Source organism: Notamacropus eugenii, chromosome X (assembly GCF_028372415.1).
Source record: "Notamacropus eugenii isolate mMacEug1 chromosome X, mMacEug1.pri_v2, whole genome shotgun sequence".
Lineage (NCBI taxonomy): Eukaryota > Metazoa > Chordata > Mammalia > Diprotodontia > Macropodidae > Notamacropus > Notamacropus eugenii.
Genome location: NC_092879.1, coordinates 73,229,586 through 73,290,533, shown reverse-complemented (window position 1 = coordinate 73,290,533; position 60,948 = coordinate 73,229,586). Strand labels below are relative to the sequence as shown.

The window sequence follows — 60,948 nt, the reverse complement described above, 5'->3', positions numbered from 1 at the left end:
ATGACTGGGACTTCAGATCAAAAGTCCTTTGCATGAGATTTTAACCTGAATTCAGCCAAATGTGTTTGTGAAGGAAATACCTTATTGACAAACATCACTTGCATATTTCTTAAAGCAAAGATTATCTAAAGTTATATCTATTGGAAGTGCCCTACACACTGCGTCCTTGACCTTTCTACCATCCTACATCTCTCGTCCCTTTCATTTTCCAACTCTTCCAAAAGGGTGACTCAATGTTCCCTCAGTGTTTCAGTTTGCTCACTCGCCACTCTCCTCTGGGTTCTTCCCTCAAAGCTCTCCTGAAACTGCTCTCCCAGAGTTCACTGATGACCTTCTAATGACCAAAGCTAATGGCCTGATCTTTTAAACATTTAAAAAAAATTTAATTGCTTCTTTCTGCTTTTACATAACCGACATTGCTCTCAATGTCTCTTCCCCTATGGTGTCCCAGATCACCATTTCCTAATAAATAATAATTTAAAAGACACAAAAGGAAAGAGCAGAAGAGATTGCTGAAAATCAGGAAAACTTATCCGTAGGGTCTTTTCTTTTTAGGAAAAAAAAGTGTTTTATTGAAAGCCTAATAACTGGTTCATAACAACTGACAGTTAATTACTTTATATCAATGATTAAAATATAATTTCCTCCCTGTCCATGGCCACCCATCATCATAGCTCCCCTCCTTCTCAGAAATCCCAGAAAGTATCTACTGTCAGCAAAAATAGCATGTAAACACTTTGGACTCGTCTGGGAAGCCACGTCCGGGCATACACATGTGGTTCAGAATGGATCTCTACCTCACTCCCAGGTTTGGGGCCTGTCTGAGGTACTTCTCTCTCCCTTGATAAGTATCGTGTTAACTCATCACACTGTTCCCCTAGTTCTCTTCACTTCCCTTTGCATCAGATTAGACAGATCTCCACACTTTTCCAAATTCCTGTAAAATGGCCTTTTTCTCAGTCCTCATTCTCTGGAAACCCTAAGCAGCATTGGACACACCCTGGATCATCACTCTCCCCCATCCCCTGGTCTTATAGACAACACCACCTTCCGGTTCTCATCCTACTGCTCCCAAGTGATGCGTCTTGGTTCCCCTGTAGGGCAAATCATCCTCTTCCAGATCTCTTAAGGTGCTGCCTCTAGCCTTCCTCCATCCACACTCGTCCCTTGAGAAACTTCCTCACTCCCCAGCTTCACCTAGCACCTCCCCACAGATGACCTCTCTTCGGAGCTCCGTCCCCACACAGCCAACAGTTTTCAGCACATCACGACACAGACATGTCACTGACCACACAAGCCAGCCCAGCATCTTTCCCATAAAGCAGCTGCATCTCCTGACTTCACTATAATTTCCAGTGGCCCCTGTTCAAATCTTTAATCAAGCTCTTTTCTCTCTCACTTCTCACATCCCCATCATGTATCAACTCTGACTGATTCCAGCTCCCTGCTGCAGAAATCTTGTATGTGTCTCCTCCTCTCTATTTCTGCTGTGACTGTGCATCTTCTCATTGGGCTCCCCATGGACTACTGCAAGAGCCCACTCTCTCCCCCATCCAACGTATCTTTCATGCCAATGCCAGACTCATCTTCATTGATGATGATGATCAATGGTATTGGCTTTGCTCTGCTCAAAAACCTTCCATGGCTTCCTATGGACAATTGAGTCAAAGAAGCTCAACCTCTTTTCCTGGTAATCGAGGCTCTCTGCAATCTGGCACTCCCTTTTCTTTCCTATCTTATCGCAGGCACCCCACTGAGCTAGTCTAGGCTCCAGGCAAAATGGTCACCTCTCTTTTCTTGGACCCACCACTCCCAGCTCTTTTCCACCTCCTCTGTGCCTTTGTTCTCCCTGCCAGGATTCCTCTCCCTGTCCTGCCCTCTCCTCCTTTCACATGTGCAATTCCTACCACCCTGTAAAATCCTATTCAAAAGTTACCTTCTCCACACTGATCGCCCCACTACATCAAATGGAAAAAGTATCTTTGACTGTAACCCTCTCTCCCTGCTGTTTTCTTATATATGTCTCTAGTCCACTACTCAGGTAACATTTGCAACATGCTCGTTATTTCCGGGTTGTACCCTATGAATGTTGGCCCCATGGTGGCAAGCCTGATTGCAATGCCAGAGGGATCCCAAATCCTCCCAAGGTGTCCCACCTGAACTCCAGCTTCCAGCTTTCTTGAAAGACTTCAGCGTACATCGTGTAGGCAAGTTTGCCAGTGTGGGTGAAAGTGATTCATAGGAATGATTTCCGTGAATCTTCTACCTTGATGAGTTCTGAGCCTGTATTAAATGATGGTGGCTTGTGGCTTCTGCTTCTCTCTGTGAGATGTAAGGCTCTGGCGCTCTGAGCAGGTCAGACAGTTCTGTGAGTCGTCTCATCACAGGAGTAAACAGAAGCACAATACCAAAAGAACCAAAGGTTCTGTCCCAATGAAGGTCTTCACAGGAACTGGGACTTTAGACATGACTTGGTCCTGAATGAATACCAGAAGGCCCAGCTACCAAAGTCATCTGGCCAGGGAGGGCAAAGGGACTGAGGTGGCCTGGAGCAAGTCACATGACCTTTTAGGGACCCAGGTGACTCCCTGAGACAATGCCTCCCACAGTAATAGACCAGGAATGTGTGTGGGCAATCCCCATGGACTGGTTCTCAAAAGACCTACAGTCTATAGTGGGGGATACAAGTCGCACATGGCCTGGACCTTAGGGACCCTTTGGTGGCATGACTGAATGATTGCAAATTAGCACAGAACAGATGGAGGACAGAAAGGTGGACGTGCTTTAGAGCAAAGGAGAGCAGAAATGAACAAGTTTAATTCAATGACCATGTATGTGGTCACTGCCCAGGCTGGGACATGTGGGTCCCTGGTCTGCTGGAGGGCAAGGTAAGGGAGAGAAAAGAGTCACAGTCCTTTGGGGGCGAAGATGTAGATAGATAGATAGATAGATAGATAGATAGATAGATAGATAGATAGATAGATAGATAGACAGACAGACAGATAGATAGATAGATCGGGATGGCCAATAGATAGATAGAAAGATAGACAGACAGATAGACAGATAGATAGCTAGATAGACAGATAGATAGAGATATATAATCAGATCTGTGACAGGTCAATGCCCCTGACCCACCCTGCAAAACCCTGGGCGTGAAGAGACTCTGAGGGATGCTCCAGGAGGCAAACTGTCCTAGAATTTGGGTCATTACTTTGGGAAGGGTTGGATGGCTAAAAGGTCCATTGTGTGACAGTGGCACAGGCACCTGGGGACGTATTGGAGTACTGAATTTGTTGTTAAGGCAAGACAATGTCCTAGCTGTCTCCAACCCAGTCAGGAGTGACCAGGGAGCTGGGGATGCCAAAGCTGATGAGAGGCTTCTCCATCTGGCAACCATTCTGGCTATCTCTTTGTGTTGCCTCTGCCTTGCCCTCTGATTTCCTCCCCCAGGAAAACTTTTAGCTGTCCAACATTCACTTGGATGAAGGAAAATGTGCCCAGACTAAAGGCTGATTGCACTTATTTAGTAGTGGCTTGTCTGGCTCTGGTGAGGGCTTCCAAGTCACAGCAATGGACTGGGATGGCTGGAAACCAGAAGAGATCAGAGAGATCAGAGGAGCTCCCCTTTCTTTTGCAGTTCTGCAGCCTTCAGGGAAAGTCCTTATTGGCATGGATATTGTTGTCTCTTTTCCCAGAAAATGAAGGAATTTGAGAACTGAAAGGGACATTCATACAGCTCAGCCCAGCCCATGAGGAGGACAACATGAGAGAAAATCGGCCATCTAGCTCCTGTGTGGGCAGAAGTTTCACTGCCTCATTGAGATGAAGTCTGTGTGAGGGTGATGGAGAGCCTTTGAGGAAGCTGTTTTTCACTACAAGACAATCACTTGTACCTTAGGATCTAGAAGAGGACACTCATGTGTTCAACTGGGAAGTGTATGTGACACCCTCTGATTGGACGGACCAGCAAAGAAAGGAAAACTACAATGAACACAGAACTTTATCAGTAATTCAGGTGACGAACAACCACTGCAGTGATGTACACACCAAACAAAAGAGAGCACACATGGACAGTGCGAGGCAAAGGCCTGGAGGCCCCAGCCAGTAGCCTGGTCCCACTGAGACGCTCCTGTTTTCCCCACCCTTGAACCCTGAGCAGCCAGTGCTTGCCCACGGGCAGTGCAGAGTTAGGGAGACTTGCTGGCCGTCCACTTCAGAGGGAGACACACGGCCCCCGTCTGGGGAGAGGGCACCTTGCTGCGACTACCAGTAGATAAGATACTTACTGCGCCTTCTAGGGAGCAAGTTGCTGGCTCCTTTGGAGACACTGCTCTGGTTCATGTTGCTTCCTGACTAATAAAGCTGGACTGCACGTGTGGAGAGCTTTCAGTGTTTAGTAATGGAGGACAGAGTGCAAGCAGTGTCTCTGCCTTAAAAGTAAATGGGCTACGGGCATGAATCAGGTGTCCCACTTTGCTTGAAAACCTCCAGTGTGCAGGAAGTCCCCAGGGTCCAGGACAGCCCTTTCCACTCCCATCCAGACCACAGTCCCCCTGATATTTCCAGTCATCCCGCCTGCTTCTGACACTTTAGGGTCAAAGGGAAGAAGGGTCATTCCTTTCCCACATGCCACCTTCCAGTGAGGGCTGCCCATAGTTGCTGGGAAGAGGATGAGTAGGTCCCACTGCTTGCCCAAGTCTTCCCTTCTCCAGACTCACTGTCCCATCTTTCCAACACAGGCCCTTCCCCATCCTGTTTTGTTCCCGTATGGAACCTGACCAGCTCACCAACCCCCCTCCCTTCTTTATCCCTCTTCTGTGCCCTATGGATCTTTGCTCCCATTCCTCTCCCTCATCCCTCTTTGTCTGTGTTAATGTGTGTGTGTGGGGGTGGGGGGGTGAATGTTGTCCTCAGGAGAGCCTAGCAGTCTCTACCACTCTTTCTGGAAAATAAACAGAGACGTATAGCTGGGCATGCTGGATCACTGCCAGAGCGTCCTTCTCCTTCTACCAGGTGCCAACAGGGGCTGAAAGGAAACTCCCTGAGGGCAGGGACTGTTTGAGCTTTGCCCTTGGCTCCCCAGTGTATACCCCAGTGCCTGGCACAGAGAAGGTGCATCCTCCCTGCCTTATGTTCTCAAATAAAAGCAACGATAAATTAACTTCACAAATTTTTTTTATTCTTTTGCATCTGCTTTCACTTTAACAATATATATTCTTCTGCTGTGGAATCTCATAATTTTTAAAGATATAGGTATATATTTTTCCACTTCATAAGCTGCAGAAGAGAGACTCTGAGGAGAGTCCCAGGAGAATCCAGGCTCCTTTAATACCTGCAACAAGATGAAAGCAAAAAAGGAGTTAGGCGGTGGTAGTTGTCAGAGTCCAACTCTAGAACCCCAGAACCAAAACCAAAACAACACAGACACAAGATAGAACAGACACGTACATGGTCGTGTAGACATGACAACACATACATGAGAGGTGGGGGAGAGATTTTGTCTTTGTTCTTTGTCATCTAGCATTAATGGAAAAATGAAAGAGACTTGGAGGAACCTGGAGAAGAATTCTGGCCTGGCTCTAGGGACACCTGAGGCAGGAAGAGGGGCAGGGTAGGAATGACATTGCACCTTCTGTGGAAGACAATTCTCAAGTTCCAAACATCAGCGTTAGGAGAGAATTCAGTAGGAAATCTCCAGCGGGATGCCCTACAGGTGGAAGCCCTGCCTTTTAGCTCCCTCTTTACCTGCTTCTGGCCTCAGAGTAAAGGCATCTGAGAGAAGCAGGTGGGCAACCTCGTGGGGTGCTCATGGCAATGCTGCTAGGGAGCAGCAGGTGTGCAGATTGCCAACCCAGCTCCTTGTCCAGGCAGTGATGCTGAACCAAGAAGAAGAGTCACATGGACACACAGACACAGAGACACAGGCACAGAGACACAGACAGCCAGGGGGGGCTTGGGCCCTTACTTATGTAGGGGATACGGGAAGGAGTTGACCACTATTCTACTCTCGTTCAGAATGGCCTCGTAAACCCACATCCAATTGGTGCGGCAGGTGGGCCCACACTTGGTGGACTGGCACTGGGAGCACGGATAGAAGCAGCCCACACACTCTTTCTTCAGGCAGTTACAGAGATCTTCTCCATTCATATTCAGCCTGCCTTTCTCGTCGTATCTCCTCATGCCTCTCCAGCCACGTGGGACCCTCAAAAGTGGTTGAGCTGAGTGGGGGCCAGCTTGGTCATGAGGCCCAGCTTGGTCATCGGGCCCAACTTGGTCATCGGGCTTGGCTTGGTCAGAGGGCCCAACTTGGTCATCAGGTTTGGCTTGGTCATCAGGCCTGGCTTGGTCATCAGGCCTGGCTTGGTCAGAGGGCCCAACTTGGTCATCAGGTTTGGCTTGGTCATCAGGCCTGGCTTGATCATCAGACCTGGCTTGGTCATCAGGCCCAACTTGGTCATCGGGCTTGGCTTGGTCATCGAGCCCAACTTGGTCATCGGGTCCAACTTGGTCATTGGGCTTGGCTTGGTCATAGGTCTCAACTTGGTCATCGGGCTTGGCTTGGTCGTAGGTCCCAACTTGGTCATCAGGCCCGGCTTGGTCACAGGACCCAACTTGGTCATCGCACTTGGCTTGGTCATAGGGGCCAACTTGGTCATAGGGCCCGGATTGGTTACAGGGCGTGGCTTGGTCAACAAGGCCCCAGGGGCGAGCTCGGCCACGGGAACCACCTCGGCCACGGGCCCTTCCTTGGCCACGGCCACTACCTCGGCCCCGGCCAGCAGCTCCACCGCGGCCACCACTTCTACTGTGGCTAACACCTCTGCCACGGCCACCACGTCCTCTGAGGCCAGCACCTCGGCCACGGTCACCATCTCTGCCACAGTCGCCAGTACCACCACGGGCCCCTGCTGCAGCACCATCCTTGCCTTTTTTCTCCCCAGCAGTCAGCTTCTTCTTCTGGGCTCTTGCCTTCTTCTCAGCCTCAATTGTCACCTGATGCTCATCTTCGACCACCTCCATCTCGACCTGCTTCTTCATGAGGTGAACTGATTTACTCACAACCTTGTCCTTTTTCTTAGACAACGGAGAACAGGTGCTCATTTTCCGTCACTGGAAGGTAGCTTCTCTTGCTGCCTCAAGCACTCTTGGAAGTGGCTGCGGTATACCTTAGGAAGGACAGTAGACACATAGGGTCACTAGAAGCCAGGTTATGTACACTAGCATGGAGGGACATTAGATTCAGGGACCGAGAAAGTACATGGGACAAGGGTACTGGCTAGGTATGGAGCCTCAGCTAGGCCTCTGCAAACAGGGAGTTCCTTGAGCACCTCCCCAAATGAGGGAAAAGTAGGATGGGGGAAACCAGATTGAGGAGGTCACCTGAAAGGAGGAGCTAAGTCTGGCTCAGGTCATATCTCCTCTTTCCCCTTTGCATTTTGTTTCCCCCCTTCCCAATTCTCATTCTCCCACTTGTACCAGGACCATCAAAGCAGCTGATAGTAAGACTTGAGAGGGTGGCCTATCCTCTCCACAGATCAGCTCTTCCTTTGTGTGTATCTATCCCCTTGTGACCCTGGCTCTCCAGTGTGGGCCACCCAATCTCCCAGGCATGTCTGGAAAGGCCAGCCTACTGCTCGTTTCTCCTCCTCCTCAACCTTCACCTTACTCTAAGCCTTCCAGGCTTGACTCATTGGTACTGGTCTTCTGGAAGCTGAGCTCCTTGACCGACAAACTCCCCTCCATCTGTGACCATTTCAAGTACCATTTCTTTCACCCCATTCACTGTAAGGGAAACCACAGCATCAGAGCTGGAGCAAGGTGGGAGGAGGTGAGGAGAAAGGCGACTCTGGGAGCCTCCCAACTCCATCTCCAGCCCTTTGGCTTCTTTCCTGTGGAAAGCAGAACCACTGGGCTGGAGAGAGGAAGATGAGCTCCAGTGCATGAAGCTGCTGAGCCATCCCTGCCACAGGGGTAGGGCAGGCAGGACCCAGTCTTCAGGAACAGAGGTCAAAGGAGATGAAGGGCAGTTTTCCCATTAAACAAGGGCCACTCTCCAGGCAGGCTGGTTAGGGACTAGAGCTGTCATCTCCTAGCCTTACTGAGCTCCCAGGTGAGAAAACTCCCCTTACTCCTCCCTCTGGAGTCTGGCACTTTCTCTGTACTTTGGGAAATGCTGATCAGAAGAAACAATAGTCTGCAAGGGAGAGAATGCTCCTTTGAGGTTTTCTCAGGCAATTGGGCCTTCAGGGAAACCTTTGTATTGGAGGTTGAGGCCCCTGGTCTCAGGGCCTCCTGAGAGCTAGTAGCCTGAACAAGGTGTGACCCACTGATAGGTGCAGTGGATCTGCCAGACCAAACTGATGTGTTTTAAAGGAGAGCTTGTACTCGGGGATGGGAGGATGGAAAGGGGTGATAACAAATGGGGGAAATGGTCTATTTCTTCACTGAAATTAACTTAAGTGCATGTGGTCAGACAGCAGATTTACATGGTGTGTTCAATGCAGACAATAGGTTTGAACAAGGCGGTGTTTCCAGTGGGGGAGTGAAGGGGGCATGGTGGGTATCACCTGACAAAAGATGAGCAAATGTCATTTACATCCCCAGCTGGGGAAAGAAAAGGTGTAGAGGGACAGGCAGGGCCATTTTGTCACTGCTGTTAAACAAGATATCTGTGCCTTCAAAAACAGGAGCAATTTAACGCAAGGAAGACGGGAGGTCAGAGCTGGCCTCAGGGACTTCCTAGCTGTGCTACCCTGGACCAGCCTCAGTTTGCTCAGCTGTAAAATGGGCATGAGAATAGCACCTGCCTCCCAGGGTTGTGGAAAAGATCAAATGAGCTATTTATTTGGAAAGCACTTTAGCACAGAGCCTGGCCCATTGCAAGTGGGAATAAAGGCCTGTACCCTTTCCTTTCTCCTTCCCTAGATTTATGGTGATTAAGTCCACAGGAATTAAGAGAAGTGAAAATGTGTGCCAAGGGGAGGCTGGAAGCAAGGCTCCCTAACTGGACACTCCTAGGGGCAATTTAACATTTCCTTCCTCTTTGAGTGAGAAACAAGCTTATTCTGACAAGGGCTACATGGACCTCAACAGACTGTCCCTGGGGTACATGATCCCAAAAAGGCGAAGAAGGCCTGCCAGGGCCAATGGTCATGGAGACCCTCCCTCTCTGCAGAAAGGCCCCACCCCTTTCATCTGGGCCCCTGCACTCAGAATCCTCAGATGCTGAATGATCCCCCAATCTCTCCCCCTCCCCGAGGCAGTGAGCTGGGGCAGCCTTGGGCAGGGAGACTCAGAGACAGAAGCCCTTGCCTGAGGCTCCAGGACGGAAGCCCATAATGGAGTTGGGCTCACACTGGGAATGTCCCAGAGAACTCCCTACAAAACAGAGAGCTCGCTAGGGGTGGGAGGGAGAAGAGGAAGACCTGGCTAGGGCAGTGAGCTGAATGGCTGCAGATACTAACAGCCCTGGGCCTGGATCTTGCCACCCACTGCATCTGGGCTTTATTTGTTATGGGTAACTTGCCTTTAGAGTTTTCCTCCAGCTAAGTCTTTGTCCTGGACAAACCTGGAACAAAAAGAGACATGGGAGTTAATGAATGGGGTTTCTGCCAAACCAGGAGAGTCACCAGAAGGAGCTCCCCTGACCTAGTGTGTTTCCCAGGGTGAGACTCCACAGAGGGGCCAGGAGTGCTCACTCTCCTGGCAGAGTCCACATGTGGATGGTGCCAAGAGAGCCAAAGCGAACAACAAAACCCTTCTGGCCCTTAGGGAGCTTACATGCTGCTGGGGGATACCACCTGCCCTCATGTGAGGAAAGGGAAAACCTATGTCTGAGGCCCTTAGAGGCTAAACACTCTCCTTGATTTCACACGTTTCTTTCATGTCTGGACAGGGGTCAGAACCCAGATGTCCTGATTCTCAGTTCAATGTTCTGTCTTTGATTGGGCAGGTGGAGAGCATGGGGGGAGTGGGGGCGGGGATTAGGTCCAGTGGCAGGATGATCAGCCTATCTCTTCCTATCCTGTCCCTGAAAGGATGGACCCTCTCAGTGGCCCCCTATGCAGTTTAAGGGCCCAGCAGGAACATGGCCATTTTAGGGGGCTCTTGGCAGCAAGCCAATGGGGATAGACTGTGGGAGGGAGGAATAAGTCCCCAGGCAGGGACACCAGGTAGGGCCTCCCCTCCTGTCCAGCAATAGACAAGAGGTCATGTACCTCAGATGTGGGCCACTTCCCTCTCCCCAGGACCTAGGATGAGCCAGGGGTCTCTTAACTCCTTTCTTATTAATCAGTAAATTACATTTCCACCTAGTTTTCATGATTCCCCTAAATGCAGAGCCCCAGGCCTTTGTGAAAGACCATTTACATAATAAGTAAATAAAATAATAACCACATAACACATCATTTTCTTACATTAGATCACTCTGTGCTGAATGCCCTGTAGACACATGCCCCCACCCCCATTCCTGGCTGGCCAAGGGGGTAGATGGCCCTTGGGTGAGGCCTTCCAGAGGCCTGAGCCAGAGAGAGGCTCCTTGAACTCAGGCCTGGGATAAAACACAATCACACAGGCTTCAAAGGCCCCAGAAGGTGCCTTCAGAGCTCTGTCTCCCCAGAGCCCCACCCATTGGCCCCTACCATCTAAAGAATGGAAAAGGATGAGAAATGAACCCTATTGTGGTTATGCCCTCTCAGATCTCCCTCATTGCCCCTCCCACAGAGAATGGCAAAGGATGAGAAACGAGGCCTACCTCTGCAGGAGCCCCTCACAGACTCCCTGTCTCGAGCTTTCCCAAGCACAGAAAGGAAGAAGCCTGCACTGCCCTCTAGGGGTAGCAGGATGTAATGGAGGGGAGGAGAGGGGGAGGGGCAGACAGGAGAAGGAGGGGCCAGAGAGTCAACTCCAGGGAGGGAGGGGAGCACTGCTCTTCTCCCAGGCCCTAGGGGAAAGATGGATTTGGGGACTCAAAGGACCTCCCACAGTCATCTAGGAAAGCTGCCTCCTTTTACAGGGGACAACACTGAGGCCCAGGGAGGGGAAGGACTGGCCCTTGCTCACAGAAGCCAAATTTCATCCCAGATCCTGCACATCTAGAGAACAGCCCAGGAGCCAGTCTGTCCAGCCTGCTTGCCAGTTCCCTGGCATCGCTGGGAAACATACTGGGTGCACCTGCTGCATTAGGCACTGACCACGGGGCTGACACTCTTTTAGGCCATTCAAGCCCCTGTTCCTCACCTTCCCATCCTGGATCTCCACCAATCACCCAAGCTCAAAGCCTTTGGCCCCTTCATCAAGTATGCATTATTTATGTGTCAGTCCGTAAGGCATAACATGTAAATGACATCCTACGACATCACATGGCCTCTAGTGAATGCCCTGTAGACAGCTGCCCTGGACATTCCCAGGTGGCCAAGGGGCTGATCGGAACTGAGTCCCCAGATGAAGCACAATAATATTGCCTTCAGTTTCCCTGAGGCTCTTTCCAGAGCTCTGCCCCTTCCCCAGATCCCTGCCCCTCTCCTCTCCACAAGAAGGATGGAAAAGGATGAGCACCTGGGCCTCCCTGGGCCAGGCTCCCAAGACCTTTGGTCATTGGCCTTCCACTCAAATATGGAGGAATCAAAATGAGAATTACCAGGACTCTGCCTGTCCCACAGACCCCCAGCCTTTGTTCCCCTAGAGGAGGAATGGATGAGAAACAAGGCCTTCTTCTCTCAGGACTCCCTGACTGACACCCAGCCTCCAAGACTCCCAAGCACAGAAAGGAAGGAGCCTGCTCTAGACCCTAGGGACAAAGGATGCAGGCAAGGGTCCAGAAAGGTGCAGAGAGAGGGGAGGAGTAGGGTTTGACAGAGAGGCACCCCCGGGAAGGCAGGGGCATGGAGGGAAAGTGGGAAGAGCTACTCTGCCCCAGCATGGGCAAGGTGGAGTTAGGGCTGGAAGATGAAGGTAATCTAGCAAAGCTGCCTCCATTTATAGAGGAGAAAATTGAGGCCCCATGAGGTTGAGAGGCTTGCTCAAGGTCAGGAATGGGATCATAGATCCCCTTCCCTAAGATGGTGGGTCTACCCCTGGGGGTGCTGCAGTGACCCAAGAGGATGGGAATATTCTCCATGGAACTTGAGGCTATGGGTGGAGGGGTCAGATCCAATAGAAGAAGGCAGGGGAAGCATGAGGAAAGAAAAGAAGAAAATTTTCAAAAACCATACATGTGTCTTCCATCTGTTGTCTACCAGAATTAAAGTCATAGTGATTACTTCCTTTTTCCAATACACACAGAACAAGTCAACTCCACTGTCCATTCTTAACCAGCAAGTGTCAGCAGGCGAGGGTGCTGCATATTGTGGGAAGTCCAGCAGACATCCAAAAGAACCTGTGCAAAGATACTGGTGTGCTTTGACATTTTGGTCTCTAGCTCATTGTACAGATAAGAAAAGAGACGCAAGCAAGGTGAAGTGACTTCCCCAGGGCACACAGCTAGGAAGGATCTGGGGCCCAATTTGAATCGAGCAAGATAAGTCATCCTGACTGCAGGCCAAGGGCTGCAGCCACTGCCACATCCAAAGGCCCCTATTTTTTATTCACCCATTTCCAGTCACATCTGGCTGATTGTGACTCTTTTTCGCGTCTTGTTGGGGTATCTTTCCTACCTTGGCCCTAATGGTGTGCCTCCCTGCACAGCTGTACGCCATTGGATATGGTGGTCTAGAGCCATGCTTGGTTGCTGAAGTGAAGGGAATTCTTTCACATTAAAAACAAGCTTTGAATTCAAAATGACTTTTTTTTTTTCTTTAAATGCTATTGCTCGAACAATACCTATGCACTTTGGTTATGCAGCCATCTGAATAGATTAACAATTTCTGGACTATCACTGAACGTGAAAGACTAGAGTGGAGGAGTGAGAAAGAATCTAAAATACAACCACCTAACAGCAAGTAAAACTGTCCCAAGCAAACGTCTGCCCCAAATTGGTGTATAGGATCTTATTCTCACGTTCAGGAGCAGTTAACACTTAAATTGGTCTTTTTGAACCACCAAGCACTAATGACCACAAGAAGTACAGTTAACTCCTGGCTTTAGTGACTCAGGCTCCTTTCTTTTCTCAAAATCTAAAGACACGTCTGACCTGGCTGAGGTGATAACTGAAACTGGAAAGATAACAAGGGGGGAATGACTTATTCTCCTTTCTATGGAAAAACAAAAACCAAAACCCTAAAAGATGGAATCATTTGGACGTGGATATTGTTTGCTGATGATGGAATGAGCAGTTGTCACTAGGACCATGGCAACTCTTTGCCCACGTCCTTAAATTCTCTTTAATAAAAGCCAGCTCAACCCTCCAAAGGAAGGGAGGCAAGTGTCACCAGGACCCTATTTAGGAAAGGCAAAGTGAAAGTCACTGACCAGCTCGCCAGATTCATCTGCCAACTTATTGTAAACCCACTCGCGATTGCGGCAGCACTTGATTCCACATTTCTGAGAGTTGAATCTGGGGCATGGGTTGAAGCACCTGGCACAATCAACCAGCAGGCAATCACGCAAATCGATACCAGATTGTAAACAGTTTCATAATTTTCCAACTATTGAAAGAGGCCACTCTCTCTAACTGATTCCAGTTAGATAGACATCTTGCATGTCTCCTCCTCTCCATTCCTGCTGTGACTGTGCATCTTCTCAGCGCGCTCCCCATGGACTACTGCACGAGCCCACTGTCTCCCCCACCCAACACACCATTCATGCCACTGAAAGACTCATCTTCTAGGTTCATACACCTGCTGGTGGCAAAAACCTTTCATGCCTCCCTATGACCAACTGAGTCAAAGAACCCTGAGCAGCCAGTGTTTGCCCAGGGGCAGTGCAGAGTTAGGGAGACTTGCTGAACCTCACTTTGGCAGGAGACACACGACCCCCGTCTGGGGAGAGGGCACCTTGCCGTGACTGCCAGTAGATAAGATACTTACTCCCACCTCCTAGGAAGCAGGTTGCTGGCTCCTGCGGAGACACTGCTGTGGTTCATGTCGCTTCCTGACTAATAAAGTTGGATTGCACGTGTGGAGAGATTTAAGTGTTTAGCAACTGAGGACAGAGTGTAAGTAGTGTCTCTGGCTTAAAAGTAAATGGGCTACAGGCGTGAATCCTGTGTCCCACCTGGTTGAAATCATCCAGTGTGCAGGAAATCCTCAGGCTTCTACACAGCCCTTTTCACTCCCATCCAGGTCAAATTCTCCCTGCAATTTCGAGCCATCCTGCCTGTTTGTGGCCCTCTGGGGTCAAAGGGAAGCAGGATCATTCCTCTCCCACATGCCACCCTCCAATGAGGGCTGCCCACCCTAGCTGTGAAGAGGGTGAGCAAGTGCCACTACTTGCCCAAGTCTTCCCTTCTCCAGACTCACTGTCCCATCTTCCCAAGACAGGGCTTGAGGCCCTTCCCCATCCCGTTTTGCTGCTGTGTCAAACCTGGCCAGCATACCAATTCCCCCTCCTTTCTTTATCCTCTTCTGGTCGTGTGTGTGTGTGTGTGTGTGTGTGTGTGTGTGTGTGTCTGTGTGTGTGTGTGTCTCTGTGTGTATATGTCTGTGTGTCTCTGTGTGTGTGTGTGTGTTGCCCTGGGGAGAGATTAGCAGTCTCTACCATTCTTTCTGGGGAATGAACAGAGAGGTGCAGCTGGGCAGGCTGGATCACCGCCAGAGCGCCCTTCTCCATCTGCCAGATGCCAGCAGGGGCTGAAAGGAAACCGCTTGAGGGCAGGGACTGTTTGAGCTTTGCCCTTGGCTCCCCACAGTTCAGCCCAGTGCCCGGGACAGAGAAGGTACATCCTCCCTGCCTGCTGTTCTCAAATGAAAGCAACGATAAATTAACTTCACAAATTTTTTTTTATTCTTTTTCATCTGCTTTCACTTTAACAATATATATTCTTCTGCTCTGGGATATGGCAATTTTCTTAAAGATATTTGTATATATTTTTCCACTCCATAAGCTGCAGAAGAGAGACTCTGAGGAGAGTCCCAGGAGAATCCAGGCTCCTTAATACCTGCAACAAGATGAGAACAAAAAAGGAGTGAGGCGAGTGGTAGTTGTCAGAGTTCAACTCTAGAACCACAGAACCAAAACCAAAACAACACAGACACAAGATAGAAGAGACACATACATGGCCGTGCAGACATGACAACGCATACATCGGGGGGGGGGGGGGTGGGGGGGGCGGAGAAGATTTTGTCTTTGTCTTTGTGATCTAGCATTAACGGAAAAACGAAAGAGACTTGGAGGAACCTGGAGAAGAACTCTGGCCTGGCTCTAGGGACACCTGAGGCAGGAAGAGGGGCAGGGTAGGAATGACACTGCACCTTCTGTGGAAGACAAGTTCCAAACACCAGCGTTAGGAGAGACTTCAGTAGGAAATCTCCAGCAGGATGGGCATACGGGTGGAAGGCCTTGTGTTTTTCAGCTGCATGTGGCCTCAGAGTAAAGGCATCTGGGAGAAACGTGTGGGCAAGGTCGTGGGGTGCTCACGGCAATGCGGCTAGGGAGCCCGCAGGAGTGCAGATTGCCAACCCAGCTCCTTGTCCAGGCAGTGACGCTGGGCCAAGAAGAAGAGACACACGGACACAGAGACACAGAGACACAGAGAGCCAGGTGGGGCTCGGGCCCTTACTTGGCATGGGAAAACGGGAAGGTGCTGAAGACTTCTCCACCCTCGTCGGTAATGTCCTCGTAAACCCACTCTCGGTTGCAGCGGCAGGTGGGCCCACACTTGGTGGACTGGCACTCGGGGCACGGGTAGAAGCAGCCCACGCACATTCTCTGCAGGCAGTCGCAGAGGTCTTCTCCATTCACGATCAGCCTGCCTCTCTCGTCGTATTTCCTCATGTCTTTCTTGCCACGTGGGAGCCTCCCAGGTGGCTGAGCTGAGCGGGGGCCAGCTTGGTCAGTGGGCCTGGCCTGGTCATCTGGCCTGCCTTCATCACTGGGCCCTGCTTGAGCCTGAGATCCAGCATGGCTGTAGGGGCTGGGTTGGCCATGGGGGTAGGCTTGGCCCCGGGAGCTGCCTCCACCACGGGGGCGGCCTCGCCCACGGCTGCCGCGCCCACGCCCACGGCTGCCGCGCCCACGCCCACGGCTGCCGCGCCCACGCACACCACGCCCACGGCTGCCACGCGGGCGGCCTCGGCTTCGCCCACGGGGGATGATCTCTTCCTGCTCACTGATCTGGACATCAAGGGCAGTCAGGTCATGGGGGCTGCTCTGCCCCTGCTCGTGCAGCAGGCCTCCCCTGGTGAGGGCAGAGCCCCCGAGCCCACGGCGTCTGGGGCGCCCGCGGCCGCGGGACTTCACCTGGACAATGGTGCCAGGGTCGACGCTGGAGCCGACCTGACTACCTGGGCTGATCTGCACTGGGGATGCCATCTGGACGCTCGAGCCAATCTGGACAGCGGAGGTGGCACTGCTACCACTGGGACCTGATGCACCACTGCAGCTGCCTGGTACTTCTCCACAAGGCGCCTTCTTCTCCACTCCTGCACTCTCCTCAGCCTCAACTCTCACCTCATGCTCTTCTCTGACCTCCTGGGTCTCCACACTCGCAGCCTTCTCCTTCTTTTTCTTAGACAACCGAGAACACGTACTCATTTTCGCTCACTGCAAGGCAGCTTCTCTTGCTGCCTCGGGCGTTCTTGGATGCCGCTGCGTGACCCTGGGAACGACAGTAGGCACCTAGGCTCACTAGGAGCAACCTTCAGCAACCCCCCAAAGGAGGGAGGACGATGGGGGAAAGCAGACTGAGGAGGGCCCCTGAAAGGAGCAAACAAGCCTGGCCCAGGCCGGATCTCCTGTGTCCCCTTTGCTTCTTCTGTCCCCCCTCACCCATTCTCATTCCCCGACCTGTACCAGGACTATCAAAGCAGCTGACCCTAAGGCCTGAAACGGTGGCCTGTCCTCTCCACAAATCTCCTCTGCCTTTGGGTCTATCCATGTACCCCTTGTCAGCCTGGCTCCCCAGCTTGGGTCACCAGCCATGGCTGGAAAGTCCAACCTCTTGCTCCTTTCTCTTCCTCCTTCTCAACTATCGCCTTCCTTCAAGCCGTCCAGGACATCGCCACATCCGTTGGCCCTGGTCTTCTGGAAGCCCAGCTCTTGTGGCCTACAAACTCCCCTCCATTTGTGGCCATTTCAAGCAACATTTCTTTCACCCTCTTCCCAGGAAGGCACACCACAGCCATCAGAGCTGGAGCAAGGTGGGACGAGGTGGGGAGAAAGCCTAGCCTGGGAGTCCTCCCTCCCCACGGTCCCCAGCCCCTCAGCTTCCCTCCTGTGGAAAGCAGAACCACTGGGCTGGAGAGGGCCAGATGGCCTACAGTACACGAAGTTTCTCAGCCGTCACCGCCACAGAGGAAGGGCAGGCAGGACCTGATCTCCTGCAACTGAGGCCAAAGGAGACGAAGAGGTCGTTTTCAGATGAGGAAAGGGACCCCTCTCCAGGCAGGCTGGTTAGGGGCTGCAGCTGTCCTCTCCTAGCCTTACTGAGCTCCCAGGTGAGAAAACTCCCCTTACTCCTCCCTCTGGAGTCTGGCACTTTCTCTGCAATTAGAATCTTAGAGATTTGCTGAGATGCAGAGTCCACACAGTGCCCTGAGGTGGGGGAAGCCCAAACCACATTCATGTGGAATTGGGAAATGCGGATCAGAAGAAACAATAGCTTGCAAGGGAGAGAATGCTGCTTTGAGCTTTTCTCAGTCAACTGGGCCTTCAGGGAAACCTTTGTACTGGAGGTTGAGGCCCCTGGCCTCAGGGCCTCCTGAGTGCTAGTAGCCTGAACAAGGTGTGACCCACGGATAGGGGCAGTGGAGCTGTGAGACCAAACTGACCTGTTTTAAAGGAGAGCTTGTACTCAGGGATGGGAGGATGGAAAGGGGTGATACCAAATGGGGGGAAATGCTCTATTTCTTCACTGAGATCAGCTTCAGGGCGTGTGGTCAGACAGCAGATTTACGTGGTGTGTTCAATGCAGGCAACAGGTTTGAACAAGGTGGTGTTTCCAGTGGGGGACTGAACGGGGCATGGTGGGTATCACCTGACAAAAGATGAGCCAATTTCATTTACATCCCCAGCTGGGGAAAGAAAAGGTGTAGAGGGACAGGCAGGGCCATTTTGTCACTGCCTGGTTAAACGAGGTATCTCTTCCTTCAAAAACACCAGCATTCAACCCCGGGAAAACCCTAGGCCAGAGCTGGCCTCAGGCACTTGAGAGCTGTGCTGCCCCAGACCAGGCTCGCTTTGCTCCACTGTAAAATGGGAGTGAGAATAGCACCTACCTCCCAGGGTTTTGGTAAAGAGCAAATGAGCTATTTACCTGGAAAGCACTTTAGCACAGAGTCTGGCCTGTTGCAGGTGAGAATAAAGGCTTGATCCCTTTCCTTTCTCCTTCCCTGGGTTTGTGGCCATTAAGTCCAGAGGGATAAAGAGAATGGACAATGTTTACAAAGGTGAGGCTGGAAACAAGGCTCCCTAACTTGACACTCCTAAGGGCCATTTAGCATTCCCTTCCTCTTTGGGTGAGAAACAAGCTTATTCTAACAAGGGCTACATGGACCTCAACAGACTGGCCCTGGCGTACATGACCCAAAAGCGGCCAAGAAGACCTGCCAAGGCCAGTGGTCACGGAGACCCTGCCTCTCTGCAGAAAGGCCCCATCCCTTTCATCCGGGCCCCTGCACTTGGATGCTCAGAGGCTGACTAAGCGCCCCCTACCCCCGCCACCCCGATGCAGTGAGCAGGGTCCAACCTGGTCAGAGAGGCTCAGAGGCACAAGCCCCTGCACGGGGTTTCAAGACAGGAGCCCAGACGGGAGCTAGGCTCACACCGAGACTGTCCCTCGGGCCTCCCGACAAAGCAGAGAGCTCGCTAGGACCTGGAGGGAAAAGAGGAAGGCCTGGCCAGGGCAGTCTGAATGGCTGCAGACACCAACAGCCCTGGGCCGGGTCTTGCCACCCACTGCATCTGGGCTTTAATTGCTATGGGTCACTTGCCTTTGGAGCCTTCCACCAGCTAAGTCTTGGTCCTGGACAAACCTGGAACAAAAAGAGACACGGGGGTTACCGAGTGGGGTTTCCGCCAAACCAGGAGAGTGACGAGAGGGAGCTCCCCTGACCTAGCGTGTTTCCCAGGGTGAGGCGCCACAGAGGGGCCAATGGCCGGGAGTGCTCACTCTCCTGGCCGCCTCTCCGTGCGGACGGTGCCTCTTCTGTCGGTGGCAGGCACTGGCCTAATTAGGCTAGGGAAGCCACGGAGAGGAAGAAAACCCTTCTGGCCCTCAGAGAGCTTACATCCTGCTGGAGGATGCCACCTGACCTCTCGTAAGGAAAGGGAAAACCTATGTCTTCAGAAGACATCAGTGATTCCAAACGTTCAGCTCCCCGATGCCCATTAATCACACTGCTCAGTCCCCAGTTCTTTGGGTTCTAAGGTACCACTTTGTTCGCTCAGAGAACACTGAGTCCCAGTGATTCGTTTTCTACAAGGGGAAACTGAGGCCCTTAGAGGATAAACACGATCCTTGATCTCACAGGTCTCTTTTATCTCTGCATAGGGGTCAGAACCCAGATCTCCTGATTCTCATTTCAATGTTCTGTCTGCCTTTGATTGGGCAGATCGAGAGGAATGGGGGATCAGGTCTGGTGGCAGGACGATCAGTCCATCTCTCCCTGCCCTGGCATTGGAAGGATGGGCCTTCCCCAGCGCCCCCTACACAGTCTTAGGTCCCAGCAGGAACGTGGCTATTTCAGGGGGCTCTTGGCAGCAAGCTCTTGGGGATAGGTTGGGGGAGGGAGAGATAAGCCCCCAGACAGGGACACCAGCTAGGGCCTCCCCTCCTGTGCAGCAACAGACCAGTTGTGGGCCACTAGCGTCACCTCAAGAACTAGGGCGATCCAGGGGTCTCTTAACTCCTTCCTTATTAATCAGTAAATAACATTTCCACCTAGTTTTCCACGATTCACTTAAATGCAGTCCTCAGCCCTTCGAGAAAGCTCATTTACATAACAACTGAAGAAAAATAACCTCATAGCACAACATCTGGTTACATTAACTATCTCTCAGCAGAATGCCCTGTAGACACTGCCCCCCCCCCACCACCCCATTCCCGGTTGTCCAAGGTGGTAGATGGCCATTGGGTGAGGCCTCGCCAGGCGCGAGGGGCCCGGGGCAGCGGCTCCTGGAAGTCAGTCACGGGAGAAAACACAACCATCCAGGCTTCAGGGCCCCCACAAGCGGCCTTTGGGGCTTCCACCCCCCAGACTCCACACGTCTTAGCCCCCAGAGCATGGAGAAGGGTGAGGAAGGACGCCTACCGGGGAATGCCTCCCCCAGACCGCTACCCATTGCACCCGCCCCACAGGATGGCCAAGGATGACAAGTGCAGACGACTGGGTTCTGCCCCCCACAGACCTTCGCCCATTGGCCCCCTCCGCCACCCAAAATACGGCGAAGGATGAGACACGAGGCCTACCGGGGCTCTGGCCCCCCCAGGCCCCCGAATCTGCCCCACCCAGGGCATGGAGAGAGATGAGAAACCAGGGCTGCTGGGGTCGGTTCGGAACCCCAAGGAAGCAGGACGTGAAAGGAGGCCTATCGGGGTTCTGCCCCCCCAAACTCCCGCCCTGACCCCCGCGCCAGTGGGCCCGCCCAGAGAATGGCGCAGGCTGAGAATCCAGGCCTAGCAGCCTACGTCCTTCCCCTCAGATCTCCGCCCACTGGCCTTCCCTCAACCCAAAGAATGGCGCAGGATGAGACACGAGGCCAACAGGGGCTATGACCCCCACCCCCACCCCCACCCCTTGGCCCTCCCAAAGATGGAGGACAAAAAACGAGGCCTAGCTGCATTCTGCCCCTCCTCCACACCCCCTGCCATTGCTCCCCCCAACCGAGGATGGGGAAGCGTGAGAAAAGCGGCCTCCCGGGGCTCGGCCCCCAGACACGCCCAGCGCCCCCCAGGATGGCGATGGATGAGAAACCGGGCACCGCAGGCCCCAGCCCCTCGGCCCCCCCACACCTGCGCCATGGCCCCCCACCGAGGACGACCAAGGAGGAGAAACGAGGCCTACCTCTCCCAGGAGGCCCTCAGGGACTCCCTGCTTCAACTGTTCCCAAGCACAAAAGGAAGGAGCCTGCTCTGCCCCCTAGGGATGGCAGGATGCGATGCAGGGGAGGAGGGGGCGGGGCTGAGAGGGGGCGGGGCTGAGAGGGGCAGGGCTGAGAGGGGGCGGGGCCGAGAGGGGCAGGGCTGAGAGGGGAAGGGCTGAGAGGGGCGGGGCTGAGACGGGCGGGGCTGAGAGGGGAAGGGTTGAGAGGGGCAGGGTTGAGAGGGGAAGGGTTCAGAGGGGAAGGGCTGAGAGGGGAAGGGTTCAGAGGGGCAGGGTTGAGAGGGGAAGGGTTCAGAGGGGCAGGGTTGAGAGGGGAAGGGCAGACGGGCGAGGGGCGCCAGGGGAGGGCTTGGCCACCCACAGGGGCACCCTGGGGGAGGAAGGGGAGGTCCAGGCGCTGCTCTGCCCCCAACAGGCACAAGATGGGGTTGGGGCGTGGAAGGGGACTCCCACAGGCGCCTTTTACAGGCAAGGGAGGCGCTGACTTAGCGTCCCAGAGGTGGGGCATGGATGCCAGCATTCTCCAGGGCCCCTTTTGGCGGCCTCCCTACCCCCACCCTCCCTTACACCTAGGGAAACTGAGCCCCGGGAGGAGCCCAGGGGGCCCTGGGATTGGTAGACCCCATCTTACCCAAGTGGCAGCTGAGGCCCAGTGGTGTCCCGCACTTCCCAGATTAGGAGCCCAACCAGAGGCTTGCCAGACTCCCAGGCTCTGGGTGGGAAAACCCAGTGCGCAGGCGCCGCGTTACTGAGGGGGTGGCATCGGCGGTAGTAAGGGGGCGGGGCAGGGCAGGAGGTGCAGAGTTCGAGTCCAGCCCTAAACTGTAACCCCCGTAGGTGTTTGCCCCAGGGTCCCTGCCAGGAAAGGGCGGGAACTGCAAAGGCAGGGGGCGGTTGGGCAGGGGAGGGGGGGAACGAGATCAGGAAGCCAGTCCATGAACTGATCAATAAGTAGTGCTCACCAACGTGCAGCTGGGGCCAGACCAGTGCTTTGTGATCAGGACACCCTTTACAGCAGGGGTGGAGTGGGCAAAGCCCTTCCCTCCATGGAAGGTCTGGGAGCAAGGAAAGGGGGCCAGCAGGGGTGAAGGAAGGAGACTTTGGGATCGCTGGGGGAGTGATTCTTGTGGAGGAGCTCAGCTTGCACTAGATTAAGAATCTCGGGATGGAGAAGAGTGAGCAAGGGGGCCTACCTCGGCTCTGTTCCCTAGACACTTGTTCATTGGCCTTCCACGCAAAAGATGTAGGAATGAAAATGAGAACTACCAGGCCTCTCCCCTCCCAAAGACATCCACCTCTTGCCCACCCACAGTAGAAAAGGATGAAAGGGAAAGCCTACCTCTCTCAGGAGTCCCTCAGACACTCCCTGCCTCAAAGTCTCTCAAGCACAGAAAGGATGGTACCTGCTATATCCCCTAGGGACAAAGGGATGCAGGCAAAGACCCAGGAAGGAGCAGACAGATGGGAGGGGCGGGTTGGGCAGAGGGTTGCCCAACAGGAGGGAGGGACATGGAGGGAAAGCCCGAGGAGCTACTCTGCCCCTAGGCCCTAGGAGCAGCATGGCGTTATTGTTGGAAGGGGAAGGTCATCTAGCAATGCTGCCTCCATTTACAGGGGAAGAGACTGCGGCCCAGGGAGGGGAAGGGATTTTCCCAAAGCCAGGCTTAAGATCATAGATCCCCTTCCCCAAGATGGTGAGACTACCCCCTAGGGGGCCCTGGAATGATCCAAGGCTACCGTAATGTCTTCAGGTCCACTTGGAGGGGGGCATTCAAGAAAATAGAAGACGGCAGGGAAAGCATGAGGAAAGAAAAGAAAATTTTGAAAAACTATTCATATATCTTCCATCTGCTGTATATCAGAAATAAAGTCATAGTGATCACATCCTTTTTCAAATACACGCACTCAAATTGTCAAGTCCACTGACAAGTCTTAACAAGCAAGTGTCAGCAGGCAAAGGCACTGCACATTGTGGGAAGTCCAGCTGACATCCAAAGGAACATGTGCAAAGATACTGCAGTGGCTTGACATTCTGGTCTCTAGGTCATGGTTTAGAGGAGGAAACAAAGGCTATCAAGGTGAAATGACTTGTCTAGGGCACACAGCTAGGAAGTATCTGAGGCCCAATTTGAATCCAGGAAGATGAGTCTTCCTGACTCCAGGCCCAGGGCTCTGCTCCATCTGAATGCCCCTATTTTTTGTTCACTCATTTCCAGTCCCATCTGGCTTGTTGTGAATATTTTTGGAGTCTTCTTGGGACATCTTTCCTACCTTTGCCCTATTGGTGTGCCTCCCTGGACAGGTGTATCCTATTGGATATGGTGGTGTAAAGCTGTCCTTCCATTCTGAACTGAAGGGAATTCTCTGACCTTAAAAACAAGCTTTGAATTCAAAATGGTTTTATTTTTTTTTTTTTTTGCTTTGACATGCTATTACTCTAGCAATACTTATCCATTTTGTCTATGAAGACATCTGAATAGGTTAACAATTTCTGGACTATCACTGACCATGAAAGATTAGGGTGGAGAAGTCGGAAAGAATCCAAAATACAACAACATAACAACAAGTAAAACTGTTACAAGCAAATATTTGCCACCAATTGGTGGATAGGATCTTATTGTCACATTCAGAAGCAGTTAACACTTAAATACATGTTGTTTTTAAACTCCAAGCACTAATGACAACATGAACAACAGTAAACTCCTGGCTTTAGGGACTGAGGCTTCTTTGTTGTCTCAAAATCTAAAAACACTTGGAAAGGGCTGTGATGTCAAGTGAGGGTGGAAAGACAACAGGACTGGAATGATTCTTTTCCACACAAAAGAAAAAATCTTAAAATGATGGAAGCATTTCAGGAAGGAGGTTGTTATTTGCTGATGCTGGAATGATCAGCTCTCACTAGGACCGTTTCAACCCTTTACTCATGCCCTAAAACTCATTTTTAAGAAAGCCACTTCCACCATCCAAAGAATGGGAGCCAAGTGTCGCCGGGAGCTATTCAGGAAAGGCAAATGGGAAGGCACTGACCAGCTCCCCAGATTCATCTGCTGCCTTATTGTAAACCCACTTCCGATTCCGGCGACACTTAACACTACATTTTCTGGAGTTGCATCTGGGGCATGGCTTGAAGCACCCGGCACAATCAACCAGCAGGCAATCACACAAATCGATACCATTGCAAATCAGCCTGCCTTTTCGGTCATACTTTCTCCTGTTTTTTTTGGGCCCCATGAAGATTTTAGCATGGTAAGAAAGCACATTAGGCCTCTGCCTAGGGGCTGGGCCAGGGTTTGCAGCAGCTCCCTGGGGTTCCTCTTCCCCCTGGATCTCAGGCTGGGCAGATGCTGCCTGGGCTGGTGGATTTTTCTTCTTTGAGGAGACACCTGGTCCTTGCTTCTCTGCCATCTGGCTTTGAATAGGGCCAGCCTTCTCCTCCACATCTGCCTGGCTGGTTTTGGATTCTTCACTCTGCATTTCAATGTCTGTGCTCCTTCTCAATACTCAGTTGCAGTAACCTTCTCCTCTCTGCTTTGGCACAAACTCCTGGATTTTAAGAATGAAAGAAGAACCATGTCATCACTAAAAAAAAAACAAAACAAAACATGACTGTAATGGGAAAGCTGATTCAGAGGCTGGCAATCTCATAAACTTAGGGGAAAAAACCACTTGGAACATAATGTTAATTTTTAAAATATTCCTACGCTTCTTTTGAAAATTCAACTGAACCATCATCATGAGCTAATTACCTGATTTTCAGACTTTCTAAAAACACGCATCAGCTGATATAGAATGATTGAAAAGATTCCATGTGCAATCCTACCCTGAAGATAATTCAAAGAGCAAAATTGTGATGGATATAAGACAGTTTTCCCATGATCCCCCAAGAAAAAATCTAGTACAGCTAGATCAGGTGACCAAGGTGACCAAGCAAGAGAATCGCCTTTACCTATGCATGAATCTAACACAGTAGCATCCAGAAACTTTTAAATGCAATGCAAGTTGGAAGGAGGCTCCCATCATGTCAAAATTGAAATGAAAAAATTGGTATCCAAAATTCACAAAGAAAAAAGAAACTTTAAAATATCAAATGATCTTTTAAAACTTGTAGCACTCAGTCATCTGGAGTTATTAGAGCTCAGGCCTGCACCAAGACATTTGGAACAGCCTGTAAATAGCCAAAAAGGGAACCCCGGATTTTTGTGTAAGCAAAGGAGAATGAACCAGAAAGAAGACTGACCATACATGTGCATACAAACCCAGCAAATCTCTATAAACTTGGGCAGAACAAGAGAAGAGAGCATTGCCTCGAGCCAAGTATTTCTTTTTCCACTAAGAAATCACTGGAGTTTTTGTAGTGAGGAGTTAGGGTTCAAGGAAGGGAAGGGTTCTGTCTCACCCTGCAACTTACCGAGGCCAATCAGGAGTCTCTGTGGTGCTGCTGCTTCACTGTTAGGCTCACAGAAGGGGCAGCCACTTGATGTTCAGGTGATGATGCAGAAAGAGGCCTCTCTGAGTGGGAAGGAGGAATGGGTTTTCACCAGGATCTGGGTACCAAACAGAATTTTGAGAAATGCAAATAGAGGAGAAAAACTGAGAGCAAATAAGTAGACTTAGTTCTTCGGCTGACGTTTCCTGCAAGTTAGTACAGCTTTGCCTTCTGTATGCAGGCAGCCCTCTCTTTGTATTCCCGGGCATATCTCCCTTTCACCTGTATCCTTCAGGACTGGATGCTTGGCCCACTCATCCCCTGGTTTCTAAACAAGAGGCCATGTAAGCAGTGAATCGGGAGGTGGCCAAGGCAAGAAGGACAAAGAGGATCTCTGTCAGGGCATGTTTCAATTTTTAAAAAATGGCCAAGTTCAGCCCTGGATGGATAGGCCTTCTTCAGGTTACTTGGGGTGGGGAGGGGCTTGTCATGTGGCCACTGGAGGGGTGTTCATCAAGAAAACCCAACTCTCCTCTGGATCACCATGTGGTCTGCCAGTTGGCCTATTTAATTCTTATCTTTGTGAGCTCTAAGATAATCCAGGCAATTCATTAATTAATAATTTCTTGACACATCTCCATGAATAACCTCAAAACAAAATTCCCTCATCAGATAACAGTTATTTATATTACATCATACATATTCAATGCCCTGTACAAAGCTCCCCTACCCATTATCCCTGGTAGGTCGAGGGCCTAGCTTGTTTATGTGGTAAAGGCCTTGCTATGTCTGAGGGACCCAAAGGGGCAGTTCACATTCAGGGATGGGATAAAACAAAACCATGGAGGCTTTATTGTCCTAGAAACTCCCTTGGCTGCTCGGCCTCCCCAGACTTAGACCCTCAGACGCCCCAGATCTAAGCCCATTGCCCCCCAGTGGATGGATAGTTTGAGAAACCAGGCCAACCTCTCCCAGGAGGCCCTTAGACTCACTGACTCAAGGTCTCCCAAGCAAAAAAGGGAAGAAGCCTGCTCTTTCCCGTAGGGATGGCAGAATGCAAGGGAGAGACTGAGACAGAGGAGGGGTCTACTGACCTGAGGGACACCCCTAGGCAGGGAGGGGAGCCACAGGCATTGCTCTGTCCCCAGGCCCAAGGGTCAAGATAGAGTTAGGGCTGGAAGAGGAAGGCCATCTAGCAAAGCTGTTTCCTTTTACAGGGGAGGAAACTGAGGGAGGGAGAGGACTGGCCCTTGCTCACACTGATGTAAACATCAGAAGCCAAATTTGAACTCAGGTCCCACAACTCTAGGAAAGGATCCAGAAGGCTTTGGGGAGTCTGTCTAGCCTGCTTCTCAGTTCACCCACACAACTCACAATTTTACTGTCTTAGCTTAGAGAGAGAGAGTTCTGCAGTTTTTCTTTCTGCAACAAAATTCCCTGTTAACCCCTAGTCACCCATGGACCTGAATCCATTCTCTGGGTTTTCGTGGATTTCGTTCAGTCTCGGGCATTTCCTCATTTTGCCAGGCCTCATCCATTTCTTTTTGCGTTCTCGCTTGTGCTGGTCTATGACTGATCGAGGTAACTTAGGAAAATGGTATGTCCTCTCTATTCGTGGTAAATTCATCCTGCCCATTTTGGCTTTGGTCGGTTTGGAATATTTCTTCTCCTTCTGCCTGTTCTTGATCCTCCACCTTCCCTCCCCTCTTAATCCTCAGTTGCCTCACTTGAAAAACGGCCTTGCTTTCCCACTATGGAGCCTTGTGCCTCTTATGTTCTGTTATCTAATACTCCTGCCCTTCTTTCTGTGTTCACTTCTTCCTTTCCAGTAGCGTGGTGAGCTTCTCTTATTGTCTCTGATATTACCTCCTGCTCTACCTTGAGCTGCTCCCAAGTCCATTCTCTGACCCTCATTTTCTTCCTATGTAGAGTGGTAAGTGGTAGTTGATCATTGCAAAGGTCCCTTTCAGCCCTGCCCTTCTATGTTCCTCCACCCCTTTCTTCTCCAGGCATCAGCTTTTTCTTCTTCAAGCCCATGGGACCAGAACTTACATGCATGCCTAGCTCCCCAGTACCACCTCAGAGTACCTAGAAATGCACCAGATTTAGCTGAGAAAAACACTTATTCAAGTTAGGAAAAAAACTAAAAGCATTGCAAGGAAGCCACCACAGGGAGGGGGGAGGGGAATGAAACAGCAAAAATACAGAGGAAATGAGCAAAGAGAATTTCTGAAACAGTGAAGAGATACGATGGGGTAAGAAAATCTCATTTTCAAACTCCAGAAGAGATATTTCTGCCAAAACTCCCACTAGAATCCTAAATGAGAATGCACTGCATTCAATGCAGAGAGTCTCAGTAGGTAGAAAGATCAAGAAGGGAACTGAAGGGAGAGCAAAAGAGTGAGGTGAGAGTTCTTAGGGAAAAACCGAGAGGAGAATTGATGATTTAGAACAGAAACTGGACGATCTTTTTGTTGGTTTTGAGACTGGGTCTCCCTGTCTCACCCAGGCTTAGTCCAGCTGCGTGCCACTCAGACGCTTGATCCCACCGCTAATCCACATGACAACTTTGACCTATTCTGTTTCTGGCCTGCACCGGTTTGCTTCTCCTCTACCTGTCTGCTTGTTCCTCCTCTCGGGAGCTCACCGTGTCGGTGCCACACAGGTGCACACACCTGATCAGCCCTAGCCCTTCTGCCGCAGGTGGTTCGGTGGATGGAGCGCTGGGCCTGGAGTCCAGAAACCCTGAATTCCTATCTGGCCTCAGATACTTACTTAGATACACGATCCTAGGCACATCCCTTCACCTATGTCTGTCTCAGTTTCCTCAGTTGTAAAATAGGCATAATAATAGCACTTACCTTTCAGTGTTGTTGTGAAAATCAAATGAGCCAATATGTACTCGTGAGAGCCCTTAGCACAGTAGCTGCCACGTAATAAAGGATTATTCCCCCCACCTACCCTCAGCCCAGCTCGGGATTCCCGAGCTCGATTGATCCACCAACCTCAGCGCCCCCCTGGCCCGCCACCCCCCTCCCCCAGTAGCAATATCATAGGAGTGTGTCACCACTCCCAGCCCAGAAACTAGAAAATCTAAGCAAAGCCATGGATACCATGAAAGAAAGAATGGATGAGAGAAAACTAAAAACATTTAATGAAACAATCAGAAATGGTACAGCTCCTGCAACCAGCCACTCCTCTCATTGGTCCCAAGATCTTTAGATTTTTGGAACTCACAAGGTTGTCACCAGTCCTATGGGATGCTCATTCACCTAAGATCGAGAAAGAATAAACATAAAAGACGCAGAGGCAGACAGGGGCCCTAGTGCAAGCTCGCTTCACTGAGGCCATGCTCCAGATGGGGAGCAGTGGTGTGGTTGCCATGGCACCAGGATGGAGAAGGACCTATCCTTTTCTACCCCTCACAGGAGTGGCATCATGACGCTGAGAGAGTCACAGCCAAGAGGGCAGTCAGAAAGGAGGAGAGAAGCAGGAAGCTGGCAGCTCCCTTTTGTACATCCACTGAGTCATTAGCTTTTTCAGCTCAGCAGCCAATTAGGGGATACCTTGTCATCGAAAACTGCGAGTTATTCAGCCCTGACCTGGCCAGAAGTGGCCAGAAGCCAGCCCCCAGCTCCCTTTTGCTCAGCCTGAAGCAGCCAGGGAATATTCCCTTTATAACACATGTGACGCATCTACATACACTCATACGCACAGGCACACACACACACACACACACACACCCGTATGTGTGTGTGTGTGTGTGTGTGTGTATGTGTGTGTGTGTAGAATAGAGTGCTTTCTGTATCTAGCTGGTTTGTTCAGTAAAAAAGAGGGAATAAGCATCTCTTTCCTATAGGTCTGGGGATCTGTGGTCTGACTGTACACAATTTAATTACATTTTTAAAACATTCTACAGGGTACAGGATTCTGAGGATATAAAGAAAAATTAAACAGGTGATGCCCTAAAGGAACTCTTTTGGGGACCAAAGCATGGGGAGCAAGCAACATGTGAGTGCATGTGTATGTGTGTGTGTGTGCATGCACACAGACGTGCAAAATATATGAAGAATAAATACACTCTCCTTTTGGTGGGTCAACAGCACTCCTAACCGTCAGGATTAAACAAGACCCCCCTGGGGGACCCCAGGCTTGAGCTTTGAAGGAAGGGAGGGATCCGATGATACGCAGGTGAGGGGGGAGCATCTAGGTGAAGGCCGAGAGGTGGAAGGACCGCCATTTCATCAGCCTCAGAAGTTCTGAGATTGTCAGCAAGGTGAAGGAGAGCCACAAGTAGGCTGGGGAAACTAGCTTACGGCCCAGGGTAGGAGATTTAGAATGTCCATTTGCCCATTTGATTCATAGGAGGCACTTCTGAAGCTAAGCCACTTCTGGTGGCTATGCAGTCTTTTCCTCTCTACCTGCCTTTGGTCCACAACACTGGCACTCTACTTCCAGGGTAGACATTTTGCATTTCTAAGGTGTACTTCCTCCCCCACGGAAGGTGCCAGTCTAGTGATCCTCCTTGCATTTTCTCCAGAAAATGTATTGTTAACCTCAGTTTTGAGGGAGCAGGGAGGCTAGGTTTCCCTTACAGCTAAGGGGTGAAGGAATGTTACTCGAAAAGGCCAAGCATGCAGGGAAGTTTGTAGACCATAGACTTTAACTTTCAGGAGTCCCAGAGCAATGGACCATGCGATGGTCAAGCAGGGTTGAAGTGGAGGGAGTATCTGAGGGAAGGAGGATAGCGGGGCTGGATGCTCTTACTTAGGCCTGAGAGACTGGATGACCCAAAGTGGGGAGCCAGGACATCAGGAGGCTGACAGACCAAAACCAAAAAGGGGCTTTGCAGAGCTCATTGTTGAGGGAGGGATGGGAGGTGGCAGGCACATGTCCTACTCTTTAGCAGCACTGACTCCAGGGACGTGTCTTCCTCGGGGTTCACTTTGGCTGGGCACTGTGTGGCCTGGCTCGCTGGAAAAGGCCCTCAGCAACCACAACAACAACTTCTGTTCAAAGATATCTCACTCCCATTTTGTGTCAGAGGGCAGAAGTGGGCCCAGGGAGTGGAGAAAACTGAGGGACAGACTGTGGTTACACAGGGAAGAAACCTCCCTAACCATCGACACTGGTCAGAAGTGAAATAGGCAACTGTAGGGGCAGGAAGTGACAAGAAGCTTGTTTGGAATTTTGTTGATGTCCTCAGAGCTCCCTGTCAACTCCAATCCTGTGAGATCAGGGCCGAAAGGAAATGCCAGGAGAGGGAAACCCACACAGGCCTTGGTGCCAGTTTTGCTCATCCTAATACAGAGCTGAAGTCAGGTCAAAGGACTGAGAACTGGAGAGGAGAGAAAGAAGGAGCAAAGGAGAAAGAAGAGCTATGCCCTGAGCTAGGTCGGCCTCATACTTTCAAGTGATCTTCCTCAGCTTGGCTTCCCCTATATCCTTCCTCTTCCTCTTCTTGGGAGGTACTCAAGGACTCCCCAATTTCAGAGACTACCTTTAGGATTCAGGCCCTGCCAATCTTCTGGTTCCTTGGGCTTTCTTGATCCCTAAATCTGACTTCCTTCCACACCCACATCCATTTATAGTTACGCTATGTATCCGATATGTATTCCTCAGGTCTAGCAGTGACTTATAAAGAGGAAAAGGAAAGCAGAGCACAGAAGTATCTGTCCATGGGTGATTGAAAAATGAATGTACAGGCTGCACTGTAAGGTGAAAAGCCCAGTGACAAGAGAGAGGATGTTGCTCATGATTGGATTTCTATGGAAAACTGTGAAATGGGAGAGAAAGAAGTGTAGGTGGTAGTCCAACAATTAATATCTTTAAAAGTGTGACATCCAGTAGCCCAGGCAGCAGCTGCCATTCCTGAAGCCAGGAGGGAAGGCCAGGTGTGCCAGGGGGCCACTGGGAATCCTGGTACCTCTGGGAACCCGAAGTTTGATCGTTGTTACTTGTCTAGAAGATGCCCAAAGATCAGAGAACGGAGCAAATATGACCAGCAAGGCAGGCTGCTCTGTAATGCTTTAGATATGTGTGATTGCTTCCAGATCAAGTGTTCAGGTTGCTTCTATCTGTGTCCCAAGTGTAACTCCAAGAAATGTGGAGTGCAATGGCACTGCGATTGTGAGTGGATCTATGACAAGGGGGAGGATCTGTCTGGAGACTTGGTCAATGCATTTCCAGTTGCCTGTTCCCACTAAGTTCTCTTTGCTTCCCACTGCTGAACTAGACTCTTTCTTTTTTTAAATTTATTTATTTTCAATTTTCAACATTCATTTCCACAAACTTTTGAGTTCCAAATTTTCTCCCCATCTGTCCCCTCCCCTCACCTCAAAACACCTTGAATTTTGATTACCCCTTCCACCAGTGTGCCCTCCCTACTAAGACCCCTCCTTTCCCTTCTCCCCATCTTCTCTCTTGTCCTGTAGGGCAAGATAAATTTCTATACCCCATTATCTGTACTTTGTATTACCTAGTTGTACGCAAAAACAATTCTCAACATTTGTTCCTAAAACTTTGAGTTCCAACTTCTCTCCCTTCCTCCCTCCCAACCCATCCCCACTAAGAAGAGAAGCAATTCAATATAGGCTAAATATGTGTCGTTTTGCCAATGACTTCCATAATAGTCATGTTGTGTAAGACTAACTACATTTCCCTCCATCCTATCCTGCCCCCCATTTCTTCTGTTCTCTCTTTTGACCTTGTCCCTCCCCAAGAGTTTTTACTTCTAATTGCTCCCTCCTCCCATTTGCCCTCCCTTCCATCATCCGCCCCTACCCTGCTTATCCCCTTCTGCCCTGCTTTCCTGTTGTGTAAGATACATTTTCATATCAAATTGAGTGTGCATGTTTTAGTTCCTTTGTCTAAATGTGATGAGAGTAAGTTTCACTTTTCCCTTCTTTGCTCTCCCCTTTCTCCTCCACTGGAATAGCTTTTTCTTGCCTCTTCTATGAGAGATAAATTGCCTCATTCCATTTCACCCTTTCTCCTCCCAATATATTACTCTCTCATCCCATACTTTTATTTTTTTAGATATGATCCTTTCCTATTCAAATCACCCTGTGCTCTCTGTCTCTGTCTCCCCCCTGTCTCTGTCTGTTTCTGTCTCTGTCTCTGTCTCTCTCTGTCTCTGTCTCTCTCTCTCTCTCTCTCTCTCTCTATATATATATATATATATTATATATATATATATATATACATACTCTCATTTCTCTTCTCGATTTTTCCTCCACCTCTCTCACTTGATTTTCTAAATCCTTTTTGAGCTCTTCCATGGCCTGGGACCATTGCATATTCATTTTGGAGGTTTTAGATTCAGAAGCCTTGACTTTTATGTCTTCCCCTGATGGTAAACCTTATTTTTCCTAATCTGAAAGGATGGGAGAGAATGCGTGTTCACCAAGAAAGTAACCTTCTATAGTCTTATTTTTTCCCTTTTTTGTGCATCTTCCCAACAAGTTACTTGACTTTGGGGTCCTTTGTCAAGAGTAGGGTATACTCTGGGGCCCTGTAAGTTCTCAATTCCTCCAAAGTGGCACAATCCAGGGAGAGGTGTTTACTCCCTGGCCTGGCTCCTGACTGAGATTCAGATCAGCTCCTCAATCACCCAGGGTCTTTACACTGAGGTTCCAGCAATGCCTGACAAGGCCACCATTACCACAGCCTGTGGCCAGGGTGAGGGGAGGACTCTGCTCCCTTGTCACAGGTGTGAAAAAGGCCTCTCACTGACCTTTGAAGCTGCCTACGGCATTTGTGGGTTGAGGGGGGTCTGGAAGCAGGCCCCGAGGCCTGCTCCAGCCCTGCTCCTCCCATTGCCTTGTGGCCAAGCTGGGCTGTGGTCTGTGTCCAATGTCATAGACCTTTCCTTTCAGCCTTCCAGGTCACCCTGGGCTGGAAATCTCCTCCACTCCATCATTCTGTGGCTTCTGCTGCTCTAGAATTTGTTGAGAGTCTTTTTTTTTTTTTTACAGGTATCTTATGGGCTGTGGGGGAAGCACTAGAGTATGTGTGTCTTTCTACTCTGCCATCTTGGCTCCACCCCCTTAGACTCTTGCTTAGTGAGTTTTAATGCGCTGGCCAAGAGCTGTAAGGGCACTAGTGATCATTCCAGTGTGAGGAATGAAAGTTTATCGGAAATGTTGTCCTCCTTCACTTTAGGACTCTTTCATATAGAAAGTGGAATAAGTGATCTCTGGCCCATTGTCTTTCACTTTCAGTTATCACTGTAGCCTGTTCAAAAATGTCATTTAGATTTTGAAAAGAGAAAGGAACATTAGTTTCTAAAGCCAGACATTAATTTTAAAAAGTCTTTGGAGAGCCTTGAGACCACCTGAGAAGAGTTGTGGACAATCATATCCAAGTAGGTATGCCTGGAGATAGGCGTGATGGCCTCACTAACAGGGGCAAGGTAAGAAAGATACATATGAAACAGACCAAAGTACAATACTAATACAAAGAAAGAAAAAATGTAGAAAAAAGTGGAGAGGCATTGAGGCTGGGGAGACATAAGGGAGAAAGGGGGGTGTAAAATAGAGGGGGACAAAGAAGGAGAGAGGAGGGACACAAGAGGGAGACAGAGGGAAGGGACACAAGGCAAATGTAATGAGAGAGATGGATGAGAGAGAGAAAGGGGGATGAAAGAGAAACAGTGTGTGCAGCACTCATGCCAATAAGATCCCTAAATGAAGGTTGCAGGAATACAACAACAAGTCAGAGACCTCCATTCCTTCTGTCTGTCCAGCACCATTAAAGATATGACTCTAAAGGGGCCATGGACCAATGTGTAGAGAAATGAGCCCTTAATTGGATCATAGACTCTAAGTAGTCAATTCAGTTGAAGAAGCCTACCTTTCTTAACCACCTACCCTGTGCCAGACCCAAGACTACCAGGTCAACAAGGAACGGCCTGTGCCCTCCCAGATCTTATATTCCCCTGGAAGGGGGAAATATGTCAAGATTCCAGAGGCATAAGTAAGCAAATGCAAAATAAATTCAAAGTACTTTAGGCATCGGGAGAGGCAGGGCTTGCCAACAAGGACTGATGGGGCTATGAAGGGTCTCTTGTAGGAGGTGGCACTTAATCTGAGCCTGATGGAGTTTGGGCTTCCAAGAGGAAGAGGGGAGGAAGAAGAACTTCAGACACTGTGGGTGAAGAGGAAACCAAACCTACAAAGTGGGAGATGGGATGTTGCATATGAGGAAACAATAAGAAGCCTGCTTTGACTCAAATGTAGAGTGTGTCCAGGTGAGACATAGGAAGCATGGACCTCCACTGGGAAGGGATCTAAATACCAAATAGAAGAGGGGGGCTTCTCACTCAGGTGTCTTGAGTATGGGTGTGAGCTTTAGAACTATCAGCTGGTAACTCTTTGGAGGATGGATTGGAGAGGGGAAAGGCAGGGAGACCAAGTAGGAGGCTTCTGGAACAGTCTAGGCAAGAGGCAACAAGGGCTTCAATTTGAGGGGTTTGGGAACAAGTGGAGGAAAGGAGATGGATAGGAGAGTTGTTATGGGTGCAGACTTGACAACAGCTGCAATCTGATTGGATATTGAGTGAGGGAGAAAGAGGAGCCAAAAATGACTCAGACATTTTGAACTTGGTTTATGGAAAGGAGGGCAATGTCCTCGAATGAAGGAGAAGTTAACCCCTCTGGTCCTGTGACTCAGTCCTCTGTAGATTGTCTAAGGACAGAGAGTTTCTGATCATCTAAATATTTCACTTTGTCTTTTCCTAGACAAAGTATGGACTTCTGCAAATGGGGAGGGCAAGGGAGGAAGGGAGAGGGAGACAGTACAGTAGCAGCATCCAGGTTAGCAAGAACTTCGGATGAATGCTGCAGAAATAAGGCAGAATGGGCCACACCTCTGACTTCTTATAACATCCCACTTTTAGTAGCAATATCTCCAAGTATCCTGCAAAAAGCTGGTGCCCAGTCAGTACCCTGCTCCCAGTGGGACATGCTTCTTCTTTTCCCACTCTTGACCCTTGAGCTCCCAGTGTTTGCCGTGGGCAGTACTCTGAAAATGCTCAATATATTTGAAAGTTAAATGTGCATTATTAGCTTATTTTTTGCCATCACTTTCTTAAGTCTAGACGTGAAACAAAATAACAAATCAACTCTTGAGTGTGATCATTCCAGCAGCATACTTGACTTTCCCCATCGCCTTCACCCTCATCCTAGATAAAGAAAATTCATTTTGTCAAGACCTAGGCTAAATTCAAGGAGACCATCCTACAAGCAAAACTATGGCCAATGAAAAGCCTGGATCATGAGAGTAAAGGGCTAGAGGTGGAGAATGAAGACAGTACAATAACAACAGCTAGCATTTACCCAAGACTTTAAGGTTTAGCAAAGTGCTCTACGTATCTTATCTCATTTGATATTCTGAAAAACCCTTGGAGGAAGCTGCCATTCTTACCCACGTTTTATGGATTAGGAGGCTGAGAATGAAAAAGACTGAGTGACTTGCCCAACCAAAGTGATACAGGATTGGAAATTAAGTGGTCAATGCTTTGTCTTACCACCTATTAAAATGCTGGCAGTTCCCAAGAGATGGAGAAGTGAGGTTTAGTGAGAGCCCTGGGACAGGGAATCCAACATGAGAGAGATGGACGCTTGGTTCTTGTGTCCTATCTGTGTTGACAGATGTGGTGTCACAGGTTAGTGGGCCCCCAAAAGATGCCCCTGGGGAACTGCACAGGCTCATGGCAAAGAGCAATAGGCAGTCACAATTTATCTTTATGAGGATCAGACTGCTGGGGAATGTGTACCCTTGTATTTAAAAGTGGAACCAAGAGCATATAAATGGTGTGTGTGTGTGTGTGTGTGTGTGTGTGTGTGTGTGTGTGTAGCGGGAGGGTGGGTGTTCTTTTCATAGTAAGAGAAATATGTTTTACTACTGAGCAGATCTCACATGCTAGATCGATTGTCTCACTCACCTTGACTGAAGATGGCATACAGAATTCCTGTAGGAAGGCATACGCCACACAACTGATTGCCACCCTCCCACAGCAGAGGGGACCTCTTCTGACCAGGCCTTCCCCCCATCTCCTTCTCTAGCCAAAGCCCAAGGGACCTCAGGCACATCTGCTTGTAATCCAATGGAAAAGAAAAGATGGCCAAAAGATGCATTTCTATACATTATTAACAAAGCCCAAGAGCACGAGATAGAAAGAAAAATGTCATTTAATGTTACGGTAGGCACTATAAAATATCTGGAGTCTACCCACCAAAACAAACCCAAGGACTAAATGAGTGCAGTTACAAAACACGTTTTGTACAAATAAAGTCAGATCTAAATAAGTGGAGAAATATCAGCAGCTCATGAGTAGGCTGAGCTAATATAACAAAAATGACAATCTTTTCCAAATTAATTAACTTATTCAGTGCCATACCAAACTACCACAGAATTATTTTCTAGTGTTAGAAAAAATATCAAAACTCTTCTTGAAGAAATAAAGGTCCAGAATATCAAGGGAACTAACGAAAAGAAATGCTAGGGAAGGTGGCCTAGTTTTATCAGTTCTCAAATTGTATTATAAAGCAGAAATCAGCAAAACCAGTTGGTAATGGTTAAGAAATAGAAGGGTAGACCAGTAGAATAGGGTAGGCACTCATGACAGAGAAGGAAATGAATATAGCAATCTACTGTTTCATAAACCCAAAGACCTCAACTCCTGTGATAAGAACTCACAGTTTGGAGAAAATTGCTGGGAAAATTCGATAACAGTGTGTGTGGAAATGGGACACAGACCAATGTCCGACACCATACACAAGAAGAGAGTCCAAATAGATACATGATCTAGGTATATAGACACATACTATAAACAAATTAGGGGAGTAAAGAATAGTGCATTTCTCAGATTTATGGAGAATAGAGAAATTTTTGACCGAACAAGAGATAGAGAACATTATGAAGTGCAAAGTGGATAATTTTAATTGCATAAAATTGAAAAATTTTTGTACTAACAAACCCAATTCAACCAAGATTAGGAGGGAAGCAGAAAACTGGGAAGGAATTTTTGCAACTAGTATCCGTGAAAAAGGCCTCATTCATTAAATATATAGAGAAGTGAGTCAAATGTATAAGAATACAAGCCGTTACCCAATTGATAAATGGTCAAAAGATATGAATAGGAAGTTTCCAGAGGAAGAAATGAAAGCTACGTATAGTCATATAAAAAGTGCTCTAAATCACTATTGATTATAGAGATGCAAATCAAAACAACTCTGAGTTACCACATCACATCTATCAGATTGTCTGACATGACAAAACAGGAAGATGATAAATGTTGGAGAAAATGTGGGAGAGTTGGACACTAATGCATTGTTGATGGAGCTGTGAGCTGATCCATCCGTTCTGGAGAACAATTTGGAACTATGCCCAAAGGACAAAAAAAATGTGCATATCCTATGACCCAGCAATATCACTTCTAGGACTGTATCCCAAAGGGATCATAAAAGTGGGATAGGGTCCAACATGGAACAAAATATTTATAGCAGCTCTCTTTGTGGTGACCAAGAAGAACTGGAAATCAAGGTGATGCCCATCTATTGGGGAATGGTTGAACAAGTTGTGGTCTATGAATATAATGGAATACTATTTGCTATAGGAAATGATGAACAAGAAGACTTCAGAGAAGCCTGAAAGGACTTATAGGAATGGAGGCTGAATGAAAGGAACAGAAACGGGAGATCACTGTACACAGTAACAACCACAGTGTGTAAGGAATTTTCCTGGTAGACTAAGCCCTTCACAGCAATGCAAGGACCTAAAAAAAATTCTCAGTGGACTCTTGAGGCAAAATGTCTTCCACATCCAGAGAAAGAAATATGGAATTGGATCACAGAATGAAGCAGACCATTTTTTCTTGTGTTGTGTTTTGTTTTCATGGTTTCTTCCATTCATTTTAATTCTTCTATACAATTTGAATAAGATAAAAATGTACTTAATAATAATCTATGTGTAGAATCTATATAAGATTTCACGCTGTCTCCGGGAGGGAGGGGTAAGGTCGGGGAAGAAAGGAGGAAAGTCAGGGAGGGAAGGAGAAAAAAATCTAAGATATATGGGAGTGATTGTAGAAAACTGAAAACAAATTAATTAATTTTAAAAAAGAAATCTATTTGTGGGATTTGCCTGACATTCCCTTAACTCTTGTACTGTTTTCTTCCTGGAAAAGAGTGTCCTGACTTGCTGGGCAGAGACCTGTCTGTTATTCCCATTGGATTGTACAGGACACATATTGTGTTGGATTGGTGATTCTGGACTGAAACTTTACCTAGGAACCCAAGATGGTCAAGGAAAATAGGTCCAATGGATCTGCATGTGTCTAGGGTAGTGTCCAGGAGCCCCAACGCCATGAGGTGACCAGGAATGGAAATGGCACAGTATGAAAGGTCAAGGGTAGTGGGTTCTGCTTCAGAAGGCTTTGTGTATTGGACAGCACCTTTACACTCATGTCTCTGATGATGCTGGCAGAAACTAAACAGGAGGGGAAGGGAAGGGTACCAAAGAAGTAGTTAGTCCCCATGAAAGCAGCTGAATTTACTAACCACTGAAAACTCCACTTCCATGTGTGTGGGATGGCTCCGATCCCTACTTAATTAATTACTCAGAGGCCTCTCAAAGTGATGACAGAAAGTTTATTTATTCCATTCTCGAGAAGCGGGACAATCCTGTACCAGTTCACCTGGAGTAGGAAAGCCGAAGACAAAGGAGAAGCAGTGATATTTATAGACCCTAACGCAAGACCCACCTCCCTCCACTGACCATTATCCTCATTGGCTGAGAACATGATCTTACATTCTAGATGCGAAATCTAACCAATCCCTTTTGAAATGAAGACATCGAAGAATTATGTAAGTTTCATCCAATCATTGAGACCTTAATGTACTACGCAGTTTTATATCCTTATATGGAATTATTCCACTCTAAAAATATTGTAACCTTGAGCCTCTTGGTCTTACCTCACCCCTGGGAGAAGAATTGCAATCTGAGAAGTCTTCACTAAACCTATTCCAGTCACATGTGTCCCCTGGGCCTCTGCAAGCAATTACCATAAGAAGTGATGTGGCCTTGGAGCCCCTCCCTGAGAGGCAAAGCTTGAATGGGGAAGGTCCCCCTGGTTGTGATAAGTCCTTTCTTCCCGTCGTTCTGGCAGGATGGCAAAGTTTATGCTGCCCTCTGGATGAGGCGGGCACACCTGCTCTCCAGAGGTGGATCTTTCTTACCTTTGCCCTCTTGATGGGGAGGACCTATATCTATTGGACATAGCTGCCCCTGAGCTCTGCTTGGATTCTGAGTGGAAGGGAATTCTTAGAGATTAAAAATCAACTTTGGATCTATAAATTGCTTTTATTTTATTCTATAAATGATGTTGTTTAAACAAGCCTTATCCATTTCACCTCTGAAACATCTCAATAGCTGAACAATTCAACAACTAGAACTCAACATGAAAGATTAAATGAATGGTAGAAAAAAGACAGAAAGATTCCAAAGCACTACAAGTTGGCAAAAAATCAACACCCAGATTGGGTTGGATTTCTTTGTTTGTTAACCTTCAGGAGTTATTTGCAACAAGAAACAGAGGTAGTCCCTGGCTTTAGAACCAAAACTGACTCTAGGTAGGATGAGAGGGGCAGCATGCCTTCCTATGCACTAAAGTCCTCAAATGGTGGAAGGTGACCTTTGTGAGAGCAGCCCTGAGCAGGGGCCAGTTTGTTGGTGCCCAGCACTGGAAGCCCCACTGCTCACTAGAGCCAGGTCAGCTCTTTGCCCAGTTTTGCCCTACAAATGACTAAGTAAGCAGCTGCTTGGGCCCCCTCCAACAAAAGGGAGGCAAGTGTGTCCTGTGGGGGCCAGGCTGGCCTCAGTTGCGATAGGAAAATGGTGTGGTGCTGACCAGGTCGTCAGGCTCGCTGTCGGTCTTCCTATAGACCCAGCGCAGGTTGCAGCGACACTTGTTGCTGCATTTCTTGGAGTTGCACTGGGGGCATGGGGAGAAGCAGCCTGGGCACTCTTCGTTGAGGCAGTCACATAGGTCTAAACCATTACCAAGGAGCCTGCCTTTTCCATCATATTTTCTCTTGTCTTTCCTTCTTCTGCCATTCTCTCTAGATGAGTCAGGGCCCTGGGCAGTGGGGTAGTTAGGGCTCCTACCTGCTGCATGAGCTGCTGCTTCCTCCCCCACTCCTTCTGGTTTGGCCTCTGCTCGCTGCAGGGCACGCTTTCAAATATTTAGGGACATTAAATTGCTGCATCACTGTTTCTATTTGTATGTTTTCCATCTGATGAACTTTTATAAGAGACGTATCCCCTGCTGCAGCTCCCTCTTGATTGGCAGTGGACTTTTCCCCACTGCCTTTTGCTCTTTTGGGCTTGGCCTTGGTATTCATGCAGGCAGATCCTTCACTCAGCTTAGGCATTCCTGTATTAATGTCTCTTCTCTAAGTGGCTCCAACTGGAGCTGGGGGATAAGAGCACAAAACAGGGGGAAGATGTCTGGAGCAGAAGGTTGTTATGTTCTGCTCTTCTCCAGAAACCCAGGCCACATGGTGCCCAGCCAAAGCAGAGTCCCTTGGAGTTCGTGCCTCTCAGGTGGAGGGTATTGTGGCCCCCACCTCCTCTGCCTCCCTCTGCTTTGAAGACGTCCCCCCAACCACTGGAGACCCACTCTGCAAATACCCTCTTGCTTTGGGTCTGCCCATGATCCTGTTTTCTTGGCTCCCCATTTTCAGTCCTCCACCTCACAACCCTAGCCTGCCCTGGGTGTTGACAGCCTGGCCACCCAGTCTATTTCCTGCTGCCCAGCTCTATAGCCTCAGGATTCCCTCCATTGGTAGTCTTTTACAAGCAGTACTCAGTCCATCCCTTCAGCCTCAGAACTGGACTTGCTTTCTCTGGAGTGAAGGAGGGAAGGAGGCTTACCAGGCTGTGTGACTGAGATCATCTCCTGAGCCAAAGGTCATTCTCCTCATTTTGTCAAACACTGTTACCCCAGCTCCTGTTCCTTCTTTTCCACCCCATTCCCTGTCCTAATCTTTGAGAGTATTTCACCTTCCTCTTAAGAACCTTTCTAAAGATGGGAAGATGGACCTCTGAGAAGAAATGCTTTGTGCCCTTTGAAGGAACCATTATGCACTGGATCTGAGATCTCATCCAAGTTGTGCACCTATAGATAGGGCAGGAAAGTGAGGATTGAGTGGGCAATGAGAGGTGGAAGCAGCCAGTGCAGACGGACAAGAGGCAGGGGAAAATAGAATGATTGCTTGGTAGGATGCAAGGGGCAAGGGGCAAGGGACAAGGGGCAAGGGAAGGCTTTCTTTGTATCAGAAGGGAATCCTGGGGATTTGGGGGAAAACAGAAGGGAATAAAACAGAAAGAAGACTGTGTATATACATGTGCATGCAAGCCCATCTCTATAAACATGGACAGAACAAGAGAGGAGAGCATTGCCCAGAGCCAAGTTTTTCCTTTTCCACCAAGAAATCATTGGGGTTTTTGTAGTGAGGAGTTAGGGTTCAAGCAAGGGAAGGTTGGTGCCTCACCCCACAATTTACCAAGGCCAGTCAGGAGTCGCTGTGGTGCTGCTACTTCATTGTTAGAATAACAGAAGGGGCAGCCACTTGGTGTTCAGGCGATGATCCAGAAAGAGCCCTCTCTGAGTGGGAAGGAGGAATGGGTTTTCACCAGGACATGGATACCAAACAGAATTTAGACTGAAAAAAGCAAATACAGGTGAAAGACCTTGGAGCATTGTGGAGCCAAGATGGTGGAGTAGAAAGAAGGACCTGCAGAAGCTCCCCCACATAGCCCATAAAATCTCTGTAAAAAATGACTCAAAACAAATTCTAGAGCAGGAGAAGCCACAAAAAAAGAGAGTGAAGATTTCCAGCCCAGGACAACATGGAAGGCCAACAGGAAGGTTCCTTCACACCAGGTGCAGAGTGGAGCTGAGCGCAGCCCAGCCTTGGCCACGGGGCTGTGTGGCAGGGCAGGACGTGGAACAGACTTAAGGCTTTAGGGTGCCACCAGCAGCAGCTGCCATCCCCAGATTTCTCAACTCACAAATGCCACAGACAGCTTCAATTTTTGGTCTATCTTTCTACGGTCCTTTATTACATATAATTTTTATTGCATTAGGATCTGAGAAGGACTCATTGACTATCTCTGTCTTTCTGAACTGGATTGTGAGGTTTTTACGCCCTAGTACACGGTTAATTTTTGGATATGTGCCATGGACCACTGAGTAAAAGGTATATTCCTTTCTATTCCCATTCAATTTTCTCCAGAGATCTATCAGATCTACCTTCTCTAGAGTTTTTCACCTCCTTCACTTCTTTCTTGTTGATTTTGAGGTTAGATTTATCAAGTTCAGAGAGGAGGAGGTTGAGGTCCCCCACTAGTATACTTTCGCTGTCTATTTCTTTCTGCAACTCCCTTAACTTCTCCTCTAAGAATCTGGATGGTATACCACTTGGAGCATATATGTTTAGTAATGATATGACTTCGTTGTCTACAGTGCCTTTTAGCAGGGTATAATTTCTTTCCTTATCTCTTTTGATTAGATCTCTTTCTGCTTTTGCTTTGTCTGATATTAGGATTGCTACCCCTGCTTTTCTTACATCAGCTGAAGCACAATATACCCTGTGTGTAATCCCCCATTTCAAATGTGTTTCTGGTAAACAGCATATTGCTGGATTATGGCTTTTAATCCATTCTGCTATTCATCTCTGTTTTACGGGACAGTTCATCCCATTCACATTCACAGTTATGATTACCATCTGTGTCTTTCCCTCCATCTTCTTTCCCACCGTTTGTGCTTTTAGTTCTCCCATCTCCCTTCCCCTCCACGATAGAGTTTTAAATTTTCACCAGTCCCTCCCTCAGGCTTCCTTTCCTTCTTCCCCCCTCCCTTTTTACCCTTACTCTTTCTTTTCAGATGAAGAAATTAAAGATACCTATAGCCATATGAAAAAATGCTCTATATCATTACTGATAGGAGAGATGCGAATCAAAACAACTCTGAGATACCTCATCACAACTATCAGATTGGCTAACATGACAAAACAGGAAGATGATAAATGTTGGAAAAGATGTGGGAGAGTTGGAACACTAATTCATTGTTTTTGGAGCTGTGAGCTAATTCAACCATTCTGGAGAGCAATTAGGAACTATGCCCAAAGGGCTACAAAAATGTGCATGACCTATGACTCAGAAATATTGCTTCTAGGACTGCATCACCAAGAGATCATAAAAACGGGAAAGGGTCCCACAAAAATTTTTATAGCTGCACTCTTTGTGGTGGTCAAAAACTGTAAATCAAGGGATTACCCATCAATTGGGGAATGGTTGAATAAATTATGGCATATGAATGTAATGGAATACTACTGTGCTATAAGAAATCATGAACAGGAAGACTTCAGAGGGGCCTGGAGAGAAATATATGATCTGAAGGTGGGTGAAAAGATCAGAACCAGGAGAACTTTATACACAGTCACAACCACAGCATGTGAGGATTTTTTCTGCTAGCCTTAGAACTTCACTACAATGCCAGGACTAAAAAATCCCAGTGGTCTTTCAAGGCAAAATGCCTTCCACATCCAGAAAAATAACTATGGAATTCAAACGCAGAATGTAGCAGATCACTTTCTTTTGTTATGTTTTGGTTTGTTATATGGTTTCTCCCATTCATTTTAATTCTTCCATGCAACAGGACTATGGTGAAAATGTATTTAACAGGAATGTGTTGTACAACCTCTAGGTTGTACATCTCAGAAAGGGAGAGAGCACGGAGGGGAGAAGGAGAGGGAGGGAGGGAAAAAAATCTAAGTAATATAGGAATGATTGTAGAACACTGAAAATAAAAAAAAACATAGAATGGAGCAGATGGAAGCTAATGATTTTATGAGAAATCAAGAAATTACAAAACCAAACCAAAACAATGAAAAAGAGAAGAAAATTTGAAATATCCCCTTAGAAAAACAACTGACCTGGGAAACAGATCCAGGAGAGATAATCTGAAAATTATAGGACGACCTGAAAGCCATGACCAAAAAAAGAGCATAGATATCACCTTTTATGAAATTATCAAGGAAACCTGCCCTGATATTCGAGAAACAGATGGCAAAATAAATATTGAAAGAATCCACCAATCACCTCCTGAAAGACATCCAAAAAGAGAAAATCCTAGGAATATTGTGGCCAAATTCCAGAGTTCCCAGATCAAGGAGAAAATATTGCAAGCAGCTGGAAAGAAACAATGTGAGTATTGTGGAAATGCAATCAAGATAACACAAGATCTAGCAGCTTCCATATTAAGGGATCAAAGGGCTTGGAATATGATATTCCAGAAGTCAAAGGAACTAGGATTAAAACCAAGAATCAGCTATGCAGTAAAACTCAGTATAATACTTCAGGGGTAAAAATGATCATTCAGTGAAATAGGGGACTTTCAAGCATTCTTGATGAAAATACCAGAAATGAATAGAAAATTTGACTTTCAAGCACAAGAAGTAAGAGAGGTATGCAAATGAAAACAGGAAAGAGAAATCATAAAGGACTTTCTGAAGTTGAACTGTTTACATTCCATTTATGGAAAGATCATATTTGTAACTCTTGAGACTTTTCTCAGTATTTGGATAGTTGGAGGGATTATACACCCACCCACTCACACAAACACACACACACACGCACAAACACACACAGGTAGAAAGAGAGTACAGGATGAGTTGAATAAGAAGGAATGATATCTCAAAAAAATAATTTTAAGGGGTGAGAGGAATATTTTGGGAGAAATGGAATGGGGCAAATTATCTCTCATAAAAGAGACAAGAAAAAGTTTTTTCAATGGAGGAGAAAAGGGAGGAGGTGAGAGGGAAAAGTGAAGCTTACTGTCTTCATAATTGGCTTAAGGAGGGAATAACATGCTCACTCAATTTGGTATGAAAATCGATCTTACACTACAGGAAAGTAGGGGAGAATGGGACAAGTGAGGTGGTGGATGACAGAAGGAAGGGAAAATGAGAGGAGGGAGTAATTAGAAGGAAACACTTTTGAAGAAGGACAAGGTCAAAAAAGAGAATTGAATAAATGGGGGGCAGGAGAGAATGGAGAGAAATATAGTCAGTCTTACACAACATGACTATTATGGAAGTCTTTTGCAAAACTGCACTTATATAGCCTATCTTGAATTGCTTGCCTTCTCAGTGGGGACGGGTGGGGAGGGAGGAAGGGAGAGAATGTGGAACTCAAAGTGTTAGAAATGAATGCTGAGAATTGACTTTGCATACAACTGGGAAATAAGAAATACAGATAATGGGGTATAGAAATGTATCTTGCCCTCCAAGAAAAGAGAGAAGATGGGGATAAGGGAAGAGAAGGGTCTGATAGAAAGGAGGGCAAATTGGGGGAAGGGGAAATCAGAATACAAGGCATTATGGGGTGGGGGGAGAAGAAATATGGGGAGAAAATTTGTAACTCAAAATTTTGTGGAAATGAACGTTGAAAGCTAAAAATAAATGAACATTTAAAAAAAATAAAAAAACTGGGAGCAAGTAAGTAGACTTGGTCATTTGGGTGACATTTCCTGTGAGTTAGTGAAGCCTTGCCTTCTGTATTCAGGCAGCCCTCTCTTTGCAGACCCGGAAATCTCCCTCATTCACCTGTATCCAAGCCATGTCCCTCTTTCAGGGCTGGATGCTTGGCCCACTCATTCCCTCGTTTCTCAACAAGAGAAACATGGAAACAGTGAATCAGGAGATGGCAGAGGCAAGAAGGAGAAGGAAGCTCTCTGCCAGGGGGTGTTTCAATTTTTAAAAATGGCCAAGTTCTCCCCTGAGTGGATGGGCCTTCTTCTGGATACTTGGTGGGAGCTGATAGCGTGGCCATTGTCGGGGGGTGGGGGCGGTGTTCATCAAGACTATCCACCTCTCCTCCGGATCACCATCTGCTCTGCCACTTGACTTACTTAATTCTTATCTTTGTGAGCTCTAGGATAATCCAGGCACTTTATCAATTAATAACTTCTTGACTTATGTCTCCATGAATCACCTCAGAACAAAATTCCCTCATCAGATAACAATTGGTTATATTACATCATACATATCCAATGCCCTGTAGAAACCTCTCCTCCCCATTTTTCCTGGTAAGTCGAGGGCCTAGTTGTTTATGTGGTAAAGGCCTTGCCAGGCCTGAGGGACCCAAGGAAGCAACTCACACTCAGGGCTGGGATAAATCACAACCATGGAGGGTTTAGTGTCCCAGAAGCTCCCTCTGGTGCTCGGCCCTCCAAATTCCTATCCGTTGGCACCCCTAGACCGCAACCCTAGATGCCTCAGAACTCCATCACTAGCCCCCACAGACCCCGAATCTAGGCTCCCCCAGGCACCGCCCATTGTCCCCTTGTGGCACCTCCTGTTGCCTCCTCACCCAAACGATGGTGAAAGATAAGAAAAGAGGCCTACCTGGGCACTGTCCCCCAGACCCTTACTCACTGGCCCTCCACTCAAAAGATGGAATAATAGAAATGAGGCCTAATGGGGCTCCCCCCCCCAAGATCCCCATCCCATGCCCCCAGGAAGATGGTGAAGGATGAGAAAGGAGGTCTACTAGCTCTGGCCCCAGAGACCTGCCCCTCACCCCCCACCAGAGAATGGTGAAGGATAAGAATCAAGGCCTCACTCAGACAATGGAGAAGGATGAGAAATGAGGCAGACCTGGGCTCTGCCCCTCAGACCCTTGCTCACTGGCCCTACACTCAAAAAGATGGAGGAATAGAAATGTTGACTACCAGGACTCGACCCGTCCCCCAGACCCCCACCCGTGTTCTCCCAGAGGAAGAATGGATGAGAAACAAGACCTACCTCTCTCAGGAGTCCCTCAGAGACTTCCTGCCTCAAAGTCTCCCAAGCACAGAAAGGAAGGAGCCTGCTCTAACCCCTAGGAATAAAGGGATGCAGGTGAGGGCCCAGAAAGGGGCAGAGGGACAGGAGGGGTGGGGCACCAAATAGGCACCCAGGAAGGGAGGAGCATGGAGGGAAAGTCATAGGAGCTACTCTGCACCCAGCATGGGCAAAATGGAGTTAGGGCTGGAAGAGGAAGGTTATCTAGCAAAGCTACCTCCTTTTACAGGAGAGGAAACTGAGGCCCAGGGAGGGGGAGGTATTTGTTTAAGGTCAGGAGTAAGTTCATAGATCTCCTTCCCTAAGATGGTGAGACTACCCCCTGGGGGTGCTAGAATGACCCAAGACTATGGTAGTATCTTCAGGTGCACTTGGGGGGCATTAAATAAAATAGAAGAGGGCAAGGGAAGCATGAGGAAGGAAAAGAAGAACAAAATTTTCAAAAACCATTCATACATCTTTCATCCGTTGTCAAACAGAATTCAAGTCGTACTGATTACATCGTTTTTCTGATACAGACACACACAAAATGTCAACTCCACTGACAATTCTCAATTCTTTTTTGTATGTATGTATGTATGTATGTATGTATGTATGTATGTATGTATGTATGTATTTTTATGCTTCTGCATTCATTTCCACAAAATTTTGAGTTCCAATTTTTCTCCCCTTCTCTCCCCTCTCCCAACCCCTTAATACCTTGCACTGTGATTACCCCTTCCCTCAATTTCTCCCTCCCTTCTATCACATCCCACTCTTACCTTATTCCCATCTTCTCTCTTTTCTTGTAGGGCAAGATAAATTTTTATACCCCATTAACTGTGTTTCTTATTTCCCAGTTATAAGCAACAATAATTCTCAACATTTGTTTCCAATACTTTGAATTCCAACTTCTCTCCCTCCCTACCTCCCTACCCATCTTCACTGGGAAGGCACGCAATTCAATACAGGCTACATATGTGTCCCTTTGCAAAAGACTTCCGTAATCATCATGTTGTGTAATACTAACCATATTGTTCTCTATCCTACCCTGTCCCCCCTTTTATTTTATTCTCTCATTTGGCCTTGTCCCTTCCCAAAAGTGTTTACTTCTAGTTACTCCTTTCTCCCATTTGCCCTCCCTTCTCTCATCCCCCTCACCCCACTTGTCCCCTTCTCCCCTACTTTCCTGTAGTGTAAGATAGATTTTCACACCAAATTTAGTGAGCATGTTATTCCCTCCTTAAGTCATATGTGTGGAGGGTAAGCTTCACTTTTCCTGTCTCACCTTCTCCCTTTTTTCCTCCATTGAACAAGATTTTTCTTATCTCTTTTATGAATTATAACCTGTCCCATTCCATTTCTTCCTTTCTCCTCCCAGTATTTTCCTCCCTCACTTCTGAATTTTTATTTTATTTTTTTATGGATATCATCTCTTCTGATTCAACTCAACCTGAACTCTATGTCTATATGTCTGTGTGTGTGCGTGCATGCGTGTGTGTGTGTGTCTGTATGTATAATCCCTCCACCTAGCCAAATACTGAGAAAAGTCTCAAGAGTTACAAATATTATTTTTCAATGTAGGAATGTAAACAGTTCAGCTTTAACTCTTTTATGATTTTTCTCTTTCCTGATTACCTTTTCATGCTCCTCTTGATTGTGTTGGAATGTCAAATTTTCTATTTAGTTCTAGTCTTTTCATCATGAATGCTTGAAAGTCCCCTATATCATTCGATGACCGTTTATTCCCTTGAAGTATTACACTCAGTTGTGCTGGGTAGACGATTCTTGGTTTTAATCCCAGTTCCTTTGACTTCTGGAATATCCTACTCCAAGCTCTTTGATCCTTTAATGTAGAAGCTGCCAGATCCTGTGTTATCCTGATTGTATTTCAACAATACTCGAATTGTTTCTTTCTAGCTGCTTAAAATATTTGCTCCTTCACCTGGGAACTCTGAAATTTGGCCACAATATTCCTAGGAGCTTCTCTTTTCAGGTCTCTCTCAGGAGGTGATTGGTGGATTCTTTCAATATTCATTTTGCCCTCTGGTTCTGGAATATCAGGACAGTTTTCCTTGATAATTTCATGGAAGATAATTTCTACAATTTTTTTTGATCATGGCTTTCAGGTAGTGCCATAATTTTTAAATTGTCTCTCCTGGATCTATTTTCCAGGGAAGTTGTTTTTCCAGTGATATGTTTCACATTATCTTCTATTTTTTCAAACTTTCCATTTTGTTTTTTAATTCCTTAGTTTATCATATAGTCATATTAGGAGGGTGGAGCCAAAATGGCAGAATAGAAGACGCATATACTCTAGCACTTCCCCCACAGCCCACAAAATACCTGTAAAAAATGACTCTCAACAAATTCTAGAGCAGCAGAAGCCACGGAACAATGGAGTGAAAGAGCTTTCCAGCCAAAGGTAACCTGGAAGGCCGATGGGAAAGGTCTATCTCATGGGACCCTGAGCAGAGCCCAGTCCTGGCCGAATGGCACTGGGAGGAACAGGACCTGAACAGATCTCTGGGGCAGAATTCCCAGCAGGGAGGGTCCCAGATACCTCGACCCACAAGCGACAAAGAAAGCTCCAAAGGTCAGTGTGGGAGGGCTTTCCCAGCTGGGTGAGAGGGAAACAGGGTTCCCACAGTACTGGCCTCAGGCGGCAGCAGCAGCAAGCATCAGTGCAGCTACTAGGAAACAGCCTGGGTCCATTGTCCAGGGAACTAAGCTTAAAGCCTCTGTCAGAATTGAGCAGCTGATCTGAACCTCAGGGCTCAGTGGCAGGCCAGATCCCCTGGGGGAGTTGAGCAACTGATCTGAATCTCAGCCTTGAGCAAGATATTGGGGAGAGAAGGAGCACTAGGACCCTCCTCTTGACAAAGGATTCAGAAGCCAAGTAACTGGCTGGGAAAATGCCGAAAAAAGAGGAAAAAATAAGACCATAGAATGTTACTTTTTGGTGAACAGGTGTCTCCTTCCACCCTTTCAGATGAGGAAGAAAAAGGCATACTGTCAGAGGAATTCAAGGCCTCTGCTTCCAGTACCTTCAAAATGAATATGAAATGGCCTCAGGTCATAGAAGAGCTTGAAAAGTGTGTCAGCAGCCTGGTAAAGGAGAACCAAAAAAAATGCTGAGGAAAATAACACCTTTAAAAAGAGGCTAACTCAACTGGAAAAAGAGGTCCAAAAAGCCAATGGGGAGAAGGAGGTTTTAAAAAGTAGAATTATCCAAATGGAAAAGAAGGTTCAAAAGCTCACTGAACACAATAGTTCTTCAAAAGAGAGAATCAGATAAAGGGAAGGTAATGACTATGAGATAAACGAAGAAGTTAGAAATCCACTGACAGTTCTTAACAAGGAAGTATTAGCAGGCGAGGGCATTGCATATTGTGGGAAGTCCAGCAGACATCCAAAGGAACATGTGCAAAGATACTGCAGTGGTTTGCCATTTGGTTCTCCAGCTCATTGTATAGATGAAATAACAGAGGCAAGCAAGATGTAATGACTTGCCCAGGGCACACAGCTAGGAAGTATCTGAGGCACAATTTGAATCCAGGAAGATGAGTCTTTCTGACTCCAGGCATAGGGCTCTAGCCACTGCCACATTTGAACGTCCCTGTTTTTTGTTCACTCATTTCCAGTCACTCCTAGCTCATTGTGACTCTTTTTGGAGTCTTGTTAGCGTTTCCTTTCTATCTTTGCCCTATTGGTGTGCCTACCTGCACAGCTGTACCCCACTGGATACAGTGGTTGAGAGTCATGCTTGGATTCTGAAATGAAGGGAATTCTTTGACATTAAAAACAAGCTTTGAACTCCAAAAGGTTTTTATATTTTTATCTTTAAATGCTATTACTCTAACAATACCAATTCATTTTGTCTTTGAAGACACCTGAATAGTTTGACAATTTCTGGACTATCACTGAACATGAAAGGTTAGAGTGGAGAAATCAGAAAGAATCCAAAATACAACAACGTAAGAACAAATAAAACGGTCACAAGCAAATATCCGCCACCAGTTGGTGGATATGATCTGATGATCACATTCAGCAGCAGTTAACACTGAAATTGGGTTTTTTAACCACCAAGCACTAATGATAACATGAAAAAGAGTAAACTCTTGCCTTCAGGGACTCAGGCTCCTTTCTCTTCTCAAAATCTGAAGACCCGTCTGACCTGGCTGAGGTGACAACTGAAGTTGGAAAGACAACAGGTTGGGAATGACTTATTCTCATTTCTATGCAAAAATAGAAGTCCTAAAACAATGGAATCATTTGGGGGAGGATGTTGTTGTTTGCTGAGGCTGGAATGATGAGTTGTCACTAGGACCATTGCAACTCTTTGCCCCTGCCCTGAAACGCTTTCTTAAAAAGCCAATTCAACACTCTTAAGAAAACGGAGCCAAGTGTCCCCAGGAGCTTATTCAGGAATGTCAAAGGGGAAGGCACTGACTAGATTGCCAGATTCATCCTCCACCTTATCATAAACCCACTTGTGATTCCAATTGATTGGAAACTAAATAAGCTAATCCTAAAGAGTGAGGTAGCTAAACAACAAATCATAGAAACAATCAACAACATCATTCAAGAGAAGGACAATAATGAGACAACCTACTAAAACTAATGGGATACTGCAGAAGTAGTTCCTAGGTAGCTTACATGTATAACATAGAGAAAGAGGAGATCGATGAATTGGGCATGAAGCTCAAAAAGCTAGAAAAAGAACATATTGAAAATCCCCAAGTACACAGCAAATTAGGAATACTTAAAAGCAAAGGAGAGATCAAAGAAACTGAAATTAAGAAAACTATTGAACTCATAAATAAAACTCAGATTTGGTTTTAAGAAAAAAACAATAAAGTGGATAAACATTTGGATAATGTGCTTTAAAAAAAGAAGGCAGAAAATCAAATTACCAATATCAAAAACGAAAAGGTTCAACTCAACTCCAAAGAAGAGGAAATTGAAACAATCATTAGAAATTAATTTTGCCAACTGCATGGCCATAAATTCAACAATTTAAATGAGATGGATGAATATTTTTAAAAATATAAATGGCCGAGATTAAGACGAGGAATTTGAACACTTAAATAATCCCATCTCAGGAAAAGAAATGGAACACGCCATCATTAAAATCCCTAGGAAAAATTCTCCAGGGCCATGTGAATTTTCAAGTGAATTCTATCAAACACATAAAGAACTGTTCATTCTAATACTACATAGACTGAATGGGAAAATTAGTGAAGTAGTCATACCAAATAATTTTTATGATACAAATATGGTTCTGATACCTAAAGCAGGAAGAGCCAAAATGGAGAACGAATATTATAGACTAATTTCCCTAATGAGCATAGACGCAAAAATTTTAAATTAGATATTCGCATAAAGAATATAGCAACTTATCATAAGAAAAATACATTGTGATCAGGTAGGATTTCTACCAGGAATGCAGGGCTGTTTTGCTATATTAGAAACCCTATCAGCATAAACCATATGGTTATCTCATTAGCTTCAGGAAAAGCCTTTGACAAAATAAAACACCCATTCCTATTGAAAACGCTGGAGCACAGGAACAAATGGAGGCTTCCATAAAATATTAAGCAGTATCTACCTAAAACCATCACCAAGCATTATATGTAATGGGGATAAGATGAATGCATTTCCAGTAAGATCGAGGGTGAAACAAGTATGGAACCAGAAATATTAACTTTAGCAATAAGAGAAGAAAAAGAAATTGAGGGAATAAGAATAGATAAAGAAGAAACTAAGGTGTAACTCTTTGTAGATGATATGATGATATAGTTAGAGAACCCCAGAGAATCAAGGAAAAAACTACATGAAATAATATACAACTTTAGTAAAGTTGTAGGATACAAAATGAACTCACAAAAATCATTTGCATTCCTATATGTTAATACCAAAGCCCAGTAGCAAGAAATAGAAAAAGAAATCCCATTTAAAGCTACGGTGGGTTCTGTACAATGCCTAGGAGTCTATCTGACAAAACAAACCCAGGGACTATATGAGCACAATTACAAAACACATTTCACACATATAAAGTCAGGTCTAAGTAAGTGGGAAAACATCAGTTGCTAGTGAGTAGGACAAGCTAATATAATAAAAATAAAAATCCTACTTAAATTAATTTACTTATTTAGTGCTTATTTACTTATATACCAATGAAACAATGAGATAATTATTTTCTAGAGCTAGAAAAAAATAATATCAAAATTTATGTGGAAGAACAGAAGGTCCAGAATATCAAGGGAACTAATGAAAAGAAATGGCAGGGATGCTGGTCAAGCCCTAGTAGATCTCAAATTGCATTTAAAACAGTAATCATCAAAACCACTTGGTATTGGATAAGAAATACAGGGGCAGACCAGTGGAATAGGTAAGGTACGCAACGCACAGGAATCAATGAATATAACAATCTACTGTTTGATCTACCCAAGAACCCGTGCTTCTGGGATAAGAGCTCACTGTTGTTTTTTTTTGTTTTGTTTTGTTTTTCTTTTTTGTCTTTCAATGCTATTATTTGAACAATACTTATCCATTTTTGTCTATAAAGACATCTGAATAGTTTAACAATTTCTGGACTATCACTGAGCATGAAAGATTAGGGTGGAGAAGTCAGAAAGAATCCAAAATACAACAACATAAGAACAAAAAAAAAACTGTTCCAAGCAAATATTTGCCTACAGTTGGTGGATATGATCTTATTGTCACATGCAGTAGCAGTTAACACTTAAAAACATTGTTTTTAAACTCCAAGAACTAACGACAACATGAAAAACAGTAAACTCCTGCCTTTAGGAACTGAGGTTCCTTTCTTTTCTCAAAATCTAAATACACGCCGACCTGGCTGCGATGATTAGTGAAGGTAGAAAGATAACAGGACAGGATTGACTCTTTTCCATGCAAAAGAAAAAAATCCTAAAATGATGGAATCATTTGGGGCAGGTTGTTGTTATTTGCTGATGCTAAAATGATCAGCTCTCACTAGGACCGTTTCAAACCTTTGCTCATGCCCTCAAACTCATTTTTGAAATAGCCTCTTCAACCATCCACAGAAAGGGAGCCAAGTGTCCGCAGGACCTGTTCAGGAAAGGCATGGGGAAAGGCACTGACCAGCTCGCTTGATTCATCTGCCACCTTATTGTAAACTCAATTGCGATCCCGGCGGCAACTGATTCCACATTTCCTGGAGTTGCATCTGGGGCATGGCTTGAAGGATCCGGCACAATCAACCAGCAGGCAATCACACAAATCAGCCTGCCTTTACTCTCATGCTTTCTCCTGTTATACTTGAGCCCATGAAAATTTTAGGAGGGTGAGAAAACACATCAGGCCTCTGCCTAGGTGCTGGGCCAGGGTTTGCAGCAAGCTCCCTGGGGTTCCTCTTTCCCCTGGATCTCAGGCTTGGCAGATGATGCCTGGGCTACTGAATTGTTCTGATCTGAGGAGACACCTGGTCCTTGCTTCTCTGCCATCTGGCTTTGAGTAGGACCAGCCTTCTCCTCCACATCTGCCTGGCTGGTTTTGGATGCTTCACTCTGCATTTCAATGTCTGTGCTCCTTCTCAATACTCAGTTGCAGGAACCTTCTCCTCTCACCTTTGGCACAAACACCTGGATTTTAAGAATGAGAGAAGAATCATGCCATCACTAAAAACACATGACTGCTACGGGAAAGCTGATTCAGAGGCTGGTAATCTCACAAACTTAGGAAAAACCACACTAGGAACATAACTAATTTTTAAAATACTGCTATGTTTCTCGTGAAAATTCAACTCAACCGTCATCATTAGCTAGACATTACCTGATTTTCAAACTTTCTAAAATCACCCATCAGCTGATACTGAATGACTGAAAAGATTCCATGTGTAATCCTAGCCTGAATATAATTCAAAGAGCAAAATTTTGATGAATACAGGACAGTTTTCACATGATCCCGAAAGAAAATATCTAGTACAGCTAGATCAGGTGACCAAGGTGGCCAAGCAAGACAATCCCCTTTACCTATCCATGGATCCAAAAAAGGAGCATCCAGCAACGTTTAAATGAAATGCAAGGTGGAAGAATGTTCCCATCATATCAACCTTGAAATGAAAAATTTGTTGTTCAAAATTCACAAAAAAATGAGTGTAAAAAACTTTAAAATGTCAAAGGATTTTTTAAAGTTTGTGGCACTCTGCCATATAGTGTTATTAGAGGTTAAATCTGCACCAAGACCTTTGGAACAGCCTGTATGTAGTCAAAAGCTGAAGCCAGGGTTTTTGGGCCAGGAGCAGAGAATGAACCAGAAAGAAGACTGTCCATATATGTGCACACAAACCCAGCAAATCTCTATAAATATGGGCAGAACAAGAGAGGAGAGCATTGCACCCCCAGGGAGGGAGGGGAGACGGAAGCGCAGATCTGTCCCCAGGCCCAAGGGGCAAGATGGAGTTACGGGGGGAAGAGGAAGGTCATCTAGCAAAGCTGCCTCCTTTCACTGGGGAGGAAACTGAGACCCAGGGAAGGAGAGAGGCTTGCTCAAGTTCAGGAGTAAGTTCATGGTTCCCCTTCCCGAAGATGCTGAGACTACATCCTGGGAGGTGCTGGAATGGCCCAAGACCATGGTAGCATCCTCAGGGACACTTGTGGGGGCGGGGGGAATCGTTAAATAAATTAGAAGAGGGGAGTGGAAACATAAGGAAAGAAAAGAAGAAAATTTCCAAAATAGTTCATACATCTCTCCGCTGTTCTTTAACAGAAATAAACTCACAGTGATTACATCCTTTGTACATTACACACACACGCGCGTGCGCACATACACACACACACACACACACACACACACACACACACTATCATGTCCACTGAAAAGTCTTAACAAGCAAGTGGCGGTAGGCCAAGACATTGCACTTTGTCAGAAGTTCACCAGCCATCTAAAGGAACATGTGCATGGAATGCCTTGTTTGCAATAGGGTGCTACGTGATTACAGGACACCATACCGTGTCATCTAAATGTCAATGCAAGGAAAACTTCGCAAATTTGCAAATAAATTATCAAATTTAATGTGCACCATTTTTTTAGGAATGTGACTTGTATTTTTGGAAAGCAGGCATATTTGCAAAAAGAGGAAAACCATTAACGCTTAAAGAAAGTAGACTTCTAGTGATCCATGAGCAGTGTTTTTATGAAAAGAGGGCAATAGGACAAATGGGCTTGGAAACCTGGGATCAAGAACTTGACCAGACCAAATGATCATCTTTTAAACCTCTTCATTTTCAGAGAGGAAAATGAGCTCTAGATTGGTCAAATGATAAACAGAAAAGTCAGCCCAGGAATTTGGATGAAAGTAGCTGCTGCAGTCTCACCTGTGGGCCAGAGGTGAGGGGCACAGAGCTCACATGCCCTTTAAAACAGACTGGTTTGGGATGAAGAAGCCCTAACCTGTTTGAACAGAAGACAACCCCCATCCCTCCAGTGGCACACCCCTTGCTAGTTGCTCTATCTACGTATTTAGTAAAAAGCTGCCCTCACAGGTGCCCAGCACAGCACTAGGCAGATACAAAAGGACCCAGATACAGAAGGGAAACAGGACCTGCCCTGAAGGCACTTCCATTTTCCCTGGGGCATGCCCCTGCAAAGAAAAAAGAAATGCAAACCTCCCTCAGGGAACTCCTCCTCCGGGGGAAGGGAACCTGGACTCTCTGGGGGACTCCTCCTGTCTGGTCACCTAGAAGGTAACAAGGGCCCCACTGATGCTTCCTCTCCTCTCTTGGGAGCCACAGGCCTGGGTTTTCCACCCATTTCGGCCTGCAACATTTGGGGGACCTGGGGCAGCACACTGACCTCTTTGGTTTTTTAAGGAGCCTCCGTTTTCTCACCTTTTAATGAGAGCCCTTGCCTAAGGGAGGCAGGCCTTCTGGCTGTACAACACCATGAGTGCTGGACATCATTTTCCTCTTTTCAATCACACAGTTAGAGTACTATATTCTTTTCTGTAATCAGTAAATTCGACCTCCTTATCTAAAATCAACCAGCCATTCCTTCTGATGCACCTACTAAGTGCCAGGCACTGTGCTGAGCTCTGGTAAGGAAGATGATACAATCCCTACTCACAAGGACATTACATGCCAACGGGGATGAAAAAGATAGTTATAAGAAAAAGAATAATACCATTGGCCTTATAGCTGCAATGACTTTACATACAGAGCAAGAGAGAGAGTAGTTGGGAAACTGGAAGGTGGGGGAGGGGAGTCGGGGAAGGCTTCAAGCAGAAGATGGTGCTTGAACTTCAGCTCGAAGGAAGACAAGGATTCTGGGAGGTGCTGGTGAGAAGGAAGGGCATACCAGGCCTGGGAGACAGCCAGTGCAAAGACATGGAGGGGAGACTCTTCTGGATATTGGGAGTGAGGAACAGGCAGGGAACCAGTCTGGCTGGGGTGCGAGAAGGGGAAGAATGTCCAATGACCCTGGAGAGGAAGGTTGGGAAGGGCTTTCAAAACTAAACAGGAGTTTCTTTTTTACCCCAGAGGAAAGAAGTACATTGTGGCTCACAGATATTTCAACACTGCCCCTGAACTGAAAGTCTGCCTTTACACAGGCAGCACTCGTTTTTGAGGGCTTCTCACTCACCACACTTTGTGTGGGTCACAAGCCCACCAAGGGTTTTCTGTGGGAACAACAGGATTTGAGTCATGTCTGGGTCACTGAAGAACACAGAGAGAGCCCTCTGGTCCCTTGCAAGTACTGAGGCTAAGAATACACTGAGCATCGTGTGGATTTTATTTAGCCCAATAAAGCACAGAAGAGTCACGTCGTCACCTGTAACCAGTCAAAACTCTTCTCCTTCCCTCTCTGGGGGGTCTCTAGGGTTTTTTCAGGCACTTATGTGGCCTGTCCTGAATTCATTAAGTGTTTTACTTGAGCCTGTAGTTAGGGAGTTAGGAAGGGCATCTCCGAGAGGTGAAATCCAGTCCCAAGAACTAAACCTAGGCAAATCCCTTAAACCTGTAACCACAGTTTCCTCATCTGTAAAATGAGCTGGAAGAGAAAACGGCAAACTGCTCCAGGATCTCTGCCAAGAAAACCGCAAATGAGAGTCAGACAAGAATGAAAAGACTCCATAATAAGTCTGGTCCTGTAGACAACCAAACCCCCTACATCCCACCTTCCAACTTCTAGCTCTTCTCTTTTCCTCCAACGAGCAGATGCATCCAGGCTTATACTGGTAAACATTTAACAACCAGCTCCAGGCAGGGGGGATGGCCAAATGTGCACAGTGTTATCTTTAACCTGCATTGTTAACCTACTTACCTTCACTCTCTTTGCCCTAGGTCTTGAACAAAACAATACATAGTGGCCTGATACACAGTGTTTGCCATTTTCCAGGGTATCAATATTCACAATGAAAATTTTAAATCTCCTCCAGCACACCCTTGTATATATCCACAATTATGGGGACAAATTGGACCATGATTTCTATAAAGGGTAGTAATGAGTAAAGACTTCATTGATGTATAATTGTCCCCACAAGATGCCGAGAGTCCAGGAACATGGGACACCAAGGTCAGTCAATGTCCACAGGACAAAGTCATCCTCAGCACAAACTGCTTCCAACGTATCACCCTGATGGTACGACCAACACACCTGATTCACTGGTTCCTACGTGTGGGCACGATTGAAGACTTCAGATCAAAAGTCCTTTGGATGAGATTTTAACCTGTACTCAGCCAAACGTGTTTGTGAAGGAAACATACTATTGACAAACATCAGTTGCATATTTCTTAAAGCAAAGGTTATCTAAAGTTGTATTATTGGAAGTGCCCTACACACTGCATCCTTGACCTTTTTACCATCCCACATATCTCTTCCCTTCCATTTTTTAATTTTTCCAAAACATCAGCTTCCCTAATGTTTCCGCTTGCTCACGGCCCACTCTCCTCTGGGTTCTTCCCTCAAAGCTCTCCTGAAACTGGACTTTCACAGGTCACTGATGGCCTTCTAATGCCCAAAGCTAATGGCCTGATCTTCTGAAGAATTAAGAAATTGAATTGGTTCTTTCAACATTTCTCTCAATATTTCTTCCCCTCTCGTGTCCCTGATCACCATTCCCTAACAAATAATAATTTAAAAGACACAGGAGGAAAAAGCAGAAGAAATTGCTAAAAGTCAAGAAAACTGATCCATGTGGTCTCTTCATTTTAGGGAAAAAAATGTGTTTTATTGAAAACCTAAACATGAAGAGACAATCTCCTAAACTTGGATGAAAATAATTGACTGTTAAATTAATTTATATGAATGACTGAAATATAGTTTTCTCCCTATACATGGCCACCCATCAACATGGATCCCCTTCTGCCAAACAATCCCAAAAAGTATCTACGGTGAAAAGAAACCCACGAAAATATTTTGGGCCACCCAGTCTTCCAGGCATGGCTGGAAAGGATAGCCTAGTGTTCTTTCTGCTCCTCCTCAAACTTCACTTTACCCCAAGCCTTCCAGGCCATGGTCTGACCCATTGCCCCTGGTTTTCTGGAAGCCCAGCACTGTGACCTACAAACTCCCCTCCATCCATGAGCATTTGAAGCACCATTTCTTTCACCTCATTCACTGTAAAGGAAAACACAGCCATCAGAGCTGGAGCAAGGTGGGAGGAGGTGAGAAGAAAACCTACCCTGGGAGCTCCCCCACCCCTGTCCCCAGCCCCTTGGCTTCTCCCCTGTGGAAAGCAGAACCACCCGGCTGTAGAGGGATAGATGGGCTCCAGTTCATGAAGCTGCTCAGCTGCCACAGCCAGAGAGGCAGGTTAAGCAGGAGCTGGTCTCCTGGAACAGAGGCCAGAGATGAATGGACAGTTTTCAGATGAAGCAAGGGACACTCTCCAGCCAGGCTGCTTAGGCACTGCAGCTGTCTTCTCCCTGCCTCAGGGTACTCGCAGGTGAGAAAACTCCCCTTCCTCTCCCCTCTGGAGCCTGACACTTTCTCTGCAATTCGAGTCTTAGGGATTTGCTTAGATCAGAGTCCATCCAGTCTCCTGAGTTGGGGGAAGTCCAACTGGGGCCAGACCAGTGCTTTGTGATCAGGTCAACAAACCTCAAAGCAGCTCCAACGTGTGTGCCAGGAGATGGGCAGTAGATGCCAACAGAGGCAAAGACAGGCTTGCCCTGTAAGGGCTTACCCTCCAATGGGGAAAGAGGACCTTTACAGCAAGGGTGGTGTGGGTGGAACCCTGCCCACCATGGAGAGTCTGGGAGGAAGGCAAGGGGGCCAGCAGGGGTGAAGGAAGGAGACTTTGGGAAAGCTGGGGGAGGGGGTCTTCTGGAGGAGCTCAGCTTGCATTAGAGTCAGAATCACGGACATTCGCAGAATGCCTGCTGTGTCCAAGGCACTATGGGGGCCATCTGCAGTCTTCTGGATGTATCTCTCCCCACTGGACCCAGATGGCTCTGGGGAGAAGTGAGGCTGGGGACCTTGCCCAGGCCTCCCTCACTTAAATACA

At 47.2% G+C, this 60,948-nt stretch overlaps 2 protein-coding genes and 1 long non-coding RNA gene across 3 annotated transcripts; all 3 read right to left on the bottom strand.

Annotated features, from left to right (window-relative positions):
• Positions 1-5,157: 5,157 nt before the first annotated feature.
• Positions 5,158-10,820, bottom strand: LOC140516132 (uncharacterized). The gene is made up of 4 exons (XM_072627107.1): positions 10,754-10,820; positions 9,527-9,568; positions 5,966-7,166; positions 5,158-5,332 (listed from the first exon to the last, which is right to left on the bottom strand). Exons 3-4 carry the CDS (start codon positions 7,099-7,101, stop codon positions 5,326-5,328), a joined length of 1,143 nt encoding a protein of 380 aa, XP_072483208.1. The 5' UTR covers positions 7,102-7,166; positions 9,527-9,568; positions 10,754-10,820; the 3' UTR covers positions 5,158-5,325.
• A 4,037-nt stretch (positions 10,821-14,857) lies between these two features.
• LOC140516131 (uncharacterized) lies at positions 14,858-21,224 on the bottom strand. Its single transcript, XM_072627106.1, has 4 exons — positions 21,099-21,224; positions 19,026-19,067; positions 15,656-16,693; positions 14,858-15,034 (listed from the first exon to the last, which is right to left on the bottom strand). Exons 3-4 carry the CDS (start codon positions 16,627-16,629, stop codon positions 15,028-15,030), a joined length of 981 nt encoding a protein of 326 aa, XP_072483207.1. The 5' UTR covers positions 16,630-16,693; positions 19,026-19,067; positions 21,099-21,224; the 3' UTR covers positions 14,858-15,027.
• A 2,295-nt stretch (positions 21,225-23,519) lies between these two features.
• On the bottom strand, positions 23,520-25,681 carry LOC140516121 (uncharacterized). Its single transcript, XR_011971295.1, has 2 exons — positions 25,546-25,681; positions 23,520-24,680 (listed from the first exon to the last, which is right to left on the bottom strand). It is a non-coding gene; the product is annotated as an uncharacterized lncRNA (long non-coding RNA).
• Between the last annotated feature and the right edge of the window lie 35,267 nt (positions 25,682-60,948).

Bases quoted from the DNA above. Each gene is read 5' to 3' on its own strand.
- LOC140516132 (XM_072627107.1), bottom strand. From the start codon at position 7,101: ATGAGCACCTGTTCTCCGTTGTCTAAGAAAAAGGACAAGGTTGTGAGT.
- LOC140516131 (XM_072627106.1), bottom strand. From the start codon at position 16,629: ATGAGTACGTGTTCTCGGTTGTCTAAGAAAAAGAAGGAGAAGGCTGCG.